Source organism: Rutilus rutilus, assembly GCF_951802725.1.
Source record: "Rutilus rutilus genome assembly, chromosome: 10".
In the NCBI taxonomy this organism is placed as follows: domain Eukaryota; kingdom Metazoa; phylum Chordata; class Actinopteri; order Cypriniformes; family Leuciscidae; genus Rutilus; species Rutilus rutilus.
The window spans coordinates 28469778-28533822 of NC_140215.1; the positions used below are offsets into that span (position 1 = coordinate 28469778).

Here is a 64045-nt window from a genome sequence, read left to right on the forward strand (position 1 = left end):
AGAGAAGACTTCACTGCACTGTGTGTGTGTGTGTGTGTGTGTGTGTGTGTGTGTGTCTCCTGTTATGGCTGTAAGTCTCTTCTCAGTGACTGTGCCCTGGCCTAGATAAACCATATCACAACACCACTGAAATATTCACATCTCCTTCTGGATTGTGTCTAACCATCAAAGTGATCAAGCAGTTTAGCCATGACAACAACTGCATGGGAACAGGGCTGTGTAGAGCGAATTAATAATATAGTGAACTATCTTGTCTTTTCTAAACTCTTCCCCATTGCATTAGGTTGGTTTTGTTGCAACTGATAAATACTCTGACACTGCTCTCCTGTTCTGAAGCTGGAACAACTTTTATGCTAAATTTTTCCATTTCAATGTCAGGAAAGTGCTTATTGTATTGATTTGATAATAAAGTTGATAAAATGATTAAAATGTTGGTCCATTAACATATTCACCCTTTCCATGTTTGTGAATGGAAAATGGGTCATGTGCCTTTTGTATCCCACACTGTTATGTGTTGTTAGAGTGATTTTTCATTAACAAAAGTACACATTCAGCAACTTTATTTTATTTTTAAAAAAGTAATATAACCTCATTCTTCTTCTCAGGTCATTGGCCTGTCTCCTATACTTCGCTGTATTAGGAAATATGCAACTTTTGATTAAAAATGGAAATAAAAGCCAGTATTTTGTATTTATTCTGATGTCGATTAACAAGACTTGAAGTGGCGTCCACATTACCAACTCTACCTCACATTCCCTTTACCTTTAAATAAATAAACTCTGTCATAGTAACATCACTAGTGTCTGCCTTCACTTTTTTATCACTTTATTTGTTTAGTCAACCCTGTTACCATGATTTTGTATTATAAATGATTATTGTATAAGTGTATACTTATAGAAACATTAGCATTCTTTCTCGACATTCTTTCTAACAAACACATTGCATTGTCATGACCTTCAACACAAGGCTGGCTAAATACCAAAACTTTTAACTCGGTACCTCTTTTATATATAGCTATTTAATTTAATAATTTAACACATTTTGTGTCTAATGCATGACACAATGCAATTTATTAAAACAAACACGCCATTAAAGCTAAAATGTAAAAAATTTGTCTGATAGAATGTTTAAACATTTTAATGTAAAATGTTAAAGCTAATCATCTTTTATAAATGACTCAACGTCAGGCAGTGAATTCTGGTTAAGACAGTCAGTTGGTCTACAGCAGGTGGCAGCACATGCCTAATGCAAACCTACCTTAAACACGGCTAATTAAGATGACAGGACTTTTTTTTTTTAAATCTCGGTTATTAAAATTTCCCCTCTGGCGAACAACATATTACTAGAGTAAAAATGAATAGCCTACACCCACATAAACATAAAACGAATGCAATGCAAGAATGCAATATAACCTAAAGCATATAATGCTTTTTACAACTTAACCAGGTGTTTCTCAAAAAGTTAATTTTGAGCTTGTCAAAACAGTTCGGCAGTTTGTTTATCTTTTACTAGCGGGTAACTGGTAAAGCATAGTGCTTTATGAATATTTGTTTCGGTTTCTTCAGCGGAGCCCTGATTCCACCAATCAGATCGTAGCGCTCCAAACTTCCCACCAATCAGCGCAGCTCCTGTAACTTTCACGCGCTGCTCGCGTCTGTCGCTCCGTTTTGATCCGCTGTCTGTCTGTAGGTGGTGAAGCCTCGATGGGGACACTTTTGTTTTTATGCTAATATTTTCTTTTACAAACCGCGGCGCTTTTGTCAACGCTCAGGTTTATATAGGGGGGAATGATGACATCATTTATCTGCGGTTGAGGAAGCTGCCGTGTTTCTGAAGAGCCTCTTGAGATCGTCTAAGCCTCTGCCATGAGTTGTTTGGATGTTATGTATCATCAGAGTTATGGAGCTCATCACTACTTGCCTGCGACATCATCAGCAGCGGCGGCAGCGGCAGCTTACAAAGCGGCGTACTATCATCATCATCATCAACATCATCATCATCAGCAGCAGCAGGTAGGTGCTTTATTCTGACACAGACGACTCAAGAAAAGTTAGGAAAACAAAGTTCTGCTTCTGACATTTTTGCTGAGATGATTTAAAAAGCTTTTTCTTTATATATACATTCTGTACACACACACACAATTATATATTACACTATTTAAATGAACAAGTCGGACAGGACAGTGAAGACAAAACAGTTATGCAGTTATATACATATATATATATAAATGTATATAGGTGAACACCACACACCTGGTGTGAAAAACCCAACTAACTTTGGGTTAGTTTCTATATATATATATATATATATATATATATATAAGAAAAAAATCTTTAAAATGTTGCATTCGTGGTCATTATATAGCCTATATGTATATATATATATATATGTATAATATATGTAAAAATGTTAACGCTTTTTTTTTTCTTAAAGCTTTAAATACTTTTTAAATCATCTCAGCAAAATAATAATAATAAAAATAATAACAATAATATATATATATATATATATAGACACACACTGTTATAGACTGTTATATAGAACACTATTCTAATGGACAAGACAGAACAGTGAAGAAAAAACTGTTATTTATATATAATTTATCTAAAAAAAATATTACACTATTTTATTGGATGAGTTGGACCAGTAAATGTCTAAGATTTTTTTCTTTTGACGTTTTAGTCAATGCGTAATTCCCAGTACATTATTAAACATTATTGTTACTTTAAAATGTGGAAAATAATAATAATGAAATGCGAAGGTGTGTCCAGACTTGAGTTTTTCTCTAAATGCTGTACTGATATTAAATAAAACCATATTTTATGACATTTGATATAGAATTCTTCAAATTCCAAGCTGTGAATTACAACTGAATGTGTTTATACAGTCTCTCGTATACGGAAATCTTCATGGGCGTAAATCAGCGTACCACTAATGTGCCAAGCGTGGGCACTGGGCCATCAGTTCAGAGACAATCCTCAACAATCTATTTTTGGTCGAAGACCAGGTGGTGAATGTGTGTGTGCGGCAGCTTTTAACCCTGCCCTGACCGGTTCAGTTCTTCATAATGAACACAAATCTGTGTCTTTCAGCAGAAGAAGTTTGGTGCCTACAGCAGGATGCAGGATTCTGAGGAGTTTCCCTCTCACTGTGGCCAGAATAAGCAGCCTGGAGCGCTGAAGCCCCGTCCCGAGCCTGAGCTTCCCCGAGAGGCGGAGCAGGACGCTGGGGAAGAGGAGCGCTGCAAGGAGGCGCAGCCCGCCGAGGCCGAGTACTTGAGTGCCAGGTGTGTGGTGTTCACCTATTTCCGTGGAGACATCGGGGACGTGGTGGACGAACATTTCTCACGTGCTTTGAGCCAGCCCAGCTCCTTCAGCAATGACGCTAAAACCGGCAGACTTCACTCTGGAGGACCGTGGAAAGGTAGGAGACAGTGTTCCCAAAAATCACATCATTAACATTAATAGTTCTCACACATTATAACATAAGATGGTTACACTTTATTTTACAGTGTCCTTGTTACAGTGTAATTACATTTAAGTACTAAGTCATATTAATTAACAACATGTACTTACTATAAGGTTAAGAATAAAGTTTGGTTTGGAGTTAGTTTCGTGTAATTATGCATAATTTACTGTTATTACTACTTACATGTACTTACATTGTACAACTACTGGGTAATATAAGGCAACTACATGGGTTAAGGTTAGGTTTAGGGTTAGTACATAGTTATTACACAGTTATTACAATAACAATAAGAAGTACAGTACATAGTATGTACATTGGGAACAGGACTGTAAAATAAAGTGCTACCACTACAAGTATATGTAATGTGTAACAAAGACACAAAAAAACAGTTGAAGAATAATAAAACTGAATAACAGATCAATCATAATAGACATGTTGTATGCACATTCCACAACACAGAGTGTCGAAACTTGCATGCTGGTCCATGACTCATAAGTAAAAAAACCCTCAGAACATAAAAAAAAAAAAAAAAAAATCATAGAATAGCCGATATTTACGACTACTTAGTGGGTTAAATTGACCCGCAACATAAAATAAACGTATAGTTCTAGTCCTGGCTTCTGATTGGTCAGTACAGCACTACTGCTAAGCTAAAGGCATTCTGTGTTTGTGAACTTTTTTTTCCAACATCAATATTGTATGTTAAAATGTGCATGAATCTAAGGGAAAGTATGCATTTCTCTTTTAGGTTTCCAATCACTTTTTTGCCTTCATATGTTATTGTTAAGTGGTATGACAGAATACTACAAAACCATTTCAATCAGATATCCAGGTACTGAGGAACCGATTGTGTGTTGTGTTTCAGAAGGAAGCTCCCACTCCGAGGGTCAGTGTGGCTCCGTATCGTCGTCGGTGTGGGGTAGCGGTTACCCATCTCAGACCAGCCCGTGTGTCCCCTCCTCTCACCCTGACTTCCCCCACAGCGCTGCCTTCCACCCCGCAGACACTGGCATCTGGAGCAGCCACAGCCTGGCCCCTCCTTCTGCTCTTACTGACTCATGGCACTACGGCCTGGGAGCCCAGAGTGGAGCGGGATACCCCCACGTGCACGAGATGTACCCTCACATGCACCCCCGCCACCCACACCCCCACCGCGTGCTCCATCACGCCCACAGCCCCGCGCTGGACCCCCGCTTCAGCCCCCTCCTGCTACCCGGCGTGAGAGCGTCATGCAGCCCCACGTCCTACACAGACGCCATCAAAACAGAGCTGGAACCGAGTAGCATCCCGGCACCCAACTGGCCCGTTTCTTTCCACGGGTCGGTGGACATCTATGACACAGGTGAGACAAGACGAGGGAATAGATCATAGATCTGTACACATCCACAGCAGTGTGTTCTGTGTTATGTCATTTGTAAATCATCATTATGTAGTCATTTTTATTGGGAAATCAACACAAAATGGTTTATATACATATTAAATAACCATGTGATAATGCCTATTTTTGCATAATTCAGTTAAATGGATTCTTTACAGTAAAAAGCTTCATCTCATACACATAAGTCTCATGTCTTATTTGATTAAAAATACAGTAAAAACAGTCTTATTTTTAAATATTACAACATCAAAAAAAATTTTGGTCAAAGCTGAATTGTCTTCAGTGTCACATGATCCTTCAGAAATCATTCTGATTTGCTGCTCAGTAAACATTTCTTATTATTATCAATGTTGAAAACAATTATGCTGCTTATATTTTTGTGGAACCGTGATTTTTATCAGAATTCTTCGTTAAAAAACTTGAATGAATCGAAAGTTCAAAAGAACAGCATATATTGAAATAGAAATCTTCTGTAACATTATAAATGTCTTTACTTTTGGCACTTTTGGCCAATTTAATGCGTTCTTGCTGAATAAAATGATTAATTTCTTACTGACCTCAAACTTTTAAACAGTAACAAATAGCAAAAACAGCTTCACAACACAAGACAGTACATCTAATATTATAATAAGACCCTTTAACTATTTCTTCCTTTACTTGATTAGTTTAAACATTTCCGACTCTTTATTTTCACATTACCTATATTTTGTCATTGCTTTCACATATAAATAATGTAAAGCAGTCCTGACACATTTGCATGATATCGGTCAGTTATTGGTCGATATTAGAGATGTTTATCAGTCATTATTAGATATGTGAGTGGATGCCACATACTTAATTTAGATTACTATTACCTTTTTTCTAGATTTTATTGGTTTTTTTCCTGTATAAACCGTATAGTGTAAACTGTCATATGGCGTCACACCCCTTATGTTATGTTGCTGGATGAAGCAAACATGTTTTAACAAGATTTGTTTCCTCACCCACAGCACCAGAGCAAGACAAAGCGAAGGCCAGTGCCTGGTTCTGAGACAGAGAAGATTCACTGGACTACATGCCTTAGACTGGACCACACTAAACTGCATGTGGAGTGTTTCCTCAGAGGACTGTCTTGGGAACTATTCAGGGGGCAGATCAGTCTCTATCAGTGAGACAAGCACAAAAACAGCTTTGGGGAAAACTAGTGTTTTTGTAAAGCATACCATCCTGTCTGAGTTTGTGCGCTCATGGACAGAGATCCAATTCAGGACGCTTCTTCTCCCATCTGGGCTTCTCCTGTATGGATGCTAAACGTCCCAAATGAGGTTTAAGAGGTGTATCTCCCTCTTTCTTTACACAAAGGAGGTTTTCTCGACATGGTTGATGCTTTAGAACTGCATTTATGTACTTGCACAGGTTCTGTTGAAAGAACTGATTGTATTAGTACAGTACAAGGCAGAAATGTGTTGAATGTCTGAGAAAATCTTTATTTACTTTAATATATTTGTCTAAAATAGTCTTGTGACTTTACTGATTGGTGTTTTCTGTTTGTAATATGTGTTAATAGATTATTTTTTGATGTCAAAGTGTCTCGCCTTTGAGGAATTCGTTTTACTGCCTTACATGAACTGCTAAGTTTTATTGGCAAACAACCTGTTTTTGTTTGGATGGATTTATTAAATCGTTACAGTGGTTACTGTCCCTTTAAATGTTGTCAGCGGTAGTGCTTTTATCCGTTTTACTTTTCCTCGTCAATAGGATGTTAGGCATTTGAGAGGTCAGTGGCACCAAAACACACTGCAGAATAACTCTTGACCAATTTTGGGAACGAAATATGCAGAGCACAAAGTCCCAGAAGGGATAGTATCATTCCATTCACATTTAGCTTCATCTCTCGCAAAGCCACAGAATCTGGGACGTGTCATAAACTGTGTTATATTGCAAAAAAAAAAAAAGTTTATGTGAATGTTCCTAAATGTCAGAAGTTGGAATGCGCTTCCTGTTTGGCTAGGAAGTTCGATCCAAGACAACTTGAACAATTGCAGTTAAAACAGACTCCTCTCATCCAATGCAAATATGTCCTAATAGAGATTGTGATAAACCAAAAGAATGTGGCGATCGGCCTCCGTGTAACGTCGACCGAAATCCACTCAAAGAATGCGGAGAGTGTAGAATATGCACTCTGGTGTGAAATCGAGCATTATTTTGGAGAGATGCAGCTTGAAATATTTTTTCTACAAGCACGGTGCCAGATATTGCATTATATTTGTCGTAAAAGACAGCTGTTGGGCTGGTTGTCCTGTGAGTGGAGGAGCTGAGTTAGTGTGAATGTGGGGTTTCGGAGTGAGATCTCTGACCAGGTGGCGGCACTGACCCTCTCACTTTCGGGACATCACCAGCTGCTTCATACTGAGGCTGAATCACAAACTAGAAACTCAGAAACTCTAGACTAGAAAGACTATTTCATGTAAACTTGTGAAAAAGAAGTGCGCTCAATTGTAGTGTATTTAAAAAAAAAAAAAAAGTTGCAAATGATATATAATATTAATAAAAGGCCACTTATGTTTAAGTGTAAGTTCATGATGATGTTTCTTAAAAGGGATAGTTCACCCAAAAATGCTAATTCTATCATTAATTACTCTCCCTCGTGTCGTTCCAAAACCATGAGACTTTCATTCATTCATTCATCATTTAAATAAAATCTAAACTAAACCGCTCAATTCATATGGATTCGTTTTACGGTCTCTTTGTGAACTTTTTGAAGTGTTAAAGTGGTAGCTGCTAGCCTGGGTGCCAGCCCGAACCCCGCCCACAACATTTTTTGGTCGGGAAGTTCGGTCTGGACTCGATCCGTTGAGGAGTAATTATGCTCGGCTCCCAAAAGGCAGAGCCAATCAAATTGCCAGGGCGGGCTTTAAACGATGATGGACAGATGATCTGCGGTTACGTAATCACCCACGTCACCAAAGAGCGCTTGATTTGAATTAGTTTACAACAAAGACGACTGCCGCTGGAGAATTGAGATTTCACGAGTTCACACTTACAAATAAGTCAGATAGAATAAATGCGTATATGAGATTTCACGAGTTCACACAAATAAGTCAGATAGAATAAATGCGTATATGACGTGCTGTCCGAGGAGAGGGCTGTGGGCTCGGTAGCCAAATCTCTATGGAGCAGTATCAGACTCACATTCTGACTAGAATATGAGTATGACGAAGTCAGGCTAGGTAGTTGCGTAGCTGTCAATGAAGAGTACAGAAAGCTCTCATATTGCATCGAAAAGATCTTCATTTGTGTTTTGTAAGATGAACGAAAGCCTTAGGGTTTGGACCGACATAAGGGTGAGTAATTGATGACAATTTTTTTCATTTTTGGGTGAACTATCCCTTAGTTCACCCAATTAAAGTTCATATAAAACTTTTTACATATAGTAAAAAACTGCAACTTCATCATTACACATGTGTAATTACAAATATATTTAAATACAAGAATACAAGTTTCAAAAGAAATTACTTTAAAGTTTTTTTTGTTTGTTTCCCATAAATGCTTGTCAGAACATTCAGCAGTACAATGTAACAAAATATAATAAAATTGAAGAAATTAAATTAAGATGTACACTAATATGTCAGAAACCACTCATAAGTTCAACTAATTACATTTCAAATAAATTAAAACTATAAAACATTTTCATTTAATTGCAATTAAAGTGTCTGAAAACGTTACTTGCAGTTTACAGTTAATATTCCTAGTATATTATTTCAGTACTAAAAACTATTTTATAAGTATGCTTAAAAAAGTGTTCTTTTTCACTGTATGTAAACAATAAGAATTAGAGTTTTGTAATGCCAAAAGGTTTTAAATTAAAATGATGAATGAAGGTTATTTTATCCTTCACAGCAAGAGCCTATTCTGCAGTCCTGTATCTAACAGCCATTGTGCTGTACCTTGTTTCATCCATGACCCTCAATGTTTTTGTCCATGTTGAACATTAAAACAAAATTATGGGACATGAATAATTGCTGTTTTCTTGCTCTAGTCTAGTGGATGAATAAGCCTGTCCATATCAGACGGGTACACCATCCTTCTGCTTTGCTAATTGCTATACTTGATTATATAAGTTTTGAGATGGCCCTGTGATCACAGGCAGTGGGAGAGCTCCTCAAGTGGTCATGACAGACCCAAAAGCAGCAGATAAATGAGGGGTAAAGAGACCTGCCAGCTGCATTCAGCCGCTCTCCACAAGAGTGACACAAACAGCAGAAAACACATGGCCGCTCGCTCTTATGAACAGGGAGCTTGGCGAAGACAGGTCAGCCTGTGGCACTGCACGAGTGTTTACTGCATAACAAATACAGAAAGATCATTCATGCGGTTGATGTTCAAAATATGGAAAGACAACAGGGCGACACTACCTGTAAAGTGACCAACAAACCAGTGGTGTTTATGATGTTGATCTTTTTTTTTATACAATTTTATCAAGACCCAGGAATCATTTAAAGGAATAGTTCACCCAAAAATGAAAATAAGCCCATGATTTACTCACCCTGAAGCCATCCTATAGCTGTATATGACATTCTTCTTTCAGACGAATACAATCAGATATTAAAAAATGTCCTGGCTCTTCCAAGCTTTATAGTGAGAGTCAGTGGGTATATTTTTTTGGAACTCCATCAAATCGTATCCATCCGTGATAAAAGTGCTCGAAACGGCTGCGGGGTAATAAAGGCCTTCTGACGTGAAGCGATGTGTTCGTGTAAGAAAAATATCCATATTTAAAACTTTATCAACTAAAATAACTAGCTTCCGGCAAGTCAACTTACGCTAAAAGAGTAACACTTGAACTTGACGCACAACGTACGTGGCGAACGTGGTTGCCCAGCCCTGTTTGTTTGAACCGCGAGAGGCGTCAAAGCTTATGCTACTCCTACATCTACGTCATACATCGTCAATGTTACTTAAGTCGACTTGCGTAGGCCGTCTGCCGGAAGCTAGTTATTTTAAGTTTTAAATATGGACATTTTTCTTACACGAACGCATCGCCTCACATCAGAAGGCCTTTATTAACCCACGCAGAGCCGTTTCAAGCACTTTTATCACGGATGGATGCGATTTGATGGACTTCCAAAAAATATATACCCATTGAATCTCACTGTAAAGCTTGGAAGAGCCAGGACATTTTTTTATATAACTCTGATTGCATTCGTCTGAAAGAAGAATGTTATATACACCGGCTTCAGGGTGAGTAAATCATGGGCTAATTTTCATTTTTGGCTGAACTATCCCTTTAACTTTATCAGGACTTAACAAAAAAGTTTTTTTTTTTTTTTTTTGCAACTACCTTACTTTTACTTACCTGCCAACATTTTCACTGGGCCACCATAAAATCTAATGAAATGATCAAATAAAGAATAGCAAAATATATTGTAAATGTCATATGAAATATATTTATATTTTAATATGCTATTTATTCATTTATTTATTTATAATAAGGATCTATATCCTCAGCAGTCCCTTCATTAAACAATAAACCAAAAAAAGAGAGAAGAGAATACTGGAATGCATGAGTCACAACCGACTAAACATGGACAAGAACCAAGAACAACTCAAACTGAAGACTATGAATACACAGAGTTACTAAAGAGCTAAACAAGGAACAGGTGAATCAAATCAATCAAACAATGAGTAATCACAGCAACAAACAACAACATACTATACTATGGAGATAGAAGGGAAGTTCAGGAAAATGAAACAGAAACCAAACAATTTTGTTTACAATGCATAAAAACATAGGTACATGACAACACAGCAATGTCACAGTTCTCTCAATTTATCTCCTCATTCCCAGACAGCAACATAGTGCCGGCCCAGATCCGGCCCACATCTCGAACGCATTGAAGCCACATGTACCAGATGTGGCCCGGATCTGGGCCGACACTATGTTGCTGTCTTGGTTCTTATTAAGCCATATTTACATATTTTGAGCTCTCTGTTTAGTTGGTCACTGTCTACTTTTCAAATATACTAATACTGTGTATGGTTTAAAGACACAAACAAATAATTTACATTTATTCTGAAATTAAACACGTTTGAAAAGTATTCATTCATTCATACATATCATATTTGTTTGATTATTTATTTATTATTTTATTTTAAATCTGTGTTTCATAAGTGACCTACAACATAATAATCTATAAAAATAGGAAAGTCATCAGCACTTTCTCAAAAGGGGTCCTCCGCTCGGTGCTAAGAGGTGAAGAGGACTCTCAGCAGTGTACAAGGAAGCTGAGTTTCTTCATGGGCCGCTCCACAGGCTCTGCCCCTCCTTCAGGAAACCGGCCATTGGAGACACGGAGCCCCTGCCAATCCAGGACTGAGACCGCAGCCTTCACATTAGCATGGGATGCACTTCTATGCTAATTCCTGTCAGCTCTCCATGGCACCCCTTGGAGATCACAGGCTCTTCCAAACCAGGACAGGGTGTATTCTAACTTTTAGAAAGCCGACTTTAATCAAAACAAACACAAAAATACATATACTCTTCAAAATGGAGTAGTACAATACGAATAGTATTGTAACACTTTGTGTTCGTCAAATGGATGAACTTCAAGGACACCTGTGTGAACTTGAGGAGAACTGACTGCACACATCCAATAAAAATCACCAAAACATCAGCAGATTAAAATTAATTAATTTATCTGTCGGGAAATGCTATTTGTTTACAGGTGACATATTTTTGGGGTCACTTTATGTAATTGACATCCATAACATTTGTAGCTGTTAAACAGTAAAATATTTAAAGATTTTTTTTTCCTTTCATACTTGTAAGTTCTGCATAAGTGCCTTGGGAAGTCTATGAATACGTTCTTTTCATTACAGTTCAGAATCTGCCAATCAGCTCAAATAGTTCCTTTAAAGTCAGTGAAATCAAATGAATGGCCTGACTGTGAGTCAAACAAAAGCCCTGTGCATAAAAGCTGGATGTCCACGCCAATTCACACCAGGAGTCAGAAAAAGGCCAGATAAAGCTCTCGAGTCACATTTTATTATGATTCTTTTAGAGCATTAATTGATCAAACTGTCAGACAGACTGTATTTTCCTACAGCTACATTTCCAGTTGTGTTAATTATTAATTTACCCATTTAAAAAAAAATAATAAAAAAAAACCGAGTTCATTGAAAGTTCATAAAATCTTTAAAGATTTTTTTCTCCATATGATTAAACAAGATACAAAATGTTAACATGTTCAATATTTATATAGAAATATATATACAAATAATTTACTTCTATTTCAGGTGGTGACTTATCATGTTTGTGACAGAAAATATTTACAATAAAAACAATAATAAATCAAATTTTTTATTTGAATAATATAATTTAACTGTAATTTAATGGTGTCAAAGTGTAAAAGACGTAATATTAGTAGTAATTAGTAGTAAAGTAGTAATATTTCTTTAAAAGGTACGTATTACATTTTTGTTTTTAATTTATGCATTAATCTATATGAAGTTTTGAGTAATGGTCTGAAGACAGGTGGTTTTACCGGTTGTGAGTGATAATGTAATAACTTGAAGGAAATTAAAACGAGAATAAAATGAAGTGGTACATTTGTGTTAAGAACATTCTAGAGATCCTCTGTGATGCATTTCAAAGTATAAAATGTTGCTGTTTTTAAAATTATGGGCAGATGAAGTGTGCACACATTTGTGATGTTGCGGCTTAGACAGTCTCTTACGCAGAAGTCCATAATTATTTGAGGAATATTTCGAGGAAATATACAGATTAAATAGTCAAAGTGTCAAATCCGGAAAAAAAATGAATCTTTTTTTGTGCTTAATGCTAGATAAATACATGAAAAGCGTGGTGTCAAATTCTCAAGTCTTAGTAAAAGAGGGTCGGCCTGCAGAGAGGCTTGACTTCTCGCCCCTGGAGTGCTGAGCTGTCAAAACAGAGCTTTCTTCCTCGTCTCTCAGGCGCATTCCTGCGTAATTGAGCTGATGATTAGTCTAACAATCACCAACACAATGCCAGCTGCCAGGATGTGAAACGGCCTAAATACAGGCATCCCTGTTTCACTGGACTCGTTCGGCACTGCTCTGTTGGTTCAGTGAGGTATGAAGCATATGGCAATCATAAAGACAGCTTTGACCAAATATGATCTGATCTCTCACATTCACATGCCAAAAACTCTTTCAGTTTGACGGATACATTTTGAATAATTTACTTTCCTCATGCAAGCCAGCGGAGATGAAATGCTTCCCTCTGGCTCTGTTTGGATGTTAAGGGCAGGGTCCATTTTCTCCTGCCATCACATGTCAGCACCCTCCTACGTTGAATTAAATGGAGCGTGGTGCTTGAATTAAACTGCTTATGTCTTCAGATTGGAGCTCTTGCTTGTTTTTAGTGTCACCTGGCCATTCAGTAGTTAATTGAGAATATACAGGCCGCAGAAACAGTGTTGGGGGTAACGCATTACAAGTAATGTGAGTTTTGTAATCAGATTACTTTTTTCAGGTAACTAGTAAAGTACATTACTTTTAAATTTACAACAAAATATCTGAGTTACTTTTTCAAATAAGTAACGCAAGTTGCTTTGTTTTCCCATTTATTGACTGACAGCTCTCCTGTCCCCATGTTGAGAGAAACAGGGAGTAAGTGCAGAGGTGTTGTATGCGCTGTGAATACATGATGGTTTTTGTAGTTCTCGACTTAATGTAAGCATGCATTTACTCATCTCACTTGCACAAAAACAGATTCAGTGTTCCTCAAAAACAGTGAAATGCAAATACTGAATATTACGAGAATCTGCAATAATTAAATGTTAAATACAAATATATGTATTTAATCTCACTTTATTAACCAATGTCTTTGCTGCTGTCCTTCAAAGATCTAATTCAACCGTATTAATGAGCTTTAGTTAAACATCACATTTGTGTTTCATTTTTTGTTTTTATTGCTGAAGAGTGTTGAACTTTCCTTTATCTGCATCCTTTTCTTCTGCAATCAAAAATGTCAGTACAGCTGAAAGGTTTGTTTGAGCTGCACCCTCTACTGTACAGGTGTGAATTTTTATTTCCTTCAGCCTGAGGCTTATTCATTTCACTTTTGGGGTGAAAAGGCCTTTACATTTGCAAAAAAAAAAAAAAAGCCTTTACATTTGGCAAAAAAAAAAAAAAAAAAAAAAATTTTCTTTCAAAAAAACAAACGAAAAGGCCAGCCCAGAATAGTAACTATTTCTATTACGGTAGTTCTGAACGGTATTTTTTTCCATAAAAAGTAACGCAATTAGTTACTTTTTAGGGAGTAACGCAATATTGTAATGCATAACCTTTCCCAACACTGCGCAGAGCAAACTATATGATTGATGCAGCTCTGGTTCTTTAGAAAATTTGCCATTTTACAAGAATTTGTAAAAGATAATCAGAAAAATTTTGCGGCATGAGATTCATCACAGATTTCTTTTGTACACACATGTGACCAGGTACACTACTGGTCAAAAGTTTGGAATCATTTTTTTTTTTTTTAAATCATCATAATTCTCTTATGATCAAAAATACAGTAAAACAGTTAAACTGTGAAATAATACAATCTAAAATATTGTTATTATCAATGTTGAAGGTTTTCACTGCTTAATATTTTTGTGGAATCTGTTATACCATCCAACAGGGATATATGACATTTTAAAACATTTTCAAATAGCAAACAGTTATTTTAAATTGTAATAATATTTATCATTTTAATTCAATATCAGAACCATTATCAATATTACTGTATTTTTTGGTCAAATAAATGCAGCCCTGGTTCTTTCAAGAGCATCAGTAGTGTATACACACTTCTGGACTTTCTTGTAGGTCACTTACAATAATACACATGTACAGAGGGGTCCGAAAGCTACCTGTTTAGGGTTGGGATCCACCTATTCAAATGCATTAGGATTGTATACATGTGGCATGTGCAAGCAGAAAAGGCATATTTGCACAGCACTGTTAAATTAGTGGTGTGAACATGTGGTCCACGGAAACGTTGGCAGCTGTCGTGGCAGTAAATCAAAGTGAAACACAGATGTAATACATGGGCTTAAGTCGACACTGATGAGTGTTTAAAATCAGCCTTTAGGAATATCCCATCAACATTTCTGTTCAGTCCATCAGCAGAGCACATGCCCACCCACAGTGTAATGAGAGTGCATACCTCACACTTAATGACACTTTAGTTTCCTCCCTATTCACACTGCGCAATAAAAACATAATTATGCTATCAAATATTTAACACCAGATAGTAGCTGTACTATATTTAATATGCAAAAACTAAATGAACATGGTACATCTATACTGCATTTAAAATGTCAACAATAGATCCAACAATCTGTGTTGGAATGCATGACTTATATACCAAAATATAAAGAGGGGTCAAAAGAGTCTTGGATGCATATCTAATAATAGTGGTTACTCATTAGTCATTCGAGTCATTGGAAATCAGACTAGCTGATTGCACTGCACGTTTTTGATTAATTAAAATAACTGACTTCTGAGAGTAATTTGTTTGGGAATTGGGCAACAATGGATGCACTGTCTGTTTCACGCTGAAAATGGCTGACGTTTCCCCCTAAACTAGTTCAGCACAAATGCCACCCTGTAGCCAATTCCATCGGTTGAAGTAGGGTGTAGAGTACAGTTAGGGGTTAGTATTTGTTGTATCAATGTGTTGGCACTGTGATTGCCATGACCAATGGAATCTTTACGGGGAATATCACGCGCTATAGATTCGCAGTGTGCGGCACCGTAAATTAAGAAAATGCTATGAAAACTCTATCAGAGTAGTTTCATATGGTATTTTGCTTGCATCTGCCGATTAATACATGTGCAAGGACAGTTAACGAAACCAAACGTCAATCGGTTCCAATATTTTTTCTTGGATCCCAACCATGATGGTGCGGTACATGATCACCCAGACAGCTAGGCCTATATAACAAATAGCCCGCATATATAACTGTTATACTTAGCTACATTGAATATTAGCCTACGTCGCTTTATGTCTCAAAATGACTGTTATCAGGTAGCTTACTTGCATTGTACTAGTCTACTCTTCTATCCAGGTCGATTATTTAAAGTTGGCATGAAACGGAAGTTGCGATTGTCTTCTCTATTGTGACATATATCCGAGTGAACCTACGATGATGGCTGAGAGCTCAATGCGCTGGAATTGAACAAAACACATGCGAATAGAAAAAACACCAGCAAATTAAGAAAACATCATCAGATTAACAACAAATGTGCTGCAAATACTCACAATGCAAACAAATACAGAAACGCGTTGCAAATACTCACAATGCAACCAAATACAGAAACACTGCAAATACTCACAACTCAACCAAATACAGAAACACTGCAAATACTCACAACACAACGACAGAAACATGCTGCAAATACTCACAACGCAACCAAATACAGAAACACTGCAAATACTCACAACACAACCACAGAAACATGCTGCAAATACTCACAACTCAACCAAATACAGAAACATACTGCAAATAGCACAGAAAGATACGTTTCAAGGGGACCCCAAGAAGTGACGAACCTAGCTGGGACCGTTTATTGTTCAATGTCTACTTGTCAGTGGTGTTGTCGATGACCTGTAAGGTGATTTATTTTGTTTATTTTAACATTCTGATTGTATGTGCATTGTGAGTATTTGCACCTTGTTTCTGTATTTGGTTGCGTTGAGAGTATTTGCACCGTGTGTTTCTGTATTTGGTTGCGTATTTGCAGCACGTGTTGTCACACTGAAGATGTTTTCTTAATTTGCTTGTGTTTTTATTATTTGCATGTGTTTTCTTCAGTTGCAGTGCATTGAGCTCTCTTGACCACCATATGAACCGGCTTCTCGAGAACAAATTATTTTGTCCATCAGGAATTGATTGGATCGTTGGATGGTTGTGGTTTGCTATATTGCTGTGATGTCATCCCGACCTCGCGCCAGTAACCATCCTGACCCCAGTCTAAATAAGATCTCATTTAGGACTACAAATCTTATAATCTTGGACGTTCAAAGACAGATGAGAAAATTGATATTTTTTTATCTTGTACCAATGATTAGTTTTATCTCAAGTATATTAAGACCAATAAGAGTACATTTAGAAAACACACTGGCTACATTTAGTGAAATAATTAACTCACAGACCTGGCAGCTGTGACCCAACTTGAACACAAGAGGAACATGATGAAAAGAAGAGTATGAGGGAGTCTGAAGGAGGTATCAGGCTTCAGACAGGTTCCCCACCCCTCACATTCGGCATTCTCACCAGGACACAGAAAACACTATTCTCATTCCCTTCCTTTGGGCCACTTCCTAACTTGCGTGTTATGGTGACAATACTATTGTTCAGAATGAACAACACTTTAAATGGTCCGAATCAATTCAGTGTAAACACAAGAAGCGCCACATTTTATAGGTTCATATCATATTATTTTACCTTAAAGTACACTAATAATGTTAGTACAGTATCTTAGTGCTACAAAAAGTCATACTTTAGTTGTAAAAGCCCCATCCTTCAATAACAGCCTGAACTACATTGTGACATATTCACAAAACAACCTGTGCTGAAATGAGTTTCTGTTGCTTAAACAGTAGAGCATGGTGCTAGCAATGCCAAGGTCATGGGTTCGATTTTTAGGGAATGCACTGATAAAATCCATTCTAAGTATTTCTGGATGAATGTCAAATGAGTAAATGTGCAGCTCAAACTGGTTTAATTGCTTATTTCTAATGTCAGGATCCTTCCAAAGAATATTCAGAGCAGTAGATGCTACACAGGGCCAGAAACGGCACAAATTTCTACATACATTTTCATTTGTTTTTCTGGTGTCTATACTGCTCATAGGCATTAGTGAAGTTTACATTTGTCATAAGTTCAAATCTATTCATCGGACATCAGAAAGTTACAATTAGTTCAAATAAATGCTCATTTTTACTGTAGCGATTTGACTTCTGAAAGTCACAGTATATTTTCATTGTATGTCAAGCTCTTTTACCTCAATAAATCAAGAAATATTTAGACTCCTCGTGATCTCTGATACCCCTTTAACCAAAAAAATGTCCATGCTTTGGAAATGCATAGTGAATCAGTCTTTCCCCAAAAACATTTATTTCTTGCTCATTCTAAGTAAATTTAAAATGCCTGCCCAGTCCTAAACATGTTATTCCAAATCATATCCATCTATCCTTGTCACAAGTGTGAATGCTATGTTGGAAATCTGAGTAGGGCTCTAGAGTCCAATACAAAGTTTCCTCCTGCAAAACTCAGTTATAAACATTCCAGTTCCCTCCATGAAGAGCCAGTCTGCAAGGCTGTGGTGTCTAATTTGGATACAGACACACAGCCAAAGTTATTCAAATATCTGAGCTCTGGCCTCCAGCCAGATAGAGAATTTGGTCTGGGCATGGTCAGTGCTTATAAGCTTTAAGAGAGGTATTCCTCTTTCCTCCCAAGAGCTGAAGACCAAACATTTTCATTAGTGGTGCTAATCACTGAGACTCACAGTCATCTGACGAGGGGAAGACATTCATTAGGAGGCCTTCTCCCGTTCATAGTCTAGCACCTCTGTTTCCTTTGCTCATGTCTAAACTTTCTGTGTTCTGCTGATGGATGAAGTGAGCAGGTGGAAGTCTGATTCTTCAACAGGTCTATCATCTCAATCACTCTATCTTCACTTCACTGCTGCTGGGTCAGTTCAATCTCTCTTGCCTGTCTAAAATCTCTGTTTTTAAATGTGTGTCATTTCTGTGCTACTAGTGGCAACAATGCAAATTGCAATCTGTTTGTTTGAGCAGCCTGACTGGGCTGAATGCAGGACTTCTGTTAACATGGAGAAAGCTATCTGTTAGCATTCCCCTTATTGCAGTTATTTACAGAATCTGAAATCGGCATCTTTGCTTCATGCGTGCTCCAAGGGCTCAAGGTTTGTCTGGTAGCAATAGCCCTGTTAACCACAGACTTTCTTTTTTAGGAGAACTACCCCTTTAAGACTAAAGGGATGCTTTAAGAGCTTTGGAAGTAAAAATCCCATTTGTTTTCTTCATAGGGGAATTTTAATGATACACCTTTAAAGACTTTAAAGACTACTGTGGTTGTTAATCATTAATGGTCTATGCTTTTACTGATTTTTATTTATTTTTTACAGTGGAAGAAAAACTACATTAACCATGATTCTGCAGGGTAATCTCCAGAAATGTGACAAGCAAATATCACCAAAAGCTACAAGCAAACTATTTAAATATTTGTAAATGTATGCAAATATTGCAATAAACATAAAATACATTGTTTCTATATAAATAATCAACATCAGTTTTATATTTCTCCATCAATGTCGTTCGCAATGCCTCATGGGATTGTAGTTCTTTTCCTCATTAGAGTCGTTAAGACAGTCTTGTCAAGACAATTTTTCAAATGCTCTTTTGCTTCAAATCAAAGTGTGTAATGTTGTGATTTACCTTGTTGCTGGTTAGTTTAGTTCATTCAGACCCTTTAAAAAGCCCTATGGGGAAAAAACGACAATAGATAAATAATTCCAGAACCAAAGGCCGCTGAAAAAGTGGACGGACACTGTTGCGTTCTGTAGGCATTGAGATAAATGCTCCTTTACACAACATGGCTAATCAGGTAGCACAGGGTTTGCTTTTCTCTGAATGACATGTCATCGATATGTGAGCTGTGCTGGGTAAAATTTACTTCATTTTTCAAATTACCAATTTTCCATGGGAGCGTGATTTACCATGGGAGAAGCACTACATGACTTTTCTCTGGTCTGTTTTCCCTCTTAGCCAGAGGCACTTAACTGAGCCTGTGAGCCCTGGCTGTTAGGTAATGAAAGGCAGTGCTCAGCCAAAGGCTAGAATAACAGAGCGGAGCATATGCATAGCTAAAATATTTCTCCTCTTTAATAAGAGATTAGTAGGCACCCTCCACCTGTTTCTAGGGTTCAGGCGCTTGGCAACGGGCAGAGTGGGCTCAGCAAGAGTGCAGCCCCTACATCTGTTTGGCATGTTGCGCTTTTCAATCACAGTGCCGGGCCACGGGCTTCTCATGCTCACAATGAGATCACTGTGTTCTTCGAGGCCTAAACCGGCCCTCAACAACCACCGCAGCAAAGTAAACAAACTCAGGGGAATGTAAATTCACAACACCACCATGTATTTAAAATCTACTTACAAGAGGCAATTACATTGTTGGCTAAAAAGGAAAAACAACTGTCATGCTGGTGAGATATAAATGATACTGTAGAGTAGATCGTGTCCAAAATTAACTCAGGGAGAATTTAGAACATTTAAATATCAAAAACATTTGTTTTGTTTTATTTATGACAATGGGATTATTTTTCCTTGTATATTTGTGACAAGAGACTCAATTGCTTTATATGATGAACAGATTTAATTTAGGCTTTTATTCACATATAAACATTCATCAACACACATCAGTTGGGTTGAACGACATGAGGGTGAGTAATTAATTGAAAGAATTTAAATTTTTGGGTGAACGAACCCTTTAATCAAAGCCGTTACTTGGCTGAGGTGGTCCGCTCATTGGGGATGGATGGCCCTCCAATAAACAGTTTGTTTAGGGGCCAATAATTTTAAGCAATGGCACTGGCCCAATGTAATGAGTATTTCACATATATGTGTTACCTCATGGAGAATTTTTTTTTTATGTTGACGGATGTTTTCGTTATTAGACAGTTTGTATGTCAATGATTTGAATCATGTACACCACTTACATCAGCAAGTGTCTGATTTTTGTTCTTACTTAAACCAGGTATCCTATTGATGCTGCTCCTATAAACTAACTGTCAACTACAGGCAAGTCAATCCATTTTATCTACTCACCAAAGCAATTTTACTCACAATCGGACTGATAATTGATGGTCTAAATAGAAGGCTTTGTGCACAACAGGAAAACGCCATAAAATAAAAGCCATGTAAAACTTAAGATGGTACTTGACATGGGAGTTTAGGACAGACAGGAGTACCAGACAGGCATCTGAAATCACTTAGAGGTCGTGGCTGAGCAGCACTGAGGTATGTAGCAGACAGAGGAATGCTGCATTGACTCTGACATTGCAGTCTCTCACATAAACCAAACAAACACAGGCAATGACTCAACGCAGGTAATAGGGAAGAGTTCACCAGCCAGAGCTCCACTGTAATATGCAGGCCAGTCATTCATCATTGGCCTGTAATATGTAGCCCAGTCATTCATCACTAGCTTCCTTAAGACCTCCAAGGGAAAGAGGCTGAGACTGTTGCCCAGGCCATACTGGATTAGAGCAGCTTTAAGGTACAAGCAGCATGACAAATAAATTTAGTCCAGCATTGCATATCTCATTCATATGGCAATGACATGAACTAGGCTATCATAAATTGCTTCACCTGTTGATGGACAGTTTTACTGGAATAAGTCGACACTGCTCACATTTCACTATGTTGAATATTAAACAAAAGCATAATAAACCCTTACAATGGCCACTTGTTAAACGATATTGTGTCATATTCTTCATAAAAACACCATAAAAAGTAGAATACAATATTACTTGTGCTGGAAAAAGACAGTCATAGAGGTTTGGAATGACATTAAGGTAAGCAAATGAAGTCAGAATTTTCATTTTTGGGTGAACTATTCCTTTAATAATGATGGAAAGATACAATGTCTGTGTCAGTGTTGTGTTGGGTGGGGGGTGCTCTTTTCCTCCCCTTGTCATTGACCTGCTGGTTTCTGACGGCCCCCTGTAGATCCGAATCAGCCTAAATCTACAAACTGCCAATGCACTCCCACAGTGGTCCCACACTCCACCCTATCCCTACAAACACGGCCATTGTCAACTAACTGAGTTAGAACAGACGCTAAGGTTCATGCAGGAAGCGATCCGTCAAAATCCTGTCTTGTCCCCAATTAGGCTCATCAACTGGACCGGCCCTTAGCCATTCAACTTTGCAATTTAATAATGCACAGCATCTACTGCCTGTGCTGTTCATCCGTTCTGATATACTTCGGACCAAGACTCTGGAAGAAGCTCCAGGATCCCCACGACCCTACAGAGTGTTGCAGGGATGACATATGTTTGTAGGCCAAACCCCGGAAACAAGTTAGCATTTTAGCACTGAAATCAATTGGTTTTTTAATTGGTTTTTGGCTAAATGCATGAAATAAGGTGTGTGATTAACACAAGCTTAAGATAGTATTATCTTTTATTCAATGACATTAAATACATCAGTAATACCTTTTAAAGCCTTAACTCGTCTTTATAATGGTGGTTGCTAACAAGTGGCTAAATGGGACTACAGAGGCTTTTAGGGACATGAAACGGACAACAAACAGGAAAACTCATCTACTGCTTTTTACAACCTCATTGTGTTTATGATTGTGCTCTTCCAATCTATTCTAACTCAAACTTTCAGGGAAAATGCAACCATGTTGTAGTTTGTTTACAGCCTACATTTGGCTTTTTACTTCTGCCGACAGTTGTGTTCATTTGTGAAGATTGTCATAACTCATAATGACCTAAACATGTAAGAATCGATAACTTTTGTTGGTCACAGGGCTTATTTCCTGCAATAATCCAAAAACCAATGGAAAGATCCTATTTGAGGGCACCAGGGTAATGCTAACCTCCAAATTGGCCTACAGAAATCACTGCAGCACTCTAAGTGGTTTTGAAGAATGGATGGATCTTGTTAAGTAATCCTTCCTCTATTCCTGATTCAGGCTTAAACGCCTACTTTTTTCAGAGTCTTCCAAAAGAGGAGTTGTGCGTTCCTGTAGCTCAAACAGTAGAGCTTGCGCTTGTAATGCCAAGATAATGGGTTTGACTCCCAGGGTCAGGGAGTGCTTTAACTTACACCTTCAATGGGATGCAAATCACTTTAGATAACAGTGTCAGCCAAATGCATAAGTGGAAATTAATACATTCCTGGGCTATGTTTCCCAAAAGCACTGAAAGACATATAAGAGCATAGAAACCATTGGCACCAGTGGTCTCTACGATCTACTAATACTTACAATGATTTTGAGAAACGCAGCCCTGATGTGGTCACCCTTGTTCGCCACCTCGTTCATTCTGCACTGATATTTACTCACTTCATATCCCATGCTGCCACCTGCACCCATTAACACAGTCAGGAGAGCCAGGGGAGGGAAGACATGACAGGAAGGAGGCATCTCACATATGTCAAATGTCTTCATGAAGCCAGACCCCTTTAAACAAGTGTCAATCAGTTGCTCTAGGAGCCCAGAGGAAGTTGAGTTGAGGAGGTGGGTGTGTGTAGAGCTGGGCCGGGGCTCCTGTCGCTCACTCTAAGACAAGCCCGGCAGGGAATCTGATCCAGACCCTACCCCAACCCAGCAGGCTGGGCAAGCAAGGAACAAGCTCTCAGTGGGTAGGCCAAGCCCTAAACAAGCAAACCTGCCAGGACCCTGAGAGAGCAACCCTGTTGCTGTCGAGGACTGAAGCTGGTTGGCAAGACAATGCCTGGGTGAATACAGGACAATGGAATTAGCTCCCAATTTGTATCACTTCCCCGAAGGATTGAGATGTCTTATCCTGTTAGGAGCTCCTCTCTGCTGAGCGACACATCCTTGCTTTGAAGCATGAGAGGGATAAGCAGGCTAAAGCCCTTGTTATCCCACTTTTTCCTCAAAGAGATTACAATCTTAGCTGCGGTGCGGCTTTTGGGTGGCGTGCGCGCGTCGACTGGTGCTTCCCACGCTTGACTGACACCGTGCCCCGGGAGGCGTCATTCCTTCAGGACACATCAGCTGTCATGGGACTTTGAGAGAGCGCAACTCTGTTCAGGTGCTGAGCGCTCTTTGCAACACCCAGGACCCGCCGCTTTCCGGCAGCGTCCGTCCCGTTTCTTGCACGACAGCTGGAGACAGGTGTAATAAAGAAGGGCCGAGAGAGATCGGCCCCACTCGAGGAGAGGGTGAATGGAGGGGAATGCACTCTCTTGTGCATCAGGGGGCAGCATGAGTGGAATGTGTTGGTGATAAAGACTCTTGGCGGGTTGGTTCTGTTCGGCTCATGCCACAATGGCGTCTTTGACAGCTGAGAGAACAGCGCTTTTGTGGGGCCCTTCCAGTGACACTACACATTGTTGTGAATGCTCCGCATAGCCGGCATTCTCCATCATGCCTTCCTCTGTGCTCTAGGCTTATCAAGAATTCCTTTTTCTTTCTCTCTCGCACTTCTTTTTGTGAGTCTGTACATTGTGTTGCCAGCTACTGTGGAGGCTGAAGGACTAGCACATAATGCCAGCTCCTGCTGATGACCTCATTCACACATGGACAGTACAGTAAAAGACTGGCAAATATGCTGCCATTACAGATCTCAGATACTATGTCCAACGAACTAAAGACAAGTTTAGCAAGTTAAATTTGATCTTAATCAGCTCTAAAACAGGGTGTCCTCAAGTACTTGACAAAAGAAGTGTTTCTTTTAGCGGAAATTACTCTTGATGTCACTTTGCATTTTCACTGATGTTATTAAAATGGTCATTACAGTGGTTCATTTTTTTAATTAAACAGACTTGGACTCACTAGCGTCTTTTCAAACAAACAAATAAATAGTTACTAAATGAATAAATACACACTTCCCTGTGTGTGTATTCTGCTACAACTGTCAGCCATGGACAAAACACAAATGATTATTTTCATCATCATCATCATTATGTCTTATTTATTTATATATTTAACCCAATGTGTTGTTAATTAAAAAAAAAAAACACGACAAATTGTTTTTATGTATATTAATCTCTTGGCCACCCAAATATTTTTATAGCATATTCATATTTTAGGGGTAACAAAGCAAAAACAGCAATCTTTCAGATTTCCCTTTTACGTGCACACTTGGTTAATAATCACTGCTTGGAAACATCTCTGGAAGAAATGTTTATTTATTTCAGAGAAACTTAGCTCAGCTACAGATGTGTCCATGCTGCATCCATCTGTGACCCACAGCTGCTGAACGGAAAAACAGGATGATTAATAAAATAGAAGATATGTTTATGCCAGTCTACCATGAAGCACAACACTGGGAAGTAACGGAAAACACTTCAGTGTTTTGTGTTCTTTTATAACATCTCTGGATGTTTCTGATTAGAAGTAGATCCTCAGTGCGACCACAAGGGGCAAAGCTAATTGAGTTTTCATTTTATGTCTTTTAAGTGGATTTGATTACACACTATCACACACACACACTCACGCAAGCACGCACACACACACGCGCGCGTGCGCGTCTTATAGAGACTTTCCATAGACATAATGCACTGTACAAACTGTATATTCTATTCCCTAACCCTAAACCTACAAACAAAACTTTCTGCATTTTTACATTTTCAAAAAACATCAATTAGTATGATTTAGTTTTCCTGTTTTCCTCATGGGGAGCAAAAAGTGTCCCCACAAGGTCAAGGATTTCAGATAATGCCACATGTCACCATAACATGATGATATAACATTGGTTCATAACGTTTTAAATACATTGTGTCTAAAGTAATGCTCTGTATACATGTAAGTACTGTGTCCACAAGTGTGGTGTTTCTTAACTTTTAAAATATTATTATTTGGAAAGAACATGTGTTACTAAGAGTATAAATAATAGCACTTGCAACAATTGCATACTGGGTAAGGGACAATTAAACAAGTGTAAACTTGTTTTGTATTAAAAGTTTTCTGAAACACTATGTTGAAATATGCAAATAATATACAAATATACTCATTTGCATACACTTCCAGATCAAAAACAGAGAGTTTTTGCTTTTTTACAGAGAGTTTTGGGATATTTCATTGTATTACTCAATAAAATCAGAAAATACCATCAACAGCCAGAATTTTTTAAGAAAAAAACTAAAAACCTTCTAAATAGATCAGAATAAAACTTTAAAGTTTGGTGTGTGTAAGTGCTACAGTGATTTGGCTCAGTGCATGAAAAATAAAAAAACTCCTCTTGATAAAATAAGAGATGTATTGTAACAGAAAATTTACAGACGCAAATAGATAATCCCCCGGCTTCACAGAAAAGGCTTAAGCCTGGTCCAGACTAAAATGCATGTTTGAGCTGTTTTAACAGTAAAGGAAATATCTTAAAATATGTCACTGCCATTGTTTTGTCTCAATATGTTTTAATTTTTTTTAAAGGCAGGTTTATAAAAGCTACTTAAATGTTGAACTAAGGCTTAATCCTGGCTTAATCTAAGCCCTTTTTGTGAAACCGGCCAAAGTGTAATCAAATAAACATAAATACATTTTTTCCACTAGTCTGAAAGAAGACAAAAAGCACAAAATCACAAATTTGACCAGTGCCTGAAAAAATTGCACTTTTGCCTGCCTGTAGTGTTTTGCCTTAAAAGCACTTAATAAACAGATTCAAACAAATGTATTCATAGTGTATTCAAGGTCACAATGGTCACAGCTCCTCTGATTCTTCTTTAAATACTTTGACGAAAGCCTCTGAATACAGTCTAAATGCAAGTTGTTAGTGAACAGTTTGGCCCTGCTCTTGTGAGGAGTCACACTGTGCAAATTGAAGCTTTGCCAACAGAGCTGACATTATAGTATCTGAACCCTATCCAAAAGGGCATGGCAATGAGGCTGGAATTGGGTCGGCTTCGTGTCCACCATGCGACAGAAAACAAGGGATTTTATGAAGAGAAAACATCATTCTTGCCATGTTCCAGGACTCCTCTTTCTCTCATGTTGCATAGCTCAGTGTGAGCCAGACTCCAGCCTATGTATGACACCCACATGTGTGCTTTCTCTCTCTCTGGTGTACAGCTACGGAGATGCTGAAGTTTCTGATGCCATGTTCACAGCACTTCTGTTAATGTGCTTGGAGCAAACGCACCATATTCGCTAAATTAGAAACTAACGAGATTCTGCACATTAGGGAATGAAATACATAAAATGGTGACAATATCAATGGATAATTGACATGATGCTCTGTACACGCATAAATCGCTAACAAGTGTTTCCAAACACATGCAATCACACTGAAGCCTGGCAAACATACACCTCCAGCTGCTGGAGTTTGACCCCTTTGCCAGCTTGCTGATGGGCGCATTGTTTGATCTTTTCGATTGTGCAGCTGTAAACTGAATCTGCTCTTATTTAGTGTGTTTATGTCTCATTCTCACGTGTTCCCTGATATATGGCACAGATGTGACAGATAAAGGACATCAAAGACTCTGTGCAATGCCAGTAATAATACTGCACTGAAAGAGACTCACAATGCAATGCTCTTCCTTTTAAACTTGGTTCTCCAAACCAGATAACTTCTGGGGGACGCTAATTAAAACTTTCATATTTTTGTATACTTTCAAAAACATTATTAAACGTGTTTTAACCTTTGTCCTACTGACGTGATGTTATAATTGTTAACAGAAATTCACTAATAAAGCCGTAAGGTATAGGCTGTAGTAGTAGTACTAGTAGTAGTAGTATTCATAGCATTCTCAATGTTAGTGGCTCGGCTGGCACAGGCTATTTGAATTTTGCCATCTTTGCTCATGAGCGCTCAGTTTTTTTGACAGCCAATCATTGAGCTGCAGTAAAATCACGACTATGCTGACTGGCTAATGACACCGCAATTCATGGATTTCACATGACGTCACATCCTCATAGAAATGCCCACATGGATGGCAAAAAAAGGCTTACTCCGCTGCCCACCAGTCATTTTTACCAAGTATAGTTCTAATGTACTAAAAAAGTGATATTAAATGACCAAACTCTGTATACACCTAATGGACCATGCATATAATATTCAGGCATTGCACCCAGAACATGAACACAATATGCACTAAATTATTATAAGGTTTTTTTTTTATTGAAAACCATTATATAGAAAATGATTAATGTGGCTTAATGAATAAGAGAGTGATATTGGAGGACCAAATTCAGTATACACCTTATTAATACACAGGCAAGCAAATGAACCCAGAATATGAACACAATGCGCAAAAACCTTCCCTGTGCCATATATAATAGTCCAACAGTGGAATGAGGGTGGGGGTCTTGGAGGAGGACGAGGAAGAGCTGGCGTATGACAGGACCCTGGGAAAGCCGGCAGAGGAAGAACCGACGGCGGATTCGATAGAGGGAGTAGCCAAGGTGGAGCCTTGGCGGATGGTCTAGGTGGAAACCTCGGGACCGACTGAGTCGGAGCAGGACGAGGTGGACACCCAGGCAGAGCAGAAGGCCCAGTGTGACGCCGCTGGTTTGGAAGGCCTGTGGAAGACCGGGTCAACACCGCAGGGACCAAGGTGGAGCAAGAGGGAAGAAGGAGCACAGTGGAGCCGAAGGGGTGGAGGTCTGAGGCACTGCCGGAGGCACAGAAGTGCATGCCGGAACCGAGACGATGATTGATCAAGGCAGAGCTGGGGGATCGAGGGAGCCCTGTGGAGCCCAAGGGAGGACGTACCACGGTAGAGCCGAGGGTGCGCAGAGCCAAGGCGAAGCCAACGAGCTGACAAGCGTCATGGGCCTGGAGGCCCGGGGTGAAGCCATGGGATCCATCTCACAAGGCAGAGCTCCTGGTGGAGAAGCCCAAGGCGGAGCTGGAGAGTTGGAGTGGATCAGCAGCAAGGCCAGAGGAGCCAGCAGAGAGGATGGGGACAGTGGAGGAAGAAGGACTCTGGGCAAAACCAGGTCATCCAAGTAGAGGGACCTCGGACAAGGAGAGAATTCGAGGGTGGGGACAAAGGTAGGACCTGGGTCCACAGACCACAGATCAATAAGGTAGTGGCCTGCTCCTGGCTTGGGGATGGACTGAGCCGCAAGCACTGCCTCCTGGACGGACCTGGCGTAGGCTCTGGCCTCGGGCCGGTAATGGTGGCGGCCTCTGGGTCCGGGACGGACACTGTGACTGGCTGTAGCGCAGGGTCCATGATGGGCATGGGATCGGGCTCTGGTTTTGTGGCGGGCATGGGCTTCATCTCAGGATCCGTGGAGGTGCGGGGCTGATGAGCTTTTCCTCCTCTGCCTTGCAGGTACCACAATGATAGATGGTCAAAAGGTGCGAAAGGGTTTGATGGTCAAAATCAAAGGTGCCTCGAGGACCTACTCTGGGCTGGCGTGATAGGCTGATATGGTAGAACACACAGAGGTGTGTCAAGGTAGTGGTGTGTGTGTGAGGCATGCCAGTTCTAAAAACACTCTTTACTTTAATCCAACCAGGAACAAATAGGAGATCACAAAAAACAAACACGATAACCAACAAAACTAGGACTGCAAACTGAGGGCTATAAATACACATAACAAACAAGGGAACTAAACTAGACACAGGAGACAGCAATTCATAAGTATAGAAACAAACAAGGACATAATCAGTAACCAAGGAAACTGAAACTGAAAGTGGAGAAACAGGAACTAAAGGAAATGGAACATAACCATGACGCCGCTGTTTTTATTGATTTAAATACTGCAAGTGTTTATATCAATTCGTGGCTTGAAACGAATGGCCTGTGTGGCAGTTCTTGATGTTTTACCCTCCAGGACTCCATGGCAGTCATGTGACTGACAACTATAAATCACGCACACAGTCACAAGTCCTTCATTAGAATCTATCTCACTATCCTGAGCTGTGACGTCAAAGACAGTAGACAGGCAAAATAAGTCTTTTTCATGATTTTAAGAGCCCTCTGAAAAATTGGGCACTGGTAAATATCTAATATGATATAATTGCTTGAAAAAGGAAAATTGCTCTACTTTTGAATGACTGATGTAGAAGGCTGCTTTTAGCAGGGGACCATTTTACCTAAGCCAGGTAAGAGGTTTCTCAAGCACAATGTGAAGCGCAAACAACAACAACACCATTTTTCAATAAATAGCCACATTTAGTAACAACACATTTAGAGTGCTGAGTAACTTGCTGTATTAACTCAGAATGTACACTCAATACGACACCTTTAAATGTGACATCCGAATCAGAATAAACTATGCATTTCATAATGTTCATTTGACAGGTCAAATCATGAAATATTCTCCAATTTGCCACAACCCGCCCTGAGAAAAAGACGTGCTTAATTGTTTTGAATGTGCACTTGTGTTGTATTGTACTTCACTTTTAAAAAGCACTTTTTTAATAATGTCAAATTAATTTAAGTTTTACTTTACATTCCATTTTAAATCATTATGTTTTAATAATCTTTTGTTGTGCTTTAAAGAAGTACACATATTTTGATGTGTTGACTAACATCTCATGTAAAGCTCTTGATAATAAGTTTAACTGTACTCTGTTATGCAGTATTAAATTTAAAGTGAATATATTTTAAATGTACCAAATAGCAACTGCATTACAAATGTGTAATTAGAAATTACAAATGATGTGTATTTAAATGACACAAGTTTCAATAGAAATGACATTAAAGCATATTTTAGTTTACAATAAATGCTTAGTACATGCGTCAGTACACTTTAACCACATTTCAAAGGCAAAAGAAGTAATTATGAAATATCATGATGTACTTAAGTCCTAAGTCCTTAAATATATTCTTTAAAAGTATTTTATTTTCATAATTAAATAATGCTAAAGTGTACTTCTTTTTCACAAGGGACAGCTTTCATACTTTGTCACTCTGAAAACAAAGCATCTGTTAGCCTACCATTAGACATCCGCACGTTTATTTCTCATTTACATAAGATACAGTGCTGGAATTTATTTCATTGATTGCAGTGCAGTTTTTTAATGCCCACCAAACACAGATTCACTGTGGTGATGATAATGGGCTAATGTTCCACTCCTTTCTCATCCTCCAATAACTGAATGGCCCTTCCCAAAGATAAGATCATGCACGTTCCATTAAACCTTAGGGCTGCCCTGGGAGATTCTGAGATAGTTTCTAGACGACTTTGTTAAATTTATAACCCCCTGCAATGGGAATAAAATAATGAAAGGAATTAACTGTTATTGTCCTTCTGGGATTTGGCTTGTAAGGCAGAGTGTCTGTTTCTGCATGGGTGACTTTTTATTTGCTGTAAGACATAGGCAGTTTACAGAGCAAGGGGAAATGGCCTTTAAAGACATGTTTTGAAGAAGGAGATAAAGTGAGGTGCTTTGCTGCTACAAGGGATAGTTCACTTTAGTATAGTTATATAGTATTCATTTTCTCCTCTGTGGAACACAAAAGGAGATATCTAGAAAAATGTCCAAGCTGCTGTTTTCCATAATAATGAATGGTGAGCATGGCTGTCAAACAAGATCATTTGTTTTCTTCCTCACATAAAGCTTTGCAGAAGACTTGGAATATATCATAATGGACTACTTTAATGGTACTTGTATGATCCCCATTGACTTTCATTGTATTAAAAAAAGCCAATATCTCTTTTATGTTTAAAAATCATTCCGGTTATTGAAATAAATAAAACAAATTATATGAGACCTAGTGTATATACTGAATATATATATGATTTCTTATTTCTTCTTGTGTTTCAGAAAATGTTTTCATGTTTTGAGTAACATGAAGAGGAGTAAATGATGACAGAAGTTTCATTTCCCTTTCAGATTCCAGTGGGAGATGTGGAAGACTGTTTCTCCATTAGTGTGGACACTTTGCCAAAGGGCATCAAACCACTGGTCCTGCAACATGAACATCAGCAGCAATGTCCTCCCTTCAGCAGAAAATAAGAGCTGTCATCAGATGATGGACCTACGCGTTTCGATTCACAGTATTGCTCAACTGTGATAAAAGCTATTCTTAGAAGTGTTTTTCCGTATTGCATGTGGTGGGAGGAGAAGGATGTAGATCAGCGGTACCTGTCTGGGTGTCCCTGAGAACCCTCTGCTATTCGGCCCGGCTGACTCCAAACACAGCGCTGGCCCTGAGCCGGCTACACATTCCACAACTTCCAGACAGCTCCAACTTTATTTTCAGGCAAAACGGCATCAGCGCTCTCACATGACATTCCCAAAAAAGGCACTGCGGCCCCAGACTACCCTGATTCTCTATATGACTTAACCATTGAGGAATTAAAACAACATGAGTTATGTCAAAACCAGTAGACGAGAGTGGCCAAAGTCTCCAGAGTACTAATGATACGTTGATGACGCTAATAGATACAGTGGGGTCCAAAAGTCTGGGGCCACTATTTTGCATTTATATAGCCTATATATATATATATATGTATATACACATACACAGGTTAATGCATTACTAATGTAAACAAATAAAACCTTATTGTCAAATGTTCAAATTGTTAAATATTCAATCTAAAAGTTGTTTTTTGTTGATTGAAAATAAAAATAAAATCGATTGCCCAACTCCGTTCCCATCAGATTTATGAATCTTCACAAGTTCATATTTGTATAACTATGCAAAAATGAACCTCGCAAAATCCTATTATTTTAAAGTCTAACACTTTCTAAGGGCACTTTATAATTCTGTGATTAAAATCCCATTTTCTGACAGTCTCTTACAGCTTAAGGGTATAAACTACACATTAAAATATTCATATTCCAATTAAACACAGTAAAATTACTGCCATAAATATAACCTGACAGCATGCATGAACAGCCAATATATGGTCAAAGTAAATCTTTGAAACCTTTAATATTTAAAAACGTTCATTTCCCAAAATCTGCACGAATGTGCCCATTGCTTTCCCCAAAGAGTTAAGATTTTAAGCCGTCTACAGATTACACATTTGAGTTTTAAGCAGGATATTGACTGGTTTGCATCATATAAGAGTTTATGAAAGGTCTCACGCATTGACTTTTCCCTATACGCCCCAGATAAAAACTGGAAAGAGGCTCATTTTGATAAATCACTGGGAGTCTCATCCCGAGTTTGAAGACTTTAATTGCACTGGGCATTTATGACCCAATGCATCTCTTTAAGCAGCTCATCTGCATATGCAGCATATCTCTAAGGACACACAATCCAACACTGATTGAAGGACAGTCATTTTCAGCCCAGAGTGTAAGCATTTTATTGTAATTGCGTCACTGGATGTTGTATCAAGGGCCGGCAGATAATTGGACAGTCAGCTGAACATGGGAAGTTGTTGGTAATTTGAGAATTTGATTGCTTTTTCTTGTTATCTCTCAAGTGGATGTACAGTGAGGAGCCTTTAACAACTGGCACATATTGTTAGCGGTTAGCATCACTGCTGCAGGACATTGCAAATCATAAGTGAAAAGAACCTATCGGATAAAAAGCAGGTGCTGAAACATTATAATAGCCTACTTTAAATTATTATGCTAGTCTTCCTTTGTGAAGATCTAATTTAAATGGCCTTTCTATCTTTATATTTTAAGGAAAGTGTAAAATGTGGCTGTGCTCACACTCTCTGTAAGTTCAAACAGTAACGCACTACTGCCCTCATCTGGATATTAGTGTATAGGCTACTGTACAAGTGCTTTATTATCTGTTACCAGGCAATGAACAACACAGTCACGTGGCAATACCTAGCATAAAAACAGAAAAGCGGGGGTTTTAATACAAAAAAAGGTACGTTTACTTTATCTATATCCCGAGGGGGAATGAAATCGGTTGCAAATGGCTTAATTTTGCCCAGACACTAATTAGACAAAAAGAGGCGGCATTAATCATCTGTCTGTGCTCAAAAAGCCCCCTAAGCACAGTTTTTCAGCATTAGATTAGATTGTGTTTACCCTAGTTAGTGAATTGTTTCAGTATTACGGGGGTTGATGATCAACATTAATTAGTTGGAGGCTGAGTGTCATCTTATCTTATCATTTGAGTTATAGACCTAAAGTCGTGATTTTTAACGGGAATGAAAGCGAGGCTGTGAGTCTAGGCTACATCTTCATTGTTGTAGGCTACTGATATTATTTAATGTGTTTTTGGATTGTTCCGATGACGAAACACTGCAAAAAAAACAAAAATCTTTCTAAGAAATTTCAGTAGACACAAATATATATATTATAAGTTATCTATTCTAGGCGCTTTAAACAGCTTTTTACAGCGGACGCAGTCCATACCTCACAGCCTCGCTTTCATAATCATACCTGTCATGGCGCTGCTCTGAATAAGGTCTATCCATATGATTGAATGGTTGAATTGAATCCATATGCTTGTTGAATAGCACCACCTGCTGAAACTGAGAGCACATGCAGGGCTACTAACACAAAGAACCTGTCTTTCTATGGCATCATGTGGCTACATTTAAAAAAAGCAAGCGATTAAAACATAGCTACATGTCATGCATTACCATTGAGAATTGTGTGAGATTGAACTGCTTTGAGATTTACAAAGCGATGTTAACAACAGTGGCCATTTTTGCATGGTTTTTGAAAATAGACAGATAAAATGTCTAGTCTAAAAAATATAACGTAAAACCTACAATGGCTTCCACTAAATGTGTCTAAAATAGATCAATAGATTTTAAATAAATTACTAGTTTACGAATTTTCTGATTATTCCTCATCCCAAAGCTTTCAAGCTTCATCAAATACCTTCACAACTGTGTTACACCTGAACATTTTTTTTTAATACTTAGATATAACTTAAATAAATAATTCTACATAAGTTTTAATTCACTGTTAATTAATTGATGGAAAATATGCAGTTTTTATTCATTATTTTAGTTTTAGTTCAAAATAAAAAATCTAAATAAACTTAATGAAAAATGTTGGAAAGTAACTAAAATAAGCTAACTAATTTCAGATCAAATTTATCAGCGACAATGACAAATCAAATTTCAAGTCTGAGGTTGGTATGAGTGTCATATATGACATTATACATAATCTCCTGCAGAGGGCGCACATGTCCATCGATGGGCGGAGCGAGGCGAGTGATGATGTATTTCCTGCCGCTTTTAAACTCCGGTGTCTTGAGGTTTCTCCCCCTTTCCGAAGAAATACCAGAAGAAGCAGAGGTGGTTGAAGCAGTGGATCTTGAAATCCTATAATAACAGTGACCGAAATTACTGTCCGCTATAATGACTCGCCAAGACGGCATCGCAGGTAATCTGAACTTTAACAACAATCTTAAATGCACACTGGACTTTTGGTTTTCCATACTTTTCAGGCTCTGGCCTACGAAACACGTGTTCACCAACATGCCTCGGCCATCATTAACTATTTGATAATGTGTATTGTTTATAATATTTTTTTTTACTTTTAAATGTATAAGCTGAAATTATTTCAGACAAATATTAGGCTAGTATTTTCTCTTGATGCAGTTCAGCTTAATCTGGAGTTTAATTAAATACTCGTTGTTAAATCTACATTTTTAATGCTTATAAATTTGGTCTTATATAGATTTTATAGAATTGGACCAAAGGTGCACGTGACAAGTTTTTAGATATGTAATCAAATTAGATTCATCCATCTTTGCAACATGTATACACCATTTTCTATTCTGTTAAAATTCACAAATGCAATCCTTTCCACTTATCTATTATATTAACTTGGTAACTTAATTTAATTTTTGTCACCTGAAACAACAACCTCATAGAAAAGGTTTAAGTTATGTTAGCATGAATTGCATACAGTATGTAATGTATTTTTAAATTATTTTATTGATACTGACAATTCACTTCCCTGACCCTTAAGCATTTCTTTGTTAGTGATTATTCATTTGAGAGTGGGTTATGGGGAATTACTGATTGCATGGCTGGATTTATGAAATGACAAATTAACTCTCCTCTCCTTTTCTCACTAGATGTGTTGCAGGACGTGGACCGATATGGACCGCACTCTCACACTGGGGTCCGAGCATCAGTCAAGAGCAGAGGGAAGGTGCCCATTAAATGAAAATGCGTTTAACATGTAGGAGGCCGTCAGGTACTGCATTAGCATACAAGTGCTCACTAAGTCAAGAGTCCTTCTGCCTCATGAATATGCATTAAAACTGATATTATACCTGTGTGGCATATATGATGGTGAATGAGCTTCATGTCTTGTTTTTTTCCTCTTAGGTTTGCAACATTAAAGTCAAGATGAAGTCAAACTAAATGGCACACAACGAAAATATTAAATAATGCAAAGGATTTTAAGGTATGACACTTCAAGCTAACTTGGATGCACCTTTATTGCAAATAGTTTGGCAACACGGACTAAAATGAATGGTATTAACGCGGTAAAGATGTGCAATGATGACTACAAAATTGCTGAGGTCATGACCAGTGAAACTACATAATAGCATGTATTAGCTGAGCACATGTTTTCTCTGCAGGTTTGTATGCCTGAAGGTCAGAGGACTCTATTTTTGACTCTTCCTCTTTTGCCAGTTTTTCCACAGGCAGAACTAAATCCAGATGGCATGGTGGATCCACGCAAGCTGAAGAAAAATAACAGTGGAGGGCCGAAAGGCTGAGAAAATCAAATGCATGAAGGTGGTGATAGAATAAGAATTTCACACCTACAGTACCTACCACACTTGGCTCTCACACATCAGATAGGGAGAAAGCACAGATGAACGCATGTAAATGTAGTATACAAGACATTAGGTAATGTTATTGTCTAAAGCTTTCCACTAGATTTTTTCCTGTTTCATAAACCTCTAGCAAGGAATCCAAACAAAGCATGCTGCAGTTGTTTGATGCTCATTGAAATGACAAAATAAGTGACTTTGCCTTCATCTTAAAAATTGTAGCTCATTGCATGTTTGAAAGAAAATGAATTTCAATCAGTATACACTACTGTTAAAGGCACAACTAAAACATCCATGTTGTTGACTTGTGTACTTGAACTGTCTTAAATGTTTCCAAAAATGTTTAAATTCAGAGAAATCAGCCATTTTAACCAGTGTAACGTCTCCTGTCAATGACGTCATATCCGCCTTACCATCGATTTCCGGTTTTACTTCTGTAGAAACCATGGAAACACCAAAGATGCTTTAATGTGTTTTATTAGGTGAACCAACAGTTTGGATACCTTTATCCTGACTAAATTAAATGTTTATTTCCATGACATAATTGTAATAAACATTTGTGTTGTCTTCATGCTTATTTAAGTGGAAAAAGATTGCGTTAACACTGTTGAGAATAATGGTGACTGCAGAAGGTCTAAAAGGTGTTACTGTAATGAATTTTGGGGTAATGTGCTTAATTATCAGGGTTCGTATGGGTGCTTGAAATCCTTGAATTTTGTGTTTTCAAGGTTTGAAAAGTGCTTACATTTTGGATTAAATGCTTGAAATTGTAGATAGATACAGAGCGATTTGCGCTACGCTTGCCAAAGCAAAAGTAGGCAGAATTTTCATTTTGATTTCCGCACTTTTCTGGATGCCCCGTTTTTATTGCCCGCGCGGGTAATCGTCACAGAGCGCAGCAGCAAAAGTTGAACTATTTTTTACTTTGACCGCTACATGCATGCAAGCTCGCCAATGCTGCGCTCCGCTTTGGTCGACGCAGCAACAAAAGGTCTATATGCACTTTTACTGGAGTAAGTGAAGAAATTAAGTAAAATGATTTTAAACAGTTCTCATTTTGATTAAATATTTAATTTTCAATACAGTTAAGCACTCAGATCACATAAACCATTATCCAAAAGGTCAGTAAAAATGATGACTTTAGATAGAAATATTTGTAGTGGATGTGCTGCTTTTAAATATTTCCTGTGGCACGCCATGTTTTAATGTTTGACAGTGAAGAGTGCTAGGTGCATGATCATTTCTCTTTAAACTAAATTGCAGTACTTGTGTTCTGAGAAAATAGTTTTCTGCGAGATCAATGATGCACACTTTCGTTCGGTGGTGGACCGGTCTATTGGCCGGTTTGAAAAGGTCAGATGACAATACTAAAATGTGTTTATCTTCTAAGCAAAATTGCATAAATTTGATGTTTAAAAGAATAAAAATACTGGTCACATTTTAGTTTAGGGTCCAATTCTCACTATTAACTACGACTTTTGCCTCAAACTCCTTATTACTGCTTATTTAATGGTTAGTAAGGTATTTAGTTTAGATATTGGATAGGATTAAGAGATGTAGAATATGGTCATGCAGAATAAGGCATTATTATGTGCTTTATAAGTACTAATAATCAGCCAATATCCTAGTAATATGCATGCTAATAAACAAGTTAATAGTGAGAATTGGACCCTAAACTAAAGCGTTAACAAAATACTATTTGGCCAGTGAAAAAGAATAATAAATCTCTGAAAAGTATTTTATACAATTTTGCTTTTATAGATATTTTGATAGCCTATATTCTAAAACAAGCCAAGGGTACTAAATGATTTTTAGAAATGCAATGTAACTGCACAAACAGCATGTATAGTCCGTATCTCATATTTACCTAATGTCTTGTACCGTTAAACATGGCATCACTTGGAAATGCACATGGAAATGATATGCAGATAAGGATATGCATAGTAAACCGTGTTGGGGAAGCTACTCAAACTAGCTTGACAAGCTACTCATAAGTTAAAGTATAGTTAAGATTATATTTAAGAGTCAAGCAACCCTTCTGAAAAAGTAGTTAGCTACACTACAAGTTACTATCATAAAGTAGCTAGCTACATTGAGGAAACTACTTTTTTTTTTTTTTTAATGACATTGTATATTACATATAATTGAATAATTGTTAATGAAGAATGTTATAAGTAAAAGATTTTGGGTTTAAAAACAACAAAGAGTAGCTTATTGTTCTATTTTATAAACTATCCAAAGATAGCCTACACACAATAATCGGTGTAAGCTCTACATATGGTGATTTCGAGGAGACGGGATGGAGTTGCATGTGCGCACAATCTTCCACTGTCTGGGTTTTATAAAGGGAATTTTGTGCAGGTTCTGGTGTACGTATGGTTTATAAGTCTGAAAACTTTTGAGCACTTTTTAGGATGAAATCTATGTAAATTTTTATACACGATCCCCTGGGCTTGGTCTTGAGCAATTTACTTGCATGTGATCATTCCTGATAAGTCTAAAGGGTCTCTGCGTTTTAAATAATACTATTAATATGCTCCTGTAACCATAACACACAAGTGCTCTTAACCCAGAAGAATGCAAGAGTCATGTGCAAATTAAAGTATTCATTTCATAATGCTCTTAGAGAAACACTTTATGTAACCCAAGAAAAAAAAAAAGTATATCTTCATTTCTTTTCTACTGACATCCATTCCACCTGAGAGTTAACAAGGTCTACGAACAAGAGACCAAAAAAATCTGGCACAGAAAGAAACAACAGTTACATGAAACAAAGCAGACCCCCAAGCTTATGTAATCCGGATTACTCCATTTTTTCCTCCTCCTCCTCCTGTCCTTCCTCATAGTGGCGATACTCTGATTTCAGCTCCCAGGTGCTCTTATGAGGCCCTCTAGGATTGTACACGCCGATCTCCCTGAGAATCTCCTTCAGGTAAATCTAGAGGAAGAGTAGATTGACAGAGTGAACACGTGCTGCCAAAATCCAATCATACATGCAACCATGCTACAATTTTCAATATGTCATAATCATTTGTTAAAAGACAAGTATTCATTACTTCAATGAGCTCATTGTTTCTGCCTTAAATTATTACATTGTTTAAATGTTTAGCTAACTGTGATTTGTATATGTACATTCCTGAAATGCATAACTTAGTTACCTCTGATAACAGATCACTCTAAATTGTAATGTGGACTAATGTGGCATTTTCTGTAAAGCTGCTTTAAAACGATGTATATTGTGAAAAGCGCTATACAAATAAATGTGAATTTAATTTAATTGAACCAGGGCCTAAAATGAACACTTTCAGAACACCAAATGAGAGTAAAATTCGGTGTTAGCAAGTATATGAAACGGTGTCGATCGGCAGTTGGCTGGTAATATTTTTTTGACTTCCAGCAATGCAATCTTGTGAGATCGTGAACGACGCTCTGGACAATTGCTGCATTGTCATGAAAGTTTAAGTCTTGCCAACTGAAATATTCAAGCGCAAGAATACCTGCCTAATATTCCTGCTGCCGTCTGTGTCCTTAATGTTATTCAAACAACAAAAAACACAGAAAATCACTCATTGCCCTTGACTGAATAACTTTTGTAACTTTAATATGATTAAACTATGTTTAATTTGATTAAACTATGTTTAATTTAAACAGTGAAGACTATGCAGTGTTATTTTACATTTGATTACTTTATTACATTTCTGTAAATGAAAATTGTGAATTTATGTCATAACTGCCTGTTTTTGCAAATAGTTTCGTGGCTGGTAAAAAAAATATTTATGGCCGGTAAATCTTCTTAAACGGGTCCTATTATGCCCTTTTCTTGCTTGTTTTTAGGGTGTAATTAATTCGTTACATTTATATAGCGCTTTTTCTGAGACCTCAAAGCGCTTTACATAGATGGGGGAATCTCCTCAACCACCACCAATGTGCAGCATCCACTTGGATGATGCGACGGCAGCCATATTGCGCCAGAACGCCCACCACACACCAGCTTACTGGTGGAGAGGAGACAGTGATGAAGCCAAATCAGTATATGGGGATGATTAGGAGGCCATGATGGACAGAGGCCAAGGGTCAAATTTGGCCAGGATGCCGGGGTTACACCCCTACTCTTTTTCGAAGGACATCCTGGGATTTTTAATGACCACAGAGAGTCAGGACCTCGGTTTAACGTCTCATCCGAAGGACAGTGCTCTTTTGGCAGTATAGTGTCCCCGTCACTATACTGGGGCATTAGGACCCACACAGACCACAGGGTGAGCGCCCCCTGCTGGCCTCACTAACACCTCTTCTGTGTACTAGTGTACAGTGCACAGATAAACATTGGGGTTACAATGTTCAGTAACAGTGTTTAAAATAAGTTTTAACCACGCTAAGTTCGTCAGTCTGGAAGGTCAAACAAATGAGTTTTTGGAAATGTGGCAAAAACAGTGTCTCTTTGACATAGCGACAACATTGTCCTCTCTAATGCAGCTCAACCAGGCCTCGTCCCCTGTTTTGCTTATTCTGTGGGCAGAGATTATTTAAACGAGTAACATTGTGACTTCATAAGATCCGGAAAAATCGTGTTGTAGTCCAAACAGACTCACTGAATCATATTCACTGAAATCGACACTATGCTCCGACAGAACAACATAAATCAGCCGGTTTTAGAAAAAAACCTGCGCTTCTACCTCCACCTAGAGCCTGTTATTTGTTTTGCAAAAATCCACCGCCCCCGGTTCTTCTGGTCCAATCAGTGCAGGGCTGTGTGAGATCTGACTGTCAATCACAGTTCGTGCACACGCCACAGATCCCCCCCTCCCCTCTTGCGCACGTTACAGTATCACATGCACCCGCCGGAAGTTCGCAGGTGTGTTGGATTGTACGAAGTGTGATGGCGGAGAGAAAATCTACTAACAAACTTCCAATTCCTCGGTTAACAACCAGAGCTAGGAGGTCCAAAACAACCAAGGAAAAGAAAATGATGCTTCGTTGCTGAAGAGATGGGTGCGTTCACAGAAAATCTGGTGCACACGCACTGACGAGCACGAACTCGATGGGAGGGTGCTCGGTGGTAGTGGGGGAGAGGAATGAGAGTTGTAAACATTCAATCCCCTCAATCTGCCAGACTTGCCGACTGCAGCTTTAAATAAAATATCTCCCTTTACAGTCAACTTTACTGTAGTAAACGCTGCACAATGGCAAGTGGAAATACTGGTTTAATTCAGCCATATACAGTATGTTTGAACAAGAAACTGATTCAGAAGAAGTGGAAGAGTGAATTATACAGGCTCATCTACAAAGTCGATGTATCAGAATGGTAATGCGGTTTATGTATCGCTCTCTACAATGTTGGACACATAACAATAATTAATATGATTAGCCTTTTAATTAACTACATTATCAAACAGCTAATAATGTGTTGTTAATGTTACACAAACCATGTTCCCGTTCACCATCTCAGAGTCAGACATCTGCCTTCTGAAAATCAGTATCCTTAGAAAACTCAGAACAGAACAACTGAAGAAAGGCATTTAGTTCATCATAACGTAATATACATCATATACATAATTCACCCGCTATATAGTTAAATGTACTCGATTTTTCATCTCAACAGAAAAATATACTGGGATAATCTGGCTTCTCTTGAGAATCCCCTGCTTCGCAGTATAGTTAATGATATGCTAAAGTTGACGTGATTTGTGAATGTAAATGTGTACCTTGAAATGCAATTTAAGTCGCTTTGGATAAAAGCGTCTGCCAAATGCATAAATGTAAATTTAAAGGGATACTCCACTTTTTTTTGGAAATAGGCTCATTTTACAACTCCTTAAACTTACTTAAACAGTTGAGTTTTACCGTTTTCGAATCCATTCAGCCGATCTCCGGGTCTGGCGGTCCCACTTTTAGCATAGCTTAGCATAATGAATTGATCCGGACAAGACCATTAGCATCTCTCTCAAAAAAAATTAAGAGTTTCGATATTTTTCCTATTTAAAACTTGACTCTTCTGTAGTTACATCGTGTACTAAGACCGACGGAAAATTAAAAGTTGCGATTTTCTAGGCTGATATGGCTAGGAACTATACTCTCATTCCTGCGTAATAATCAAGAAACGTTGCTGCCATACCATGGGTGAAGCAGGCGTAATGATATGACGCAGCACCTGATAATAGTCCCCAGCTCAGTAGCCTATTATCAGGCGGCATGCGCTGCGTCATATCATTACGCCTGCTTCACCCATGGTACGGCAGCAAAGTTTCTTGATTATTACGCAGGAATGAGAGTAGTTCCTAGCCATATCAGCCTAGAAAATCGCAACTTTTCATTTTCCGTCGGCCTTAGTACACGATGCAACTACATAAGAGTCAAGTTTTAAATAGGAAAAATATCGAAACTCTTTGTTAATTTTTTTGAGAGAGATGCTAATGGTCTTGTCCGGTTCAATTCATTATGCTAAGCTATGCTAAAAGTGGGACCCCCAGACCCGGAGATCGGCTGAATGGATTCGAAAACGGTAAAACTCAACTGTTTAACTCTGGGGGAGTTGTAAAATGAGCCTATTTCCAAAAAAGTGGAGTATCCCTTTAAATGAGAACAGGTGATTTTTTTTGACAGTTTTTGGTTCACTGCAGTTTTAAGGAGAAAATACTCAGCAATGGTTTTGACTTATGAAATTGCACATGGTTTGTCTTAAAGCGGTGAAACACTAAAAACACCTCATAGACAAATAGACAACCTTTAAAACTTGATTTTCACCACAGGGGGACTTTAATCAAGTCTCTCAGACAACTTTGTGAAAAGTAATAAATTCTTTATTTAGCCTCACTAGTGTAATCTATCCACTAAATGGCAAAACCATGGTGGGAAGTAATTTTCTTCTCAGTTTAGTTTCTTTTTAGTTATGACTCATCCAACTTCAATCACATTTATATTTCTCCAATCCTTCAGGGAGACAGAGGCAGCAGTCAAGTGGCATTTATTCAAAGGAGCTCACTTATCTATGATAATATAATCAAGACCAAGTCCATGTTAAATATTTGTCATTTCTTGTTTAATCTCTCTTGTGTATGATTTCTGATAAGTCAGAGAAACAAATGAGATGTATCACTGCCATAATGTTGTCAGAAAAAAAAACCTAAGTGAGGTTAATTGTACTGAATGCAGTACCTCAAATTATACAGTGAGGAAAATAAGTATTTGAACACCCTGCTATTTTGCAAGTTCTCCCACTTGGAAATCATGGAGGGGTCTGAAATTGTCATCGTAGGTGCATGTCCACTGTGAGAGACATAATCTAAAAAAAAAAATCCAGAAATCACAATATATGATTTTTTAAACTATTTATTTGTATGATACAGCTGCAAATAAGTATTTGAACACCTGTCTATCAGCTAGAATTCTGACCCTCAAAGACCTGTTAGTCTGCCTTTAAAATGTCCACCTCCACTCCATTTATTATCCTAAATTAGATGCACCTGTTTGAGGTCGTTAGCTGCATAAAGACACCTGTCCACCCCATACAATCAGTAAGAATCCAACTACTAACATGGCCAAGACCAAAGAGCTGTCCAAAGACACTAGAGACAAAATTGTACACCTCCACAAGGCTGGAAAGGGCTATGGGGAAATTGCCAAGCAGCTTGGTGAAAAAAGGCCCACTGTTGGAGCAATAATTAGAAAATGGAAGAAGCTAAACATGACTGTCAATCTCCCTCGGACTGGGGCTCCATGCAAGATCTCACCTCGTGGGGTCTCAATGATCCTAAGAAAGGTGAGAAATCAGCCCAGAACTACACGGGAGGAGCTGGTCAATGACCTGAAAAGAGCTGGGACCACCGTTTCCAAGGTTACTGTTGGTAATACACTAAGACGTCATGGTTTGAAATCATGCATGGCACGGAAGGTTCCCCTGCTTAAACCAGCACATGTCAAGGCCCGTCTTAAGTTTGCCAATGACCATTTGGATGATCCAGAGGAGTCATGGGAGAAAGTCATGTGGTCAGATGAGACCAAAATAGAACTTTTTGGTCATAATTCCACTAAACGTGTTTGGAGGAAGAAGAATGATGAGTACCATCCCAAGAACACCATCCCTACTGTGAAGCATGGGGGTGGTAGCATCATGCTTTGGGGGTGTTTTTCTGGACATGGGACAGGGCGACTGCACTGTATTAAGGAGAGGATGACCGGGGCCATGTATTGTGAGATTTTGGGGAACAACCTCCTTCCCTCAGTTAGAGCATTAAAGATGGGTCGAGGCTGGGTCTTCCAACATGACAATGACCCGAAGCACACAGCCAGGATAACCAAGGAGTGGCTCTGTAAGAAGCATATCAAGGTTCTGGCGTGGCCTAGCCAGTCTCCAGACCTAAACCCAATAGAGAATCTTTGGAGGGAGCTCAAACTCCGTGTTTCTCAGCGACAGCCCAGAAACCTGACTGATCTAGAGAAGATCTGTGTGGAGGAGTGGGCCAAAATCCCTCCTGCAGTGTGTGCAAACCTGGTGAAAAACTACAGGAAACGTTTGACCTCTGTAATTGCAAACAAAGGCTACTGTACCAAATATTAACATTGATTTTCTCAGGTGTTCAAATACTTATTTGCAGCTGTATCATACAAATAAATAGTTAAAAAATCATACATTGTGATTTCTGGATTTTTTTTTTTAGATTATGTCTCTCACAGTGGACATGCACCTACGATGACAATTTCAGACCCCTCCATGATTTCTAAGTGGGAGAACTTGCAAAATAGCAGGGTGTTCAAATACTTATTTTCCTCACTGTATATATATATATATATAAAAGAAAAGCACACTTTCATTACTTTTTCTCAACACACTTAATGTCAAATTAAATTAAAATGTTTAATTTAAAGGGGAAGTATGTAATATTGAGAGCTATCAGTTAAAATGGGTACTGCAGTCCAAGTTAAAAATATTGGAGAGCGTGGTTTCTGTTCCTATGGCACAGTGTTTGCACGTTTACTCATCTTGAGCTGAACAACTCACCACCGGTTGCTTTGTGATGTCCACCAGGTCTCTGATGTTGTAGTACTGGTGCTTCTCAAAGGCAGAGAAGAGCATTTCTAGAACCTTCTGTTTGTCAGCTCTTGCGCGCTTGCCTTCCTCTTTCTTTTTCTTCTCATATTCCAACTAAACAGAAGCATAAGCAAAACAGAGCATTCATTAATTCGCTTATGATCTCTTACACACATCTATCTTTGTGAGGACGTTCATTGACACAATGCAATCTCTAGCTCCGTACCCCAACCCTACCCATCACAACCAAGTGCCTAACCTGAACCCTTACCCTAAACTTACCATTAATATATATAACCTTATCCCTAAAACCAAGTATTGATCCTCAAACAGGCCTTTAAAGGGCTCTCAGCCAAAATGTCCTCACTTTACTCTATTTGTCCTCACTCCAATGGTCTAAAACTCAAACCGGTCCTCATGAAGATAGTTGTACATACGTTGGGTTTCCATTGACATAAGATTTTTTATACTTTAAAAACTGTATATTCTATCCCCTAACCCTAAACCTACCCATCACAGCAAATGTTCTGCCTTTTTACATTTTCAAAAAACATAATTTAGTATAATTTATGCCATCCTTTGGATGTTTTGTCCAAGGAAATTTTGTCCCCTTAACATAGGAAATACCTGAACCACACACACACACACTTACATTATAGCTGTGGTTGGACACAGGTTTGTAATTAGTTGTGATAGCTTTCTCAAGCTTCTGAGAAAAACGAAGAGGTTTGGTGGATTCTTCAATCTGCAGCCTGTGAATAAAACACATCTCCAGATGATCAGATCGAATACATTTGACAGCTTTGACAGCTTTGAACAGCTTTGACTTACTTCTTTAATTTCATGTAGCTCTCACTGACTGCAGGTCTGCATTCAGCTCGCTGAACAACCATGCCTTCAAGAGCCAGCTTGTCTTAAAAACAACAACATTCGACTTGGTATAGTTCACCAAAAAATGGCTCTTATGCATTACACACTCATACAAAGGATAAGCAAACCCAATTAAAAATGTCTGAATTTTGCGAGGACAACTAATGGCCTTTTCTTTGTACTAAAACATTAACATACTTCAACAGCAAGCGCTCTCTAATAAAGCGTTGGCACAAAACCCCACTTTTTAGGTGACAATTGAAATACTGTGATTCAACCAGGTTTTTATGGCACTATTCTGAAGTGTTTGACTCTTGTATGAAAAACGATGGGGTCAACCAGCCATGAGTGATGATTTTAAATCAGACCCAAATGAGCCTCCCTCCTGCAGAACATCATTGTGCTGCACCGCTGCCATTTGTTGGCGCACCATGAAGCCAGTCTAATGGTTCAGCTTGCTTCTATTGATTGTATTAAATGTACAGCGGTGCCTGTAATACCTTGTGGTTATTGTCCCACAGGCCCTTTTAAAGGGCAGAAATATTTCACTCACAAAATCCATCAGAGCAGCACTAATGCGCACAATTATTGGCAATTATTGCCAGATGAGTGTTAGAGCACTTGTTGGAGTAACTCCATAAAAACGCCCACTTGTGTTTCACAACTTCAACAAAGCATCCATTTTCCTCGCAATTACCCGGAGGCTATGAAGAGGGGTCAGGGCAAACCAAGACCTCAAGGTTCGCATCTCCTCTGCGCGGTCCCTCCCCAAACATCACATGACTCGCGCATCTTATGAGGCCAGTAACGTTACATAAGCATCTCCATAGAGGAATCCATTTAAATCAGCGGGAGATACATTAATGCTGGCTCTGAATGGAGTAGGACTGTGTTTGGGGGTGGCGTGAGTTGCTCAACCCGTTGGTGGGCAGCAGATCCGATGCTGAGATGATAGAGAGGTTACGGGGGTCGGTCTTCCACCTCCTCACAAGATCCCACCAGTTTGACTTCCTCAGAGACACCGAACAAGAGCAATAACATCCCAAGCCCTCAGCAGGACACAGCCTCTATGCCTCCACTCACACACACACACCCACCTGCAGGCAGATCTTCAATCCCTTCATGTCTCTTCATCAGCATACAGCAGCAGAGAAAGAAGCCTTTCAAATGCCTCAAGGTCTCTTAAACTCACTCACTCGGCACCTGTTTATTTTGAAATGTGTCTAGCACTGCGCGCCATCCAAATACTGCACTGTAGCATTTAATTTATGCGTTTCAATTAAGATTTTTCATAAGATATCACTTACTGATGGACTATCAGCCTCGAGAAGATTTGCCAACGCATAATAACAGTTGTAATCTTTTTAAAGGACTCTGAGGGAGTAGAGGTAGATATTTTGGGACGAGATATGACAGTAAAATAATCATAAGACTCTTAATCATATGCCTCAGGGGCTATTAAAATCACGATTCTTCCGCTCTCTCTCTACTGGCTCCATTTCCATATCTGTTTTGAAATACTGTTCATATAATACTCTAGTGTCTGCAAGCACTATGCAAATATAACAAACATCAAGCAATTGTACTTTTTTTTATTTTTTTTCCACACAGCTGCCAATTTCACAAACTGCATACAATGGCATGTATGGCAGCCCCAAATGTATTTAGGATTAAAAATGCATGACTTTCATTGCATTCGTTTTAAAAGCATCCCTTTCACAATTGGTCTCAAGGCGATTCTAATATCCGAAGGTCGGATCATTTGAAGTGAGTGCAGGGCATTACTGTCTCATATGTGGCCATTTGGAACAGCCATACGTCACTGCCACTTTATTTTGAATCGGAATGTTTCCATGACAACAACATAAAAGCAAAATTCATACTTAAAGGGATAGTTCACCCAAAAATGAAATTTCTGTCATTAATTACTCACCCTCATGTCGTTCCAAACCGGAAGAGAAGAAATTGTTGAATAAAGTAGTTATTTTGGTGTTTTTTTGCGCACAAAAAGTATTCTTGTCGCTTCATAGCATTAAGGTTGAACCACTGTAGTCACATGGACTATTTTAACAGTCTTTACTACCTTTCTTGGCCTTGAAAGTTTTGAAAATCTAAAATATTAAAAATTTTGTGTTCCGAAGATGAACGAAGGTCTTATAGGTTTGAGTATGGGTCTTATGAGTAATTAATGGCAGAATTTTCATTTTGGGGTGGACTTTCCCTTTAAGAAAATTCAGCTGTTAAGACAAAACAAACAAACAATCATAAAAAAATGAATAAATAAATAAGGAGTATTTCAATTCAAAGGTACATTGACAAATGACCTCAGTGTTCAAAATTAATTGTAAGGATGTGCCACTCAGGATAACGTAATCATAAATGATAAAATTGCTTCCTTGTACCTCATAGAGGTACCCTTCCTGAAGAGATCTGGTTGCTTACTTTCTTTTGGAATGACTAAGTTGCACCCTTTTCTTGCAGTTCCCTGCAAGGGTGAGAAAAAGCAATTTTGGAATTCGCTTTTAGTGGACGTACTGTGTGGAGTTCAGTGGTGAATTTCTCCTCACGTTCAGTACATTAACTATGAACATGCAAATGTTTGACCACCACATAGTGTCACACAATATTTTTATCTTCATTTTGAACTGTATTATGATACATATATATGTCGTGGCCACAAATTTACAATTCGTTCTAATGACTTATTCATCTGTTCCCTTGTTGTAGGTAAATTGTGGCCACGATGTTCTAATCTGTTCCATCTTTTGAAAAATCATGGTCATTGTTTAGGTCAAACGAGGGAATGAATTAGTACAACATGGTCACGACTCATGATTTAGCTAAAATGAGGGAACAAATTAATAAAACATGGAAAGAAGGTTTAATTTATTTTGCATGTCATGTGTTCCATACAGTATATCTATAATTTAAAGTTATTTTTTGTGAAATGTTTGGTTTCAAAAGTGTGCTTGAGCTATCTTTTTTTAAAATAAAATGCCACTCACTATTTTGTTTTGTAATGTATGACTTAAGAATTCAAATAGTTTTGGCTACTGTAGTTTCATGAATATGCATAACTAATTATAAATCTGGCCAACAAGCACAGCATTTGCTCATATTTACCGTCATTCATTGTTTCTGTGTTTGTCAAGACTTCATATTCTTCTGCATAGTTTAACTAGAATATTTCCTATCCAAGTGCTTTGATCTACATTTGATCTTCTGATCTACATTTTGCCAGTCTGCCCCTGCTGGACTAAAATCAATTTGGGCTTCTTCAAGTTGAACAATCAAGTGCACCAATTAAAACCAAAAAAAAAATAGATGAGAAAAAGCAGGTCAGCCACCCACTATTTTCTCTGGCATAGTTAAACCCTGTTTGCAATTCAAATGCAGATGAATAAACCCAGTAATCATGATGATTAAACCATGACCGAGCTATCTATAACAACTGTCTATAACAACTATAATCAGTCATATATGACCATAATGACCTATCACTGCATCTATAATCAGATGGCTATGTGCATGGGCGGCACGGTTTAAAAGAGTGATGAGGACTGTGGTGGCGGTGCACATTTGTGACATCACAACATGGTGAAGGCTTAGCTTCTGAATATTAATTAGGTGATTTTAACAAATTTAATCTTATACAGTTTTAACAACTGTGACATTTTACATTAATCTAGAGATCTAGTTAACTATAACAATTTGACACGACTCTTTTGATTGTGCTGTTCTTCAAAACTCATCCAGGAATCAACTTTAATAAACCACAATATCAGCTGTCAAAGGAGGTATATCAAATTGTTTGGCAAAATGTAAATTAGGCTTGATTAAAAAAAAACAAAAAAAACAAGAGTCTGTATGAAAACAACAATCTGATGAATATGTAAAGCCAAATTGACCCCAGCACTCAGACAGTGAATTAGCCTCCACCCCGTCTCAGCTGCTAATGTCGTTCAAAATGTGGCTCAGAAGGGTCCATCTCCCATCCTGGGGCAACAGTAGAAGTGCCGTCATTCAAGAATGATTGACAGGCTGTCATCTGTTAGGGACATCACTGAGAAAGATGTCATGGCGATTCTGCTGCTGTTTAAGGGCACATCCTCTATGCAACAGTCGAAGGTTTGAGCTCTTTGTTTGAGCTCACGTTTATAATGAATTGTATTGGAAATATCGATTTCGGGTTCTCTTCTCTAGGTGGTTTATATGGTGACACAGCACGATACATCTTTGTAGCATGTACAACACCCTTAAAGACGGCTTGGGGCCAATTACGAGCTCAGACCCCATGACTTCAAGTGAAGGCATAGGCTTCCTTATCAAAGGCTCACTTCTTGGCTTCGCCGACAACTGGGTCATGGACGAGCGCCTCAAAGCGAACCCAGCCTCTCAGAAAGAGCGAGAAGGCTTCAATGCATTCATCCCTTTTGATATGAAGACAACAAATAATTTACATAACTACACCTACACTGTACTCGATATGGCTCGTTTGGCGATAAAGCTGCCAGTTGTCGGCACATCACACAGACGGCTTTTCAAAGCAATGACTTAACACGATAGACGTGAAAGCATTAACATCTCGCTCTTCTCACACTTTTGTTGGAGGGAGTTCATTATGTGGGATCCCTGTGAATTGGCCCTCTCGGTGAGTTCACGTGCCGCCACCCAACCGAGGACTCCTTTCATCAGAGGGCAGTGACACTAATTGCAGAGCCAGAGAAGCGCTGAAGTGGAAAGGTGATTAAATTCAGCCTTTAGAGCGGCGAGCAGCGAGCAAAGCACTCGCTCTTTCCGAGCCCACACCGCTGACGCAGTAGAGCCCACCCTTAACACCCCTCCTCCCACAGCGAGTGTACACGCGCACACATATATGTGTTTGCGTGGCTGTGAAAGGCTCAGACACTGTTGGCAACGCACACTGCTCCCGCGCTTCATGCCAGCGCCGCTCAGCTGCGCTCCTATTTGTCCGCCCGCCCGCCCGCTCACGCGCGCGCTCCCCACACACACTCCGCCAGGCTGGGTGTGAGGAACGGCATGGAATGGAATCTCAGAAGGATGGAGAGCGAACTGAGACAGATCAATCCTGATTTGCTGCAGCCCAGCAAGAGCTTTAAGAAACCTTCCTCCGGCACCATCACCATCAACGTGGGGGGCTACCTATACGCCGCACAGCGCCAGACCCTGGCCAAGCACCCCGGATCCCTGCTGGAGGAGATGGTCACCGGGAAGAAGCCCGTGCTGCACGTTGACTCCATGGGTAACACCTTCATCGACCGTGACGGGCCCATCTTCCGGCACGTGTTGAATTTCCTGCGCCTGGGCGAGCTGGTGCTGCCCGAGGACTTCAAGGAAGGCCAGCTGCTCCGCCGCGAGGCCGACTTCTACCGGTTGAGCGAGCTGGCTCAAGCCCTGCAGAACTGGGAGCATCAGCAGGCCACGCAGCACGAGCCCGCCTTCCTGGAGGTGACGGACAGCCACGAGCGCTCGCAGGGTCTGAAGGTCTACAGCAGCGACAACAGCTTCATCGAGAAGGTGAAAAGCCGCCTAGTGCAGATCTCAAAAAGTCGATTGGATGGCTTTCCGGAGGAGTTCGAGGTGTCGTCCAACGTCATCCAGTTCCGGCATTTCATCAAGTCGGAGCAGGGCTCTCGGCTTGTGCTGAAGCAGGACAGCACGTTTGTGTGTACACTGGAGTGTCTGAAGCTGGAGACGGTGATGCTGGCACTCAAAGGAGGTTTCCGCCTGCTCACCAGCCTAGACAGCAGTCGCGGATCAGTGGTTCAGTGCGAGGCTCTGCATTTTGTCAAGTGACCCGAGCAGAACCGTCACCACTAACCACATGACCTGCCGAAAACCATCTTGCATTAACGAACACCAGCGTCCTCAACCGAAAACCTGTTCTGGAATACTCCGCTAGTCTGCTTCTACATGACACACTCACGGACAGCCTTGAGAAACAAGAGAGATGATATGTACTGTATTGTGGGGTTTTGTTTGGCTTGTGTATGTAGTTGTCTTCTGTTTGCAGTTGTTTTTACAAGAAGAGCAACTGTTTGTGATAGTGATAATGATAATGGATCTGAATTGCAGACTGTCGTGGAATCAAAAGGCTGAGTGTGATGATCATTACATTTGTGAGCAAGTTTTGTGATTTCTGGTCATGTGAACACATGTAGTAAACAACAGGTTGTAATTTTGAGTCTGTGAATGTTTTGCACAATAAAGCCGCATTATAGTTTATTTAAAGCACTGTTGAAATGTTTATGAATGAGACTGTGGTTCATCTTCTAGGTGAAAATATACACTGCATATGGTTTTGTCTGTGAACTGTGGAATGTACGCTGACAAATTACTGTGGGCTGTATAAATAGAGCTTTATTTTTTCTTATTTGCAGTGAAGTATGCTTGTAAGAAAGATACTCTGCCCTAAATTGAAAGTTTGTAATATTATGCAGCAAAATGTGACCTAAAATTAAATTTCCTCCAGCACTGATCCAAATTCAGATGGGTGTGATCATTTTTAGAGCACATGGCATACATACACATATTCCAGTATGTGTGCACTGATTCATAAACAACATCTGATGTTCCCAGAAAACTAGGCAAACTCAAAAACGTGTCAACTTAAGAAAATATGTTTAAGTATTCAAATGTTGCAGATACATTAGTCAGAGCCAATTTACCGTGGGAAAATATCAAGTTCAAAACAGATCAAATCACCCTGTGAATTTGCAACAAAATACATTCAGAGCGCAGTCAATAGCGCTGAGTAATTCTGAAAAACAGCTCTGCTCGACACAGCTAAATTCAGTTACAGTCTAAGTCGGCCGTTTCAAAGAAAGGCAAAGGCAGACATATGGTTACACTCACTTTGGATTAGCCGGCATCTCCACACACTAGTATCCATCTGTTTTCCATCAAATCTGTCATGCACTCTCATGCAATCTCCCACTAAAATGAGTCAGAAGCACATTTCTGACAAGGGGAAAAAAAGAAACAACTCTCCACAGTCGGTCATGTGGACATCAAAACAGGGTTCTTTTTAATTGCAGATATCAGTCATTCATATTTGATGAGGCACAGCAGGGCTTATTAGCCACCGTCACTATCTGATGTGTTTCTAAACCGCTGCCAGCAGGGGACTGGAAACCTGCGGGAGGGTGCTGGTAAGCGGGAGCATTTATTTCAAATGGAAGAAATCCATTAACAGCTGAAATATTCATGGATTAGTCTCACATCCAATTATTGCCAGGCAAATAAGACTCCTACATAAAATAAAAAAAAGAAGCCAAAGATTCTCATCGTGTGCTCCCAAGGAGGCATGACTAATGGCTCCCTCTCAATTTGATCAAAATTAATGGTCAGGCGAACATGTGACTTCAAGGACTCATATGTCCTTAAGAGACCAATTTCTCATCCACACAGAGAGAGAATGGGAGAGAAAGCAAAGAATAAAATTCCTGCTAATGTACTTTTCAAAGTGTGAGCTTGAATAGAGGCACATCGCCATGTTAGAACAACGTGAAATGGGCAGTAGTCAAGGCCATCTGTAAAAGAAAAGCATGATGGAACAAATCAAAGTAAATAGTTGGAATAAGAAAAAGGCAAGTTTCAACTGCTGAGAGAAACAAAGCCTGCATATCTTCATGCTGACTTTTGATGTTCAACAAGTATTCACCAAACCATCTATCACTAATACTCAGATTAAGAAACTGTGGGTTTTCAAATAAAACATCTGTAACCAAGAATGTGCCAGCTATAAATGCATTAAACATTCTTACTGCATGTTCACTGTGCATATCTAGAAAAAAAACTACCTTCTCAAGCCCCAACATCCAGCCTTGATTACCAGTCACGTGACTCTTTTGTGCAAGCTGAAAAGCGACATCTCTATATTCAAGCCACAGATGGAAATCGGCGCTACTGTGTGCACAGAAAACAGCTTTCGCAACTTTCAAAAGAGTAGCGCACATGCGCAAGAGTCCAACTTTAACCTGGCAACATGGAGGCTTTAAGTGCCCATGTCAATCAGTTCAAGCTGCCTCTTCAACCTATCATTGTGAAGGACTTAATAAGTAAGAAAAAAAAAAAGCTTAAAGTCTCAGCAGCTCCTCCACACACCGCTGCACCTGGTCCATTTATACGCTGCTGCTTTCTGACAGATTGACTGCTTCAAAAAACAGCAAGCACTGAAAAGCTGTTACAGAAGTCTGTATCAAAATGAGAGGTTATATAATAATAAAAACATTTACTATTTACCCAAACTCTGCCGATACATTGCTTTGCAGAACACAAGGCTGTGTGTATCTTAAAGGGACAGTTGACCAAAAAAAATGAAGATTTTGCCATCAGTTACTGTCTCTCATGTCTTTCCAAACCCATAAGACTTTTGTTAATCTTTAAAACACAAATGAAGATATTGTTAATGAAATCTGAGAGACTTCGTTAAAAACAGAGCCCTCAAATAAACCAAAAATCTTAACTGTACAAACTTGACATGTGAGAATGAACCTCACTGGCTTGAGCTTGCATTTACCATCTTTGAGTTCTCGATGTGCGTTCGCTGATAAATGTTTATGTGAGTAAAAGCCTAAATTAAATCTATTCATCACAAAGCGATCGTGTATCTTCAGAAGACTTTGTTTTACAATCTCTTTATGAATGTCTTGAACAGTTTTGTGTGAACAGACTTTCAATGGAGGGACAGACATCTCTCAGATTTCATTATAATCATCTTAATTTGTGTTCCGAAGTGGAACAAAAGTCTTACATGTTTGGAACAACATGAGTGTGAGTAAATGACGACAGAATTTTCATTTTTGGCCGAACTCTCTCTAAATCAAGTGAGCTTAAAGCCAAGGACACATGTGTCTTAATCACATGCATCACAGCTAGGGTTACTACTATTAAAACACATAGATGTGCAGTTCAAATCAATCTCTAAACATGCACACCCTTGTTGTGGAGGTTTTGTTTTGGCCTTTATGACAGAAAATACAAAAACGTGATCTTTCTGCTACCTGATTGCATGGCCTCCATCTCTCAAATCGCCCTCTATGTCCTCTTAAACACCAAAAAAGAAACTAATACCAAAGAAGTGTTTATGCAAGCACTAGCCAATAGAGAGCTGTTCATACCTTGAACCATTTCAATTCATAACTTACTGAGAAAAAGACACTGTTACCCTTCCACCCCCAGAAAAAGCTTTTAACTGTACAACTAGAGCCTCTATTCATTGCCAACTTCTGTGGCCAACCTGTTGCTAAGCAACCACTTAATCAATACCCGGGGCTTGTGAGCACTAAGCAGACAACTGAAAAAAAAAAATCATAAGTGAACAAAAGCGCACAACACAATGATTGCAATTCTGCACTTAGCCTTGTGTGATTTTCAGTAAGACTGCAATTATTAAGCTGTGCATATGAGCTGCAGTTATACAGCGATCTTCAGTGTGGTCACTTATTAAAGGTCTATATCTGTCATCTTGCAATGGGAAGTAAGAGGATGGCCCTTCAAGTCCGCAAGTTTATACAGTGTACAATGATTTCAGCTTTAAGGGATTTGTCTGTCCATAATGAACGATAAAATGCTGTATGGCATGATACAGTCGCACCAAAATACAATTAAAACAGTAAAATACCTTATTACAATTAAAGCTGCAGTCCGTAGTTGTACCTCTTTGTCGCCATCTCTGTTCAAAATCTGCAATTGCAGTTATTAGCGGAATTATCAACTTTATGCGGGTTGTGCCTCGGCACAGCACAGCGCGGATGAATCCAATGTTTTGAGGAGAATGTGCAGCTGTCAGACACCACACCGGTGTGGATCCAGTCATTCGTAATCACAGATTCTACTTTTTGGAAGTATGACCAACATAAGAATTTTCACTGGAAAATGTCATTGAACGAGTAACTAACATCCACTTTTGTTCTGACCAACTAAGGAAAAAAAGCATTGCAGTAAATTGCGCTGATTTAATCTAACCGTGCACGACAAACCGTGCAAATTATACTTTGTTCTCAAATTGTTCATGTTAACAACATCAGCATTGCGTGACTACATTTAATGTGCATTAGGGCTACCTGTAGTTCAGTTTCCATTTCTGTGCAGTCTAATTTCTAATTGTCATACCAACAAATTAATGTTCCTTAGAACTGGTTCTTACCTGTCTAGTTTTAAACCCCTTCAAAACACGGAGTTCACGCCACCTTTCAAAAGCCCTACCGATATTTATCCTTGTTTTCGCATGGGCCGGTTCAGTCTTTTTTTCTGTAGCCACTCCGAAGTCTTTTGCATTTTACAACGGGTGAATCTCCAGTTGTCACTGGTGATTGTTGTTTGAACCTTTCTGGATCCGCCATCAAATTGATGAGTTTAATTATATCAAGTGCTGTGAGAAAAGGCTATAAATCTCCACCTCCAACATCCTCACACTCATAGCCTACTAGCCGAGACTCCTTCTTTATGTGTACAGATGTGATGTAATGACGCAAAGACATCCTCGAATTTCCCGTGGAAATCCACCAGTACCACTGGAGTTAAAAACATTATCACAAGTTTACCATTTTGAATCGAGCTAAGGCAAGCAGGTCGTTTTGAACACTTACTGGTTATGTACTTGCTACAACATTTATTTTGGATAATTTTTAACCCAAAAAAGTTACGGACTGCAGCTTTAAAAATAATTGTTTTCTATTTGAATATATTTGTCAAGCTGCATTTTCAGCATCATTACTCCAGTCTTTAGTGTCACATGATCATTGATTTGATGCTCAAGAAACATTTCTTCTTATTATCATCAATTGTTTAGGATTCTTTATCAATAGAAAGTTCAAAAGAACAGCATTTATTTGAAATAGAACATTATAAATGTCTTTACTGTCACTTTTGATCAATTTAATGTCTCTTTGTTGAATAAAAGTATTGATTCCTTTCAAAAACATTTGAATGCTAATGTGCCTTTTTTCATTTGTTGCATCCTGTCAAGTTAAGCACAGTGAAGGCTCCTAAACCTCCTACAGTTCTACATAAATTAGTTGTTGCCAACTGATTTTTTTTTTTTTTTTTTTTTTTTTGGCCGATGGTGATTTCAATATCTAGAGAACAAGGAGCTAGTATAAAATTTATTCTAGCAATAATATGTACAAAAAAACAAACTGCTAAATAGATTAGGCAAGCAAATGTGTTCAATAAAAATGTATTTTGCACACTCAAAAATATTTTTAAATGATCCTTTATCAAGTCTGTTTTTGAATTATCCGCACACACACATTGGATTTGGCACAGGTATTACGCTGAATGCCCTTCCTAGCTGAGAGTGCTGGGACACACTCACACAGACCCCTACAATCCATCTAACCTGCATGTCTTTGGAATGGGAAGAACATGCAAACTCCACACAGAAAGGACTCCTGGCTCCGGCGGGCTCAACCGTGGATCTTCTTGCTGTGAGGCAACAGTGCTACCCACTGAGCCACCGTGCCACCCTCAGAAGGATGATTAATTCTGTTAATCAGCCAAGCGGGCATGCAGTTATTGATTTATGCCGATAATCTCAACATATCCAAATATCATCCAATTATTTGGACTGGCTAATGTAACGGCTTACTGGATATAAACACAGACTTACGTGCTTCAGACTTATGACTGGATATAAACAGTTCAGACTTATGTGCCCCCCAGAAGCTTGCGTTCTGCAAGTGAACGGCGCCTTGTGGTGGCATCCCAGAGAGGCACAAAATCACTTCCACTGACCTTTAACTTGACTGTTCCCTGCTGGTGGAAGGACTTCCTAACTCAACCCGAGCTGCTGAGTTGTCAAGAAAAGGCTAAGGACGAATCTTTTTCGCTAAAAGGGTTAGTTCACCATATAATGAAAATTCTGTCATTAAATTACTCACCCTCATGTCATTCCAAACCTGTAAGACTTTCGTTCATCTTCTGAACACAAATGCAGATATTTTATATGAAATCTGAGAGATTTCTGTCCCTCTATTGCTAGCTATGCAACTAACCACTTTAATGCTTCAAAAAGTTCATAAAGAGATCATAAAAATAATCCATATAAATTGAGCGGTTTAGTCCGGTTAAAGAGACTCGATCGCTTTATATGATGAACAGATTTAATTTTGGCTTTTATTCACATATAAACATTGATCAGCGAAACTCAATTGAACCTGACTGATGCACAAGAACAAACCTCATTGGTTCAACTTCTTGCTGAAGCTCAAACGTGCTGCGTAACGCGAGAATGAACCTCATTGGTTCTTGCTGAAGCTCAAACACGCTGCGTAACACGAGAATGAACCTCATTGGTTCTTGCTGAAGCTCAAACATGCTGCGTAACCTGAGAATGAACCTCATTGGTTCTTGCTGAAGCTCAAACACGCTGCGTAACACGAGAATGAACCTCATTGGTTCTTGCTGAAGCTCAAACATGCTGCGTAACGCGAGAATGAACCTCATTGGTTCTTGCAGAAGCTCAAAATGTGCTGCGTAACACAAGAATGAACCTCATTGGTTCTTGCGGAGGGTGGGGGGTATGCAGGACAGGTTTGATAAGCACTGTGCTAGATTAACTGGGACTTGTCACTGCACTTACATATTGTTGCCCTATTGTTGGTTCGATTGCTTCTATTGTTCTCCTCATTTGCAAGTTGCTTTGGATGAAAGCGTCTGCTAAATGATTAAATGTAAAAATTTAAATAATGAGGAATGGCTACAACTCTCACTTAACCGTTTATGTCGATCTTGGACATAGAGGTGACACAGTTCCCTAAACCAATTAGTCTTCACAGTCTCAAAGGCCATCATTATACTGACCAGAACTCTCTGTAAAGACAGCGAGGCTCTGACCTCCCACCGTCTGCATGGTGAAGGGATGTTCTCTAGGGCTGCGCACGGACGAAACCTTCTCCCCAGAGCACTCCACAATTGTCAGATCCTCACTCAAATTGAAAGACACCTGAGGAAACAAATCAATCAGTGTCTGCAACAGCACCATCATCAAATGATCTCTCTCTCCAGCCCAGGGTCTGATCACAGTAATTATGCAAATAAACGGTGACATCTGAATAAAACATGAGGAGCAAATACTACCCCTCCACAGTGCAGGCCTTTAAAAACATTAATAAAACTTACCACAGTCTTTCCTTCAGCTCTAGAAGACAGGAAAAAAGCATGAGTGGAAAGATTTCAGACAATAATTTCCATTTTGAATGGGGTTTAAAAATAATACTTCCATACTTCCCAATTTTAAGTTTGCCTACTTCTCCCCGCCCAGATGCTTTTGCCCATTGCTGAGAAAGATATTTGGGAACCTAAAGAAAAGTGAATAAGACAATTTATCAATTTTTTCCTCATATTTGTGCGAGTATAACTATTGCCTTAGTTTATTAATTCAACTATGTTTGAAGCAAATGAGTGTAAACCTGCTTCAATGATGATACATGTAGTGTGAGATTGCCATGGCATTGCTGTGCTGTTGCTAATGTGGTTCTTTACACATTGCTATGGTTTTCAGGGTTGTTTTTAGCTGCTTACTTGCTACAAGTTTAAAAAAAGACCACAAAGTAATAATAATTCTGGTCTTTGACAACAGCTTGGGTCCATCCCTCAATGTTAAGACATCTGATCACTAGCATACCTCTATCTTTAAAAAGCCTCCCAATTTGAAGTTTTACTACCATCAATTTAAACAATAAGACAAGAGCTACAAGGGTGTATAATCACTGATGACTCTGTGTATTAATATAAAAGATTTACAAAACATAACAATTTTGAGAAACATGGCACACTGTCTATTGTTTTTTTAATTGTTAACCTGGGTTTTGTATTTGGTCAATGTTTATTTCTAACTTGCTCTTCTTAATTGGAGAAATCATATCAAAGTTTGAGACTAATGACGGCACCTTCTATCATTCATGTCTACCGTATAAAGTGTTAGTTACGTGCCATAGTTCAATATTCCAGAGTGTGTGTAAATGGTCAGCATTGAAACCCAGAAGCAACTTCTGACTGATAAATCACCAACCTTCACCAGCCAGACTCCAGTATTTTGTTTGGCTCTTGTTAAATCGACGTCTTTTCCTTTGTCTGACATGGTCGTTGGTTTATGAAAGGCAAATCGCACTACACATAGACAACACACAAACACTCTAACTCAGTGGTTCCCAATTCCAGTCCTCGTGACCCACTGCTCTGCACATTTTGTATGTCTCCCTTATTTAACACACCTGAACCAGATCATCAGCTCATTAGGAGAGACTCCATGAACTGAACTGAGTGTGTCAGATAAGAGAGACCTACAAAATGTGCAGAGCAGTGGGTCACGACTTGAGGACTGGAATTGGGAACCACTGCTCTAGATCACAAGCTTGCTGGCCACCTCAGAGACTTATATATCTATTTACCCCCATCTAGTGGCCATGTGAAGAAATGATATTTACTTTGCATTGCGTCAATCTAAAGATAATCACAAAACCAGAAGTTTTTGAGCGAGTTAGTACTGATTAGACTGGCAAGTTTCATAAGCAGTTAAATTAATTTAACTACAAACTATGTAGCATGCAGAATATAGGCTAAGTACGTATGTTTAACCTTACTTCTCACTTCTAATATAGGCTAGGCTACATAAGAGTGCAAAGCTAATATGAATATCACAAATCCTCAAAAACCCATATGGATTTTTTTCTGTTTGAGTTTTCAAAGCAAGCAATTTGTCTATGATAAACACAAAAAAATTAATTTTCACATTCTGATATTTTATCACTGTCAAATGACTCTTGACGACATACTACAACTAATTAGTTCAGTGGAAATGTATCCTTTCCTAAACTGCTAAAACCGGCTGCAACTGTGGTTTCAACTGTGAGCTGTTCATGAAAATCTCATGAAAATGGGAAATCTCATGAAGTCACCACTAGATGAAGCAGTTTGACCCTCTTTTGTTTCGATAGTCCTCAAATCCAGGGCCTGTTTCTAAAGGCATGAGATCAACTGAATTCAGCATTTATTCGTCCATACAAATATCAAGTGAAGACTTAATTATAGTATTTAGAAAGTGTTAATAGTGGTCCATCTGTATCATCTGATATAGGCCTATCATTTAAATATATCCAAAAAAGATAGTTAGATAAAATAAAATTCAGCTAAAGAGAAGCTTAAAACCTCAAACAGGCTGATTTACATTTGACATTAAACACTTACTAATTAATAATATGCTATGTCAAATGTCTTAAAAATTTCTTTTTCATTTCAATTCAATAAATCTATCTGGTTTGAGAACGTTTTTGACACAGGTGGTTTACACATCCTTCATAGGCCAAAATGCTTCCCTTTCACCACATGTTCATATTTCATGTGAATTCAAACCTTTTCTGAACAAGTAGCTTTGCGCAGATTATTCACATATTACAGAGTGCTGAAATGTAGGGAGCGCCGTCCTTGCTTTCACTGTCAAGGACGTCAACTCATGAGGCAGAGGAGACTGGAATGAAATACATTCACATTCATGTATCCATAACCATCCAATATGTATGTATGTTTACCAGTATTTTAAGATCATTACAAGCAAGGTTATGATTGAAACAAAGTGACTAAATAATACAAAAATGATGATGCATGTTACCCAGCAGGCCTCACAGAGTATACAGAAGAGGAATTGATCAGGTTTTCAAGCAAAAAAGCGGATAATGTTATTTAATGCCCCTAATCCTTCACTTGCCTTGCCTATTCACGTGCCCTATAAATAAACCGGATCAAGTTAGCAAACTTGCAAAACCTGCTTGAGTATGTTGCATATTCATCACTAACTTTCCAGTTAGATGATTATTCATAATTGACCTTTCTTGCTCAGTTTGCTTACTTCCTTCAATACTTCACAGCTTCCTGAGCCTCTAAGATTTGAATAGCATACTGCTGCGGATTTATTGTGTGTATAGGAAGCTTTGTCTTTAAAGTTCCTAAAGAAATGAATGAAACTACTTTAAAACAGTTGCATTTCCTCATAGAGGCACAAAGGGGGTCCAGGTCAAACACTTATGATTGATTTGCAAAGGGAAGAGGAATGCGCTTAACTAGGCCTAACAGCATTGTCAAATACTGTAAAGTCATCTATAAGCATTTCCTCTTACCCATAATGCTGTAGTATTATAAACTGACACTTCTACAGTCATTTAGACTGTAATCACAAAGACTGTTCATTTAGAAAAAGACTAATCAAAACAAGTCAAGCCAAATCATAAACATGAAAATAACAGTGTTGCAAAATTCATCAGTTATGAAATTACTTCAATTTCACCAATAAAGCAGCTCTACAGAATAGGATAGTATCATTATTCAGCTCAATGAAAATGTTGCAAAGTTCAGTTTTGAAATGGATTCAATTCAGCTAAAGCAGCTCCACAGAAGACAAAAAAGTGTCATTATTCAGCTCAATTTAGTTCAATAACAGTCAATCTTGCCAAGTTCATCAATTATGAAACTCAATTTAGCAATAAAGCAGCTCTACAGAAGACAATTATAATTTTTCAGCTCAAGACAATTGATTCAGTTCAGTTCAATGAAAGTGTCGAAGTTGCAAAGTTACATTTTTTAACAAATTGTGTCAGCTTATAATACTGATCGATTCAGCAATAAAGCAGCTAAACAGAAGACAGTTCAAGTTTTGTTATCATCTGATAATCAGTATAGTCAAATCGATATTATCACTGAATATTGAGTGTTTTAAACCCCAAGTGAGCAAACCAAAGCCGACAGTGACAATGAACCAAAACTCCATCAAGTGTGTTCAAACCTTGGGAGAAACCCCAGCATGTTTACCTTATAATTTTCTTTGTTTAAAAAGTTTATATCATACATGATTTACTTTTTTTCCACCCTTCATTAAACTTCTATGTAAACACCTTCTTGTCACCATTATGTTCAGTTTTTTTTTTTTTTTTTTTTTCATGGACTTTTAGTTTGTAATTCTTTAGTTCCTGTTTTCCTTTGTCTCATTATCCAGCCCGATTCTTACTTTGCTTGGATTATTGTTATTAAACTTCATGTTGGAACTTACTCATCATCTTCGTGCCTTCTTCTGCAACACACCGTGACACTGATTCACATGTGAAATGAGCAACAGTGCTTTGGTGTGCTGTCAGCTAGTTTATAACTTCCCTATCCTTCAATAACAAACTTTCTGCAAGGCCTAAATTACACTGCGTCAGATATAAAAAAAACAATCCCAGCTAAAACGCGCCACACATCGGACTGAAACTATCGGCAGCCTTGATAAAGTAAACCTCGGCCACCATTGGCATACTCCGGAGGGGTAAGCTTTCATTTCGGAGTTAAATTACAAAGAACAATGGCAATTCTCATAGAGGATCTCTATTTTTTTTTTCCTATACCACCAAATATACCTGTTTTAATAAGTGTTTACAAAATGAAAGCAGACTCCAGTGTATAAATTGACCATTATTGTTCGGGAGCACAATAGCTCTCTGTTTTTTTTTTTTTTTTTTGTGGAGTGCCAGTGTGATTTAAAGCTGCTGACAGCACCAGACGCTTACATTGCAATCAGCTCTCGCTGGCTCTCTCCCTCTGAAATTTGTATGGATGGGCACAGCCTGTCTGCTTGATCTGGACATCAGTGCACATGCCCATTTTGGAACTGTCAGACCCCATTTCCTCATACTTAATGTGTTACACTAAGATCACTCACTTGGGTCATTCCACATTCACATTCAAGCGCATGCACGGGTTTGGCAAGGGCAATGGGATGTGTCAGCCCTTTCTAATGGGACACTCATTAATCGCCAATTTGATGTAATAAACAACAAGATAATATGCAAGACATTTGGTACCTTGTCATAATGTGTCATCGCCACATGTTATGTTAGTCCATATTAGAAAAATCACCAGCAGAGCTGTCAACATACTGCATATCATATCA

The 64045-nt window shown here is 38.7% G+C and overlaps 3 protein-coding genes and 1 long non-coding RNA gene across 8 annotated transcripts; 3 read left to right on the top strand and 1 right to left on the bottom strand.

Moving 5' to 3' along the window:
- Window positions 1-1664: 1664 nt before the first annotated feature.
- vgll3 (vestigial-like family member 3) lies at window positions 1665-7516 on the top strand. Of its 2 annotated transcripts, none has more exons than XM_084420844.1 (4): window positions 1665-2012; window positions 3093-3423; window positions 4334-4810; window positions 5836-7516. In XM_084420844.1, exons 1-4 carry the CDS (start codon window positions 1866-1868, stop codon window positions 5874-5876), a joined length of 996 nt encoding a protein of 331 aa, XP_084276970.1. In that variant the 5' UTR covers window positions 1665-1865; the 3' UTR covers window positions 5877-7516. The 2 variants fall into 2 exon arrangements, with proteins under 2 accessions (XP_084276970.1, XP_084276971.1); XM_084420845.1 differs by having other exon boundaries at window positions 1679-2012; window positions 3096-3423.
- A 27085-nt stretch (window positions 7517-34601) lies between these two features.
- Window positions 34602-36783, top strand: LOC311297845. The gene is made up of 4 exons (XR_014628883.1): window positions 34602-34795; window positions 35496-35617; window positions 35752-35830; window positions 36064-36783. It is a non-coding gene; the product is annotated as an uncharacterized lncRNA (long non-coding RNA).
- A 1543-nt stretch (window positions 36784-38326) lies between these two features.
- gtf2f2b (general transcription factor IIF, polypeptide 2b) lies at window positions 38327-60522 on the bottom strand. Of its 4 annotated transcripts, none has more exons than XM_084420315.1 (9): window positions 60466-60522; window positions 60140-60237; window positions 59353-59426; window positions 59248-59266; window positions 58930-59071; window positions 46063-46144; window positions 45884-45983; window positions 45202-45345; window positions 38799-39144 (listed from the first exon to the last, which is right to left on the bottom strand). In XM_084420315.1, coding segments are annotated over exons 1-9 (795 nt in total). In that variant the 5' UTR covers window positions 60467-60522; the 3' UTR covers window positions 38799-39009. The 4 variants fall into 4 exon arrangements, with proteins under 4 accessions (XP_084276440.1, XP_084276441.1, XP_084276443.1 ...); XM_084420317.1 differs by lacking the exon at window positions 60466-60522 and adding an exon at window positions 41630-41669 and having other exon boundaries at window positions 38814-39144; window positions 60140-60291; XM_084420316.1 differs by lacking the exon at window positions 60466-60522 and adding an exon at window positions 41630-41708 and having other exon boundaries at window positions 38814-39144; window positions 60140-60291.
- Window positions 51027-52610, top strand: kctd4 (potassium channel tetramerization domain containing 4). The gene has a single exon (XM_084420313.1). It carries the CDS (start codon window positions 51142-51144, stop codon window positions 51916-51918), a length of 777 nt encoding a protein of 258 aa, XP_084276439.1. The 5' UTR covers window positions 51027-51141; the 3' UTR covers window positions 51919-52610.
- Window positions 60523-64045: the final 3523 nt, after the last annotated feature.

Coding starts and splice junctions, on each gene's coding strand:
- kctd4 (XM_084420313.1), top strand. CDS start 51,142: ATGGAATGGAATCTCAGAAGGATGGAGAGCGAACTGAGACAGATCAAT.
- vgll3 (XM_084420844.1), top strand. CDS start 1,866: ATGAGTTGTTTGGATGTTATGTATCATCAGAGTTATGGAGCTCATCAC. Junction 2,013..3,092: donor ATCATCATCAGCAGCAGCAG/GTAGGTGCTTTA, acceptor TGTGTCTTTCAG/CAGAAGAAGTTTGGTGCCTA. Junction 4,811..5,835: donor GGTGGACATCTATGACACAG/GTGAGACAAGAC, acceptor CCTCACCCACAG/CACCAGAGCAAGACAAAGCG.
- gtf2f2b (XM_084420315.1), bottom strand. Junction 46,145..58,929: donor TGTCTTTACAGAGAGTTCTG/GTCAGTATAATG, acceptor GTTGTTTTTAAG/ACAAGCTGGCTCTTGAAGGC. Junction 45,984..46,062: donor AGCTACATGAAATTAAAGAA/GTAAGTCAAAGC, acceptor TTTTATTCACAG/GCTGCAGATTGAAGAATCCA.